The sequence below is a fragment of the Leptosomus discolor genome, chromosome 7 (assembly GCF_034619465.1).
Source record: "Leptosomus discolor isolate bLepDis1 chromosome 7, bLepDis1.hap2, whole genome shotgun sequence".
NCBI classification, from domain to species: domain Eukaryota; kingdom Metazoa; phylum Chordata; class Aves; order Leptosomiformes; family Leptosomidae; genus Leptosomus; species Leptosomus discolor.
Genome location: NC_141397.1, coordinates 42,829,994 through 42,901,442, shown reverse-complemented (window position 1 = coordinate 42,901,442; position 71,449 = coordinate 42,829,994). Strand labels below are relative to the sequence as shown.

The 71,449-nt window shown below is 41.3% G+C and overlaps 2 protein-coding genes across 3 annotated transcripts in view; one reads left to right on the top strand and one right to left on the bottom strand.

The window, feature by feature from the left end:
- Positions 1-602, bottom strand: part of LOC104349920 (transcription factor HES-4) — a 1,743-nt gene extending 1,141 nt beyond the window's left edge. Inside the window, exons 1-2 of the mRNA XM_086468439.1 lie at positions 540-602; positions 1-74 (exon numbers count right to left, since the gene is read on the bottom strand). The exon at positions 1-74 is cut by the window's left edge and continues 22 nt beyond it. Coding sequence (XP_086324565.1) covers positions 1-74; positions 540-602 — 137 coding nt within the window. The remainder of the gene's footprint in view (positions 75-539) is intronic.
- A 33,823-nt stretch (positions 603-34,425) lies between these two features.
- On the top strand, positions 34,426-56,038 carry CAB39 (calcium binding protein 39). Of its 2 annotated transcripts, XM_009955681.2 has the most exons (8): positions 34,426-34,626; positions 42,796-42,960; positions 46,846-46,964; positions 50,053-50,221; positions 50,943-51,002; positions 51,584-51,649; positions 52,465-52,608; positions 53,457-56,038. In XM_009955681.2, exons 1-8 carry the CDS (start codon positions 34,513-34,515, stop codon positions 53,643-53,645), a joined length of 1,026 nt encoding a protein of 341 aa, XP_009953983.1. In that variant the 5' UTR covers positions 34,426-34,512; the 3' UTR covers positions 53,646-56,038. The 2 variants fall into 2 exon arrangements, with proteins under 2 accessions (XP_009953983.1, XP_086324028.1); XM_086467902.1 differs by lacking the exon at positions 50,943-51,002.
- The last annotated feature ends 15,411 nt before the right edge of the window (positions 56,039-71,449 follow it).

The following is a 71,449-nucleotide window of genomic DNA, read 5'->3' as shown; positions in this document are numbered from 1 at the left end:
ACTGTTTCCTTCAGCTGGTCCAAGCAGTTATTAATCCTTTCTCTTCGCTTCCGCTCAATGAGAGGTTTCCTTAACTGGCAGGGAAAAGAAACGGAAGAGGAAAAATTGCAGTTGATATTTTTTCTTCCTCTCCCTCCTGCAGTTCAGTGAGGGCAGAGAGCCCCATCCCTGTGTGAAGCCAGCATGAGGTGACATGCTTAGCAGGGACAGGATATGGATGGAGTGTGTATCGTCTCCAGCTCTGGCCACAGCCTGTCCCTTAGGTGGTATCAACTCTCAGTTCTCCCGCTTCCACTTATTTTAAGCCAAGTTTACCCAAATGAAACAGATAGAAGCCTTTCTAAGGCAGAGAAAGGAAGCAGAAAAAAACACCCACATGGCTTAAATTCAGAGAAAGCATCTTTATAATAAGATGAAAAAAATTGTCCCCTTTCTCTTTCCTGGAAGCGCTGACTGTAGCCCCAGCACTCATTGTTCATGAGCCACGCATGGGGCTGCCATTGGGCATGTGTGGGTGCAGCAGCGCGGAGAGGACCTACCTTCCTCTCCTCCTTGGTGCTGGCGAGCTTGTGGGTGCCGCCGGTGGTGGCTGTGGCGGTCATTCTAAGCCCACCTGCCCACGCCAGGAGGACAGGGACTGGAAGGAGGCACTCGGGCAGTGGGCCGCTCCCTTTTCCGAAGAGCTCTTTGCTGCCCCGCTGCTCCGCTGCTGTATTTATAACCCAGAATTAGCATGTGAAAGGGGACTTTCTTTGGCGGGAATTCTTTTCCCACACGAGAGTCGAGCCCGGAGGTTTGTGGCTATCAATCAAAGCTGACAGGTCACTGCTTCTTTTCAATGACCACGCCGCCCCCCCCAAATGGCGACAGATGTCCAGCCTCCGACGCTGGGCTTTGGAGGGCTCTTTTGTTAGGGAAGAAGGGAAGGAAAATGGGCGCGCTCTGAGCAGCTTGCACGGCTCCTCGCTCAGTTTGCACAGATTCCCAGGCAGGGAAACAATAGCCAGGAAGTGGTTGAGTTACACCTAGGAAAATGCCTTCTACCCATCTTTTCCCCCTCTATCTCCTTGAAGCGATACCTGTTTTTGTCTGCTAACCTGAGACCCAGCCATTTCACTTCTTTGAAGAAGGCTCTTAATTTAATAATAGAGTACTTGAGCTAGGAGTTCCTGCTCCCAGGAATTATTATTACAAGGTAATGATGATCAATTAAAAACTGTTGACAGCAGACACCTGTAGGAAAGTTGCCTCCACCACAGAAATCCTCTAGGGAAAACATGGGAATTTTATTTACCTCTTGGGACCCCAAATTCTTTGTTACACATGGATGGATGTAGAAAAAACTTAACTCTTTTAGTTTCTGGCTGCTGTGTAGAATTTAATATTAAACTTACAGGCCATTGCATGTGCAAATGAACCTAGAAATAAGTTAGTTCTGTGGGATTTTTACTTCTTTGATTTTTTTCCCCCATGTTGCAAGGAGGCTTGGGTGTCTCTGTGGGGAGGGTGTTTTTCTGTTCGCTCCTCTGAAATGCTAGTGCAGAAACAGACAGAGCTTTGGAGAAGACTTGGCACAGGATGAGAATATGCTTTCATGCTTCCTCACTTCTGCCTGGTCTGGGGGGGAGTATGAAGGTGTTTTTCATGACCGTGCTTTTGCTTTCTGATGGTTGCTTTGCTAATGAGCAGGATTTGGCAGTGTCCTGTTGAGTCCCACAGGTGAAACCCTTTGGCTTGGTGTTGAATGTGTCACCTTATTGAAATGGAGAGGAAGCAGCTGCAGTGGTTCAGAAGCACCGCAAGCTGTCCTGACCCACCAGTGGGATTTCCCAGCACCTGGGGTAGCACTGTGGCTGCAGAGCCCTCTCCCCCCACTCCAGCTGTGGGTGGGGATGTACCCCAGTGATAAAGCAAGGACATTGCGTCCCTTTCTTAAAAGCTGTGTGGGTGGGTGTTTGCCTGTGTGTAAATGCAAACAGACTTGCAGCATGTCTGTATGCCCTGCTGCCTGGGCTCATCATAAAAACCTGTCCCCAGATACCGTATCTTGCAGGCAGAGGTTGTTTGTCAGTCAGATACAGAGCTGGGGTGCAGTTGCCTGGTTTTATGCACCCTACTTGGCAAGGGCCTGGGAAGGGCTGGTGTGGTTGTTGTGCTGGTAGAGGAGGGTTTAGGAGGGAAAGGTTAGTAACTTGTCCTTCGTGCCAGGTAAAGGCAGCAGGTATCCTTATCTCATGTGCATCCCCACACAGACAGCAAAAGGAGGTCCTACTGCCCCATGCAGGAGCCCCTCACTTCAGCCAGCCCTGACTGCTCGCGAGTGAAGACTCCTTTGGTTTTTCAAACTTTTTCCAGCCCACCTGGTGAAGTGGAGTGTTGCTGATACTTATAAAAGGCATAGCTGAGGCATCGCTATCACCACACAACTCCAGCAGCTTGGCATGGGAGAGGCAGTGGGTGGGCTGGGATAGGGCTCTGCCCTGCACATGGGTAGGGGGCCACGGAGTGAGTGCACCCCTGGCTCTGGGCAGTTTGCTAGAGTGCTCAAGGCTGGAAGTGCCTGCCCGTCGCCAGGGCACATGGCTTCTAGCTGGGTTTGGCTTGAGTGGTGGGTGTGGAGGAGAAGTCCCCCAACGCCCAGCACCTTGTGTGGAAAGAGGCACCTTGCCAAGGCAGTCAGGGCAGCAGAGGGAAGCCTGAGACCATATTGGCTGCTGGCCCAACTGAGCATGGCAAAGGTGTCGGCAAATGCAAAATTGCCCAAAAGCTCTGAAAAACTTGTCCAGTGCCTGCTGGCATCCCTCCCTGGCCAGGGACGGCTGCAGGGTGCTGTGTGTGCCCTCTGTGTTAGTGGCCCAGGGAAGGTGTCTCTGGTGTCTGAGGTGGTAAGACCTCCTCCCTCGCCCTCCCTTTCCTCCTTGGCTTGGACTTGCTGCTTCTGCTTTACTTTCCCTCCCACTTTCCTCACTGTGTGAGGTGCTGCTGAGCTCCTGGGCAAGGGGGAAGCTCTACTAGAGGGTCACACACAGGCTTCCCCTGCAAAGTGGCTTCCACAAAGCCAGCAGGCAGGGGGGGTACTGGTGGCAAGGTGGTGGGTACTGGGGACGGACAGGTGTGATGGGGGGGCCAAGAACAGCACGGTGGCCCCTGGTGCCCAGCCAGGGTCTGTGCCCAGCCCACACAGTGCAGCTGAGCTCCCAGCCTCAGCAGGGCAAGACCCTTGGCTTGCCTGCTGGCGTCTGCTCCAGGTGAGCTCATTTCAAGGTTCATTTGTAAGACAGCACTGCAGTGAAAAAGAAGAGCAGCTTTTGCTGTAAACAGTTATTTTACACCTCTCAGTCAGGGCAAAGGCCTTTATTTGGGAGGCATGATGGGTGCGGGCAGGAGAACTGCCCTGGCTTTGGGGAAGGCTGACATCTGTGCCAGGGATTGTAGGGACCCAACAGGCCAATGCAAATGAGCATTAAAGGGAGCTTTCTGCAAATTCCCGCTTTCCTTTTGCATTGCCCACTGCCAGGTTTCAGTGAAAAGGGGATTCTCCTTTGTAAACAAAGCCTCCCTGTTTTCCTGGGCTTTTGGGGAAAAAAAAAAAAAAGGAAAGAGAAAGAGGTCAGTGCTGCTTGGAGTTTTCTTTTTTGCTATTTGTCTACATTTCACACTCTGGAGAAAGAAAACAACTTTTAACATCTGTTCCTGCACTTTTTAAGAGGGAAAGAAAGGCTCTTGAAAAGGGGGAGAGTGTGGCAGATGTTGGCAGGTTCCCTCTGACGCAGATGTCTTGCTCTGAAGAAAACTTTCTTTGGGGATTGGCGACCAGGGCTCCTCTTTGACTCGGGACACGCGACTGCTTAGAGAATGAAGGGACGTGGGAAAGCGCTGGCGAACAAAAGGGCTTATTCAAACAAACCTGAGAGCCGTGAACAATCTAATAACCAGCAGAGAAATGGTCAGCGGCCCCTGGCCCTGCTGGGGAGGGGTTTGGGGCAGCCAGGGGCCACGGGATGAGGGAATTTTGCCACGTCCCCAGGGCTGCAAGCAGAGGTGTCCCCTCCTTGCCCCCTGACTGCTCCCTCTGGCACATCCAATGCCATGCTTTGGCCAAGGACCATCTTTCTCAAGGCACTAAATGGTCTCAGTTGGTCTGCAGATCCAGCTGCACAGGAGCTGGCTGCCCCATGGTGCCAGGCAGCAGAGATGGAGGGCGACTACCTGCTGGGTGGCCGGGCTGGACTTTCCCCTATGCACTGCCAAAGGCACTGGCGAGCCCTGCGCCAACCAAGGCAGCAGTTGAGGACCAGCTACAGGACAGCAAGTATGTGGTAAGACACAACATCTTTGTACACATATTTAATTGAGCTTTTAAGTAAGAGGTTCTGCCAAGAATAACCCCAACTCTATTGATTAGGACCACATGAAATATCTTTGTGAAAATGCTTTTGAGGAAAGAAGATTTTTTTAATGGAAAGCAAAAATATGGAGATAAGAAACTATTTTCTGTGAACCCTTTGTTCACCCTCTCCTCCTTCTCTCTGGCTCGTAAAATAAAATGATTTAAAGTAAGCTTTTTTTTTACGAGAGCTGGTAACATTTTAGTTTGGACACTTGATAGGAAAAAAGTGAGAGCGAGAAAAGGGAGCTGAGCCAAGAAAATTCCCCTAAGAAAGTAACTAACTCTGGTTTGCAGTTAAAGCTGAGGAGCCCTGTGATTATTCCTCTAATTCCTCCAAGTTTTATTCTGCCTCATCTCTGTCACAATCCACTTTCCCTGGGCTCTGGGCAGGGCAGAGCCGCTCCTGATTGCTGGGGCAGCTGTGCCTCTTCCGTGCTTGGGGCTGAAGGGGAAAGCCTGGTGAGATGGAGCTGTGTTGCTTCTTTGGAGGTCAAGTGCTGGGGTGAGCAGGCCAGATCCCTACTGTGGGTGTCCACCATGTTTCTGCTATCAGCAGAGCCCTCCCTGCATGGTGGCTGGGAAGCAGGAGCCATTTCAGCCAAGCTGAGGAGCCCCATGACTCAGGGAGGATGCTACATGGCACCAGAGACCTGCGCACCCACTCAGGCCAATCCCTCCTGCAACTCAGAGTGATGCTGTGGACACCAGCTCACAACCTGGCAGGACTAACCAGAAGGCTTGTGCAGCGCTGGGACAGCCCCTGAGTCCAACCCAGGCCCCTGGCTGGTTAATGAAACAGCCTGGTTAACACAGCTGAGCCTTTTGCAGGGGTGGATTTACTGTGGGAGAGTGGCAGGAAAGATGAGCAAGTGCTCCTGAGTGTTGCCCCGACTGCTGCACTTGGGGGTCATGGCAGGACCACTCCATCCCTGCTCCTCTCCAGGCTGGGGACACTTCTGGACTGGATTTGTCCCCTGTTAAGTGATTGCTTGTCCCTCTTCTGAGGTGTCTCTTCTGGCGGGGTGTGGGAGCGTGGGTCCCTGCCCCTCAGGAGATGCCAGTGAGCAGGCCGTCAGAGGGATGGACAGGGAGCTCGAGGTGTCCTGCCCCCTCTGGCACTCCCAGCTCTGTGTGGGTTTGCTGGGTCTGCTTTTATTATAGCAGCTTTGCTTTTGGCGCACACGGTAACATGGGCTTTGTGAAGCAAGGAGCAAAGTGTGGGTTGGGGAGCCGCAGGAGCGGGCAGGCAGTGAGCAGGGTAAGGCAGGGGCAGTGGCAGTGGCTCCTGCTGGCATGGGGAGCGGATCGGCCCTGATGTGCAACTTCGGCACTCTCTGCACCCTGTGTTCCCTCCCTTGGGGACAGGCTCCAGACCCACTTTGCCATAAGCAAACACTCACCAAGGAGAGGCTGCTTTTACAGGGGATTTAGTCATTATGAATAAAGAGGTTTTTGTCTGGGTTTTCAGAAGGTCAGTTCTGGTTCAAGGTTGAGGTTTAAAAATGAGGGGTAAAGCTCTCCTTTAAAAGGTTTAAATCTGGAGGTTTCTCAATAGCTCTAAATCCCAAGCAGGCTGTCCCAAAGCCCTGTGTCGCCCAGGGGTGGTTTGCTCCCAAAATGTTACAAGAGAGGAATGTGAGGAGCAGCAGGACGTGCCGGCACGGTGACTGGATGCGCTGGGTCTGGAGGGTGCAGGCGATGCCTGGGCAGGCAGGCTGGCTCCCGGCATGCAGGCACGTAAACCGCAGCTGCCCAGAGATTACTCACTGCTGGATTGCCAATGAGGGGCCAGGGCTACATCTCCAGACTGGGCTCAGTTTGGGACGTTGTACCCACCGTGTCCCATCTCAGGCTGGTGCAGCAGAGTCCACAGGGGAACCACATGTCCCGCAGCCTGGCCAGGACAGGGTAGCGCTGGAAATAAGCTGGAGCAGAAAAGGGATGACTTATTTGTGCTTGGGGCATGGAAAAGAGCATTTGCAGTCACTTGCTATTGTAAGGAGAGTCAGCTGAGAGCCCAGCCCAAATGCAGCAGACGCCATCCACGATGGGACACAGGACCGAAAGCACCGTCAGAGCTTGCAGTGAGGGGAGCTGCAGCTCACTGGGGAAGGCTGCTCCAGACACCCGTTGCATTGGATGGCTATATTGGTTAAATCCTTGGGGCTGGGGTGACACTGTCCGTACCAGATCACCATTTTTGGCAGAGAGCTGCGAGGTGATAAGGTTTGTGGCTGGGCAAGAGTCGTGTGGCGAGTGGGGAAGAGGCAGAGGGGATCTGGGAGATGAGTCTTGATGTCTATGGCCAAGTGGTGGCCAGTCAAGGCAATGTCCTATGCAATTCACCATGGTGTAGACAGGGTGTGAGCACAGTTGGAGGTTCACCTGTTCCAAAGACAGTTACAGATGGAGAGAGAGAGAGGACATATGTGGCATTGGACAGTGCTACAGCAGTATTTTAATCATGGGGGAAGTCCAGCTCCAGAAGTAGCACTGGATATCTGTAAGTTCTGTTGACATCTGTCAATCCAGGTCCTTTACTGGGTGCACCAAACCTTGCTAGTCCCAGCTTGGTTTCCTTGGTACCAGCTGGATCTGCTGTCTTCGGGAGCAGACTCCTGGGATAGGAAATAATTACAAGGCCGGTACCAGCTGAGTAATTCTCAGCTTTTCTTTCACACACCCCCATCCAGCCTTCCTGTTAAGGATCAGCTGATGCTCCTGCCATTGCTCAAGCTGTCTACTGCCTGGCGGGTTAGCTGTGCTCCTGGCCCCAGAGGAAGTCTTATCTGTGGCTTCATAGCCAGAAAGCTGCTGCTTGCAACATGGTTCCTAGGCCAAGAGCACCTTATAGGAAGAAGAAAATCTGATAAGCTGTGTGGGTGGTGAGAGGCTGATAAGGGTTAGCCCCTTGCTTGTGCTGAAGTGGTGGTATGAGTGGGAAGAGACAAGCTTGGTGGAGAAGCTGTAGGGGGCTTTGAGGAAGCATTCAAAGGGGTTCTTGAACTTTCCTCATAGGGCATCCAAGGGGTTGTTTCATTCAGGAGGGCAGCTCTGGGCTTTCTCACACTGTGTGTGTGATGTTACCAGATGTCACCCGATAACCAGCCTCATCTATAATGCAGCAAGTGCTTGGTTTACTCAGTAAGCTTCACTTTCACAGCAACATGGGTGCCTGACTCCCCAAATGCTGGAACCTGGGGTTCAGCACCCCATATCCAGCCCCTGCGCACCCCATACCCCAGCCCTCACACATCCGATATACCCAACCCCTGCGTACCCCATACCCAGCCGCTGCACACCCCGTTTCTCAACACCCGCACAGCCTGTACACCCAGCTCCTACACACCCCGTGTCTCAACCTCTGCACATCCCATATTCCTGCCCCTACACATCCTGCACAGCCTGTTTCTTCCTAGCTTCTCGGTTACTGAGGCCACAGAAAGATCTGGGTTAAGTTTCACCTTTGCAAGACAAGTATCTTTTCTGTGATTTTGAGTAAATGTGGCTTTCGTCCTGCTTGGCCACATGCCAATGGCAGCTTTCTTTTCATAGTACATATGTATACGTGTACTAACAACACATCCTGACCCCCAACACAAAATACCTTGTCAACATGAACAGGGCAATGAGGCCGGTCACCGTTAACTCTCTTCAGGGAGAGCGACATGCATCCCTCCTGCCAGCATGTTGTCCTGGGCTCTGGGCAGGTGGGCTGCTGTCTGGCCGGGAGGGCACTGGGCTTAGCAGCAGCATTTCCTATATGCTGCTTGTTTCTGGTGCTGCAGGGAGGGGATTGCAGCACCGGAGGAAATGGGGAAACACACGCTTGGGTGTTTTGTACTCACCAGTTAAGTCTCGGCACAGCCCAGCTGCTGCTGGGACAGCAGAAAGCCCAAGGGTTTAGGATGGGAGGGCATGAGCCACAGGGTCTCTGGTCTTTGTGAGCCTAGTCTGTCCTGGACTGTACATAAAATCACATCTTGCTCTCTAAGCCAATTTTTTTGCATCTGTATTTTTACATCTAAATTTTTTACCAATTAAAGCAAAAAGTTTCGTACTGCTTTTTGGTTTATAAATACTGTCTGGTTTTAACCATCTCTATCTCTCTCTCCTTTTAATTTCTTTCTTTTTTTTTTTTTCCCCTCTTCAAATATGTTTGGCTTTAACATTAGGAGCTGTGCCCTGGGTTCACTCTGTCAAAAAGCAAAAGAGGGCATGACACACGTGAGCTCTCCAAGGAGTTTTCCAGAATACCTGTGATCAGCTGGGTGTTTTGCTGTGTTTTGAAGGTGATGTTTCTTCCCATCTCCCTGTTCCTGATCTGTATGTATCCACCTATGCAGACAGCAACTCACTTGTACACCTGCACATGGAAGATTTTCAGAAGAAACAAATTTTGCTGTAGAAGGCAAATGAACGCTCTTTCAAAGGTGAATCCCGCTGACCTAGGTGAAAGGGGCTCAGCCCTTCCCCAAACCAGTGGCTGACTTTGAAGGTAGGAACAGGCAGAGCTCTGGAGTGCCCTCCTCCTCGGGAGCCAAGGATCTCATCAGGAGGAGGAAGTGGAGGAGAGGCACAGCAAAGCTTTGGAGAGCCTCAAGAAAGGTCCCTGCATGTATTTGCTGGAGTGGCTCAACATAGATTTAAGTGTCAAGTGACATGGCAATGGCTCTTGTGTTAACTCGGGTCCACAGCAGCTGAGACCAAATCCAGCTGAACAGCAGCGCGAAGCCCATGCTATTCACTGCAGCAGTTTTCTGCTGTAAGATCTAATTAATTAGTTTCTGCAAAGTCCTTTGAAGAGTTAAAGTGCTAAGTAAGTGTGTAGCAGCATTATTGAGAAGGTATGGGCTTCAAAGCTTAACGGGTGCTACTTAAATATGAACCGAATTAGTAAATGTCAAGGGTTGAGGCTCAAATCAGGACAGTAAACCTGGTTCATAATTTCTTTAAAATGTTAAAGAACAGGGAAAGTATCTGAAGACCACCCCCTCTCCCGCCAGTCATTTTGGTAGCACTGAACCTGAGGAAGAGTCACTAAAAGAAGCCAGAGGATGAGCAATTGGCTTCCAGTTCCCATTCCCTGGCTTTTAACCATAACCTACCAGCGGCATAACCAGGAAAAACCTTTCTCCTTCAATAATTTTCTATTTTAGAATTGATTTGGTAAAAGCAGGAGAATAAAACTGCTGAGAAATAATAGAAGAAAAGCCATCCTTTCAGAAAGATTGGAGGGTAAATTTAAGTCAGTAGAGAAAGTTCCTGTGATACCTCTGTGGTAGCTCAGCCTCTCTTTTCCCAAAGCCTCGTGAAATTTTTGTGTGGCAGCTAGCCCTTGCATGGACACATGGAGCGAGGCTGGCTCACAGGGATGGTGGTCATTCAGGCATGTTGGGCGACCTGTGGAGCAAAACATCACCCACTGCAAGCACCCACGTGGGCTGTCTGCCTGGGGAGTACCTGCGAGGGCTCCTGGACCTAGGCTGTCCTCTGCCATTGCTGACAGTACAAGTGTGAAAAGGATGAAAACTAAAGGCTCCTGCCAATATATGGGATATCCTTTTTAATCGTTTCACCAGTGTTCACAGCCTCATGATTTCCTGCATGATTTGGAATTCATAGATGTATTTGCTTCCTGTTCTATTAAATTAATGGATGTATTTGACTGGGTTTTTTGCCTTTTTTTTTTTGACTCATGAAATACATTCTTCTACAGTGCTGTTTTTCAGGGCGACTTCTGTTATATCCTTTCATGTTTACCACACTGATGGAAGTCTGGTTTTGGCTTCAGTAGTAGAATGGATGCTGTGCTTTATAAATAACTTCCAGTTGTTCCACAGTAGTATAATGTTTACTAAAAGGACATGGTTCTGCAGAATGACATACTGCTCTTCTTGCTATCCAGGAAAGGAATTGGCAGCAGATTTTTTTTTTCCTATGATTATTCTGGCAATTGTGTTTCTTTTCTGACAATCTTTACATTCTACCCTCATTTCTTGTGATTTGCAATAGTATTTTTTAAAAGTATTTTAGTTCTGAAATGACACCTTGAACTGAGGATAAATCATAGCATCCCTGAGAAAAAAACCCAAATGATATGGATGACAATTGCATTTGTTTGTGCTTTCTACTGTAAATAGGTTTGGGGAGTGTGATTCTGTTCATTATGTATTAATTGAATGAACTGAAAGGTAACAAAATGCCCACCCAGAGATGTTTCTATGAGAAAAGCTTTGAAAGTTTGCAGTGAACATCCTCAGCCAGTAATGGGTGAAAGGCAGTATCCTGGTTTGGCTGGGACACAACCACAGCCCAGCCATGCTAGGCAGGCCATTAGCAGTGTCAAGTCAGCCAGGGCAGCTGACCTGAGTTAGCTACAGGTGTAGCCCATGCCATGTCATGGTCATTATAAAGGGGAGGATTTGCTGAGGAGAGGGAGATCCTGTAGGGTTCCTGCTGAGGTTCCTCTTGCTCCTTCTCTGGCTTGTGCTGAGGACTGCTCTCTGGTCAATTGGGATGGCTGGATATTGATTTGGTTATGTATAACTCTGTATTTCACTGTTGGTTTTGGTGGTGTTTTCATTAAATGTGTTTCACTTCTACCCATGCATACACTCCCATTTTTCCTGATTTCCGTCCCTGGCTGGTGAGGGGTTGTTGGGTGATAGAGCAGCTGTCATAGTTTAGCCCCGGGTACAGGCTAAATGTAAACAAGCAGTTTCAGGAACTGTCACAGGCACTTCTGAGACCTGGGTGATTAAATTCAGCCACTTCAGCTTGGTCCAAAGTCCACAGAAATACTCAGGATCTTGTTCTTCCAAACTTTAAGTAGAAAATATTCAGCATAACTGCAGCTGTCTCTACTCCTGACATTTCGTCCCCAAAGCCTTTTCCCTGAAACACTTCGTTGTGGACCAGGAGCCCAGGGCTCTGCTTTTTGAGTCACACCAGTGCATGCTGATGCCCAAATAAAACACAAACTGGATGTTGGTTATGTCTTTCCTCTTTGTATACTTGTCAAGGCAGCTGGCAAGAAGACCCAGATTATTTTTTCAGGTGTTTTGTGTCATGCCTATTGAGATGGCTGCATAGATGGCAGAGGAACACCCTCATCCCATCATGTGGTAAGGTGGTGATATGCCTGAGGTATGGGCAGTTATTTCTGTCTCCGTGATCTCTGCCCTGCTTTCCTATTACCATTTGGGCTCTGTACAAATAGGGCTTGTGCTGTGGATGGGGTGGGACAGAGACTCTCAGGGCTGCTGGGGACTTTAAAATTGTATTTGAGAGGCAATTGTGTCACTGCTGCCTTAAGGAAACCAGCCCGGTGTGAATGACACCCTGCAAGAGTGAGGCATTGGCCCAGCCTGGTTTTTGGCTGAACTGCAGGAGCCCGTGGTGCTCTCAGCAGCCTCCCTGCCTCCACCTGCGCTTGGCCTCAAGGAGAGTGGTGGAAGCCTGGAGAGCTCACTGTGGCCACACAGGGTCCAGCATCCGTGTGTGAGGCACAGCAGCTGCAGGGCTCCCTGGGCCTCAAACTAGCAGCAAAATCCCTAGGATCCCATTCAGCTGTCTGCGCCTTCTGAGCAAAGCACCTCAGTACTTGCCTTTCTAACTACCTTTTTTTTTTTCCAGTGAAGGAAGTTGAACTTTTTATTCACTTCCTAATTTGCAAGAATTAATTAATTCACAATGGATACTTCAGTCATTGCTGTGAATTAGTGAATTGCTGGTGTGCTAAGAGCCCTCTCACATGTTGAATTTAATTCCTGCTTCTAAGAGCTTAGTAAAATCATGCACTCTCTGCTCAGGGATTTCCCTGCAGTGTACTTCATAGGGATGGTAACTGCTCTGAACCCGTTACTTGCGTGATCTTTTTTCCAATGGTCATTTGTAAAGCAGTAGTGTCTGTTTTCCAGGAGCTGGTGTTAAATCCCCATACCAATGCTTGGCTTTAATTCTGTTAGGAGTTGTTTCCTGCGGGACGTTGCAGCCGAGCCCAGGAAGCCATCAGGATGAGACTGGAGGAGAACAAGAGGGCTTTGAGCAGGGAAGCCAACAGGATGCTGGAGGCTGATGACGTGTGAAGGGTCCAGGAATGAAAATCCATCTCACAGAGGTGAGAATTTGGACTGTGCAATACTGGAGGTTGCTTCCAGGCTGCTAAAAGACACAGCTAGCACAGAGTTCACGGGGTATGTATTCGAAAATGCAACACACGGAGCAGCGCCATGGCTGAGCATGCTGCTTGGGCATGCCAGCCAAGCACCCTGGACTGCTGTTTGACAGCTGGGAATAGTCTTTGTTGCCTAGGTATGAAGGCTATTTTTGCTATGGAGTGTGGGGTTGTTTGTTTGTTTGTTTGTTTTCAAATTCAGTAAACTTCCAGCTTGGGGGAAGGGAGCACCTGCCAGGCATGGGGGAAGAGAGGAGACCCTGCATACCTCAGAGGACTGTGTACGTCCAGCACCCTGTGCAAACCCCATTGCACTAATTCAGGTGTCGCTGCAGAAATTGCTTTTGCTTTTCACCCACCCGGTCACCTCACTGGAACAGCACATACTCTGTATGATCCGAGCTCGCTTAGCTGGGAGTACAGTTGAGGTGTGAGGAGCTTCAGCCCGTCCGTTCCTAGCCCCCCAGGCTGTCCAGCAAGAGCTGCCGTGCCCAGCACAGCAGCTTTGCCTCCAACGCCATTTGCTTTTCTGTTTAGCAGACAAGGCAACTGTGACAGGTGAAGTTCAGAGCAGCAACATGCTGTTGCAGGAAGAAATTATGGCATTGAGAAGCCTGACCCAAACACTCCCCAGCAATGTGACGGGGAAGTAGAGGAAAGGGATGTGGAGACACGTAATTAAAAAAAAAAAGCTGAAGACAGAAGCTGTCAGCTGGAGCTGTACAGTGAGGCAGAGCATGTGGAGCCTAAGGACGTTTCAGGAAACCAGGCCAGCAAGTCCCACACTGCTGCACGGCAGTAATGCATCAGACTGGTGGGTGCGAGGTTTCACCTCATAGCTTGTGAGAAATTCATGACCTGTTCTGCAAAAATGTATTTTTCCACTTTAAAATCCCGTTGTGTATTAGACTGCAGTAATGGACAGTATCAGCTCAATCCATGCTGGGAGAGATGTAGGCTTTTTCAATTCAGGCTAAACTGCATTTGTTATAGTGAGAATAATGTATGATGAGTATTACTGACCAGAGACACAGGGTCAGGCTGAATCCCTTCCACGCCGCGAGGGGAAGTAGCAGAAAACCTTCGAACTATAATTCACCAGCAACACGCCGCATGGGGCCGGCCCGAGTCCAAGGCACAATGCTGCGTCACAACTCCACACCGGAGCCCTGAGGTTCCTAACATGGAAAAAGTTTTCTGACAGTGCAGAGGGTCTGCAGTAGGCTAGGACAAAGAGGAGAGGAGGGAATAATAATAAATAAAAATTGTACAGTGATAAATACTAAATAAAGGAATTTATAATTAAACAATAAAAATAATAGGAAATACTAATAAAGAATAAAAAGAACAATTAATAATAAGAGGTATGTCATAATGGACAGTAGGATTTAGACAAGAACAAACCATGAGAAGAACAGTAATAGGCGGTATCCGCACCGGACCACGGCCGGGCACCGCCCGGGGGGCGATGCCGTAGGAGGCCCCCGCACGGCCCCGGCAGGGCGCTCCCAGCGCTGGGGCAGGCGCGGACCCGCCGCACCCTCCGGGGCCGGGCATGGAGCCCCCTCCCCGTGCCCGGCGGCCGCCGCTGCGCGGGACCCTCGGGGGCGCCGCCCTCGGCCCTCCTCGCCGGCAGGGGGCGGTGGCGGGCGGCAGCGGGCGGAAGCGTCGCCGCGCTCCGCCGCCGCCCGTCGCCGCCGCGCTCCGCCACCGGGCGAGGGAAGGGCCGCTGCGACGCAGCAGCAGAGCGCGGGGCGGGGGGGGGAGGGGGCTGGGCGAGCCGGGGCCGCGCAGTGCCTCTGCCTGCAGCCGCTGGAGCTGCGCCGCCAGCCGCCGGAGCCGGGGCGGTCAGGCCGCCAGGGGCAGGCCCCGCCGGACACGCCGCCGAGGAGGCGCCAGGCAGTTGCTCCGCGCAGAGGTACCGAGACGGCGGGGCGGGGGAAGGCCTGGGCCCGGGCCCGGCGCGGCGGGCGGTGCGTGAGGCGAGGGGGGCGAAGGCCGCCGGGCCCGACGCGCATTGTCCGCCGCTGTTCTCGGCGCGGGGCCGGGTCGGGCCGGGAGGCGGCGCCGCGGCCGGTGCGTGCAGGGTGGCCGGTTGGGGCCGGGCCGTGCCCTGCGGGCCGCGGAGGCCGCCGGGGAGCGCGGCCTGGTCTGGCCGGTGCCTGCCGCGTTCCGGCCCCGTCTCCGCGCTCGGCGGCGGCCGGTGTTGGGAGGGACCGACCGAGTCCCGCTGGGCAGGTGGGCCTCGCAGGCGGCGCTGCCTCCCCGGGACTCGTTGGTGGCCTGGGGAGGGGGGCAGGTCCCGGCCGGTACTGACTTCACCGGGGGGTCTGTGCCCTTTGGGTCGGGGGCGATGACTGCAGGTTTGTGTGTAAAAGCCGGAGGCGGTCTGAAGGGGAAGAAGAGTACGGGCCGGTGTCTGCGCTTCCTTGGTGCGGCAGCGCCTTATATTTTGGAGTTGCTCAGATGCCGTGGCCGGGTAACGAATTGGTGTGCAAAACCGCGTAGGGTTTACCTCAGCCCGCAGGAACGGAGCCGCTTCTGAGGTGGGAGGCAGCCGCTGCTGCACGGCACCCCCCGGGATGGGCAGCGGAGGGGGATCCTCTGCCCCAGCCACGCGGCCGGGCGGGATGCAGGTGGGCGGTCGTCACCTGAGGTTAGCCGGTGGGTCAGGAAAACACTCAGATAAAATCTCTTCTTTGGTATGTCCCTTGTTACGTGAATCGATTGGAGGTGCGGAGCAGGCACGAGCTTACGCAGTCCTCCCAATACCCAGGTCTAAGGCCTCTTCCTACAATTGTTATTCATGTTCGTAGTCCTCACAGGCCTCTGTGCAGAAACAACTGTATGTGGTGGAGGTAGAGATCCTAAATTTTTTGCAAACTACCTTAGAAAGCTAACACAGCATAATCTCTGTATTCCATAGGAAAAAACAAAAATTCATTCTTTTTCCCTACAAATCTGTGGACTACTACTAGTAGTGAAATTAGGATGTATCCTGTATTTTGTGGTGTTTTTTTTGTGGTGGGTTTTTTTTTTTAAAGACAATTTTTGTTAGGTGGTCATGTAGGTGTGTAAGATTTATTTAAAACCTACATGCTGTCTTATGGGAATGGTGTGATTTAATTGCGTGATAAGTCAAAGGTTAAATTACGTGACCTAGGCTTTTTAGTTTCAGAGAGGTAAGTAACAATGCTTGGAAGAACAGTTTAAGTGTAGATCAGAAATGAAATTTGATTAGCATCAAAATATTGTAAAGTTTTATCTGTGTGTTTTAAACTTACCTGTCAGAGACTTTAATTCAAGTCCCTGTGTTTTCCTTTCAGCTGTGTAGTTCATCATCAGGAAATGTGTCTTTTTAATGTGAAGAGCTATCATATACTCTCCTAGGAAATTTAACATCCTGAGCTTGTGCCTTGACATCTAAGCTTTTAAATAATTTTTACTATTTAAAATACTGCGTACTTTTAGTTAATACCTATTACTTTGTACCTGTTGATGGGGCACATGCAGTTAATTGCAGAGGGGAAAAAAAGGCCAAGAAATACTCTGTGAATTAGAATAAGCAAAGTACCTGTTTCGGGGTCAGAAGTAACTTTTTTTTCTGGTTGCCTTCTACTTACTGGCAGCTTGTCTGATCTCTAAGGGTGGCATGATGCCCCATGGCACAGTGTTTTGGTAGGATTCTGGCTGTCATGGGCTCACTGTTGTAACGATATTGTATTTTACAATTAGCTTCATGGTTGTCTTGTGATGTGAGGAACTATTGAGTCAGCCAGCTAATATACACTTGACTTAAATTTACTTGTATTTAAACTGTAATCTCGATGGTAGTGTCATATACATGTCGTTGGGGACTTTCCTAGGTCAGACACAAAAAGTACCTTAGTACAGGTGGAAATTGTGTCTGTTGGTGTCAGGAGCAAGCAGAATAAAGGTCTTGTAGTGTAAGTTTACTAACTTACATGCTGCTGAATATTTCAAAATGCTGATAGCATTGGGTTTTTTTCCAGGTTAATTATGTTCTCTTATTTATGTTGACATGGAGTTCTGAAACTTTGATGTGTTCAGAGACATTTAATGCATGGTTGTAGATGGAGAATTATAAAACAATTAATTTTTTTTTTTAAAATACCTGTATTTATACAAATAAAGGAGGCTAAATAAAAGTGCCAGTTAAGTAATATTTTGTGACAATATGTCTTTGAGAGATAATTATGCTCTTTGTGTATTATCAAGTGCAGACAAATGTGTATTCCCAGTGGGGTGTGACAATATTAAGAACACTCCACCTCTTGGAATTCCTTGATTGCTTCTGTGAAATATTTATTCAGGAGGGAATAGTATCTATTTTACATTCTATTGTGGAAGCTAATGTGTCAGTTTTTTTATTAATTAATGGATAGTAGTCAGGTGAGACCCTGCTGTTGCGCTGTACATGCTGGACATTCTAGGCTTTTTATGGCATTTTTGTGAATATTAGAATTACCAACCAGTGTCCTCCCTTCTGAACCATTCTGTATTGAGTGTTTGCAGTTGTTTTTTTTTTTAATGCGATGTTTGCAGCCTTAATATTGGTGTAAAATCTTTCTGAAAGCTTTGATAATCTCTGTAATGTGCTTACAGGCTTTAGACACTTTCTAAAATGATGTCTTTTTTCATACTGCATGTCGAGTTTTGGAATGGCTCTCTAGTAGTTGATGCAGGTTTGAAGCGGGGGCAGAAAGGAGCCTTGATGACCTTTTGAATTCCCTTCTGGCCCTGCTTTTCTGTACTTCTGACACTTTCTAGTGTGATTTAATTACAAGAGCAGCTATCGCAAGTATGATTACCTTTGTCTAATTGGAGGAATCTTGCTGCTTTCTATCAAAAATAAGATTTTACTCATCTGCTCCTTCAAAATTAATAGTATTGCAATAGCCTGCAGCTATTTATGAGAATAATGTGCAAAGCAAAACTACGAGTTGAATTTAGAATATCATATTTTCTCATTGTACAGTTGAAATCATATAAATTTAGCAATTTCTGGTAAGGCTACATGCACTTTACCACTTCTTAGCTGCAAGTTGAAGCCAGATATTCATCACATTAGACAAAGTTCTTGTTAGTTGTTCAGTGACCCTAAGTCATAGTGTTCATTGTATTTTTGTAGCTGTAGATGAACCTTAAGCAAGATGAAAAATTCCTTTTGCTATTAGTGCTCAAGACTGTGCTGTTCTACCAGGAGAACTTTTAAAATGCCACTTCCCCAATTTGTTGTTTGATTTAGAGTGTTTATTGGTCTGAATTGTTTGCAAGTTCAGCTCTTATTCCCTTCCATCTGGGCTCTCTCTTTCCCTATGTTTTCTCTCAGTCATGCTTCTTGCACCACAAGATGTAGAGGTGTGAGCCAGAAGGAAGCTGAGTATCTTCAGTTAGACGGTGAAACTTTATGCTGAAATCCCGCCCTCTTCCCCTCCCCACCCCCAAGTGCAAACAGAAAGGTTAAATTAGAAGATGAGGCTGTCTTGAATTATGTTAACGGACTTGAGCTAGGCTTTTAAATGCATGCTTCAGGAGTACCTAAGGCTTAAACTGGGGTCATGTGAATTTGGTCTTTCTTTAGCCTGAGCAGATGTATGTGCTTTCTTTATTCTACATTATGATAAAATGGCGTATTCATTTGTCCCTATTTAATGCCCTTTATAAAGGATTGAATTCAGGATTGATCCAAACTGGAAGCAGCCAAAATACTGTGTGTTTACGGGAATAACTGTGGTCATTCCTCAGAAGCCTTCATGGCCTGGTTCTTTCAGACAACATTAATTTAGAAAGTAAGTTGCTTAGGTTTAAATAAAAAACAGCAATTTGGTTTCTAGCTCCCTTGTTTTGAGTATTCTAGCTAATACTTTATGTAGTCAGAAGACACTATAAAAAGTTCCTGACTGTGGACTTCAAATATGTGAAAAGGAAGCAAATTTTAAGCCTATCCACAAGGCATAAAATTCTGGGGGAAATCACTGGATGTTGTAGCTACTCTTTTTGCTCATTGGAAATCTGATACTCCTTATAAAATATCTAGTTCCTTCCTAAAGATCCATTTGCTCTGTGATTCTTCTCTCCCCTTCAAACACTCAGAAAATTCATCACTAAAAAGTTCAGTACAGCAAGACAGTTAAAAAATTGAGAAGTTACAATTAGTACAGACCTGCAGTGTTAGTAACATGTTTTTCTAAGTTCAGCGACATCTTTGGATGAAGTTATTTAGGAGTTACTACTTGACAGTATACGTGAACATCTTAAAATAACTCCAAGTGTTTCACAGAGAAATGGCTGCATCAGTGAAAATTGCTGTGTGCTGCTCTTTGATCTTTACCCTATTGTGCATTTTTTTTAATCAATTTGTATTGATAACAAATTAATTTTTTTCTTACAAAAAGAATGTAACTAAAAGTTTAACTGCAAACCCTGAAAGATTTGAAATATGTCACTTAAAAATAGCTAAGATAGATCTTGGCTATAAATTGAATTAAAAGGTCAGCTTTTCAGAGAGTTGAACGTGCATGATTGCAAGAGAAGTACTTATTATATTCAGTCATTTGTGTGTGCAAAATGCCTTGTCTCCTTTGACGTCATCTGTGTTAAAATATATAATGAAAAAATTGAGAAGTGTTCCTAGAAATGTGGAATGCATGATCTTTTTCTGGCTGCTAGAGGTGCCCAGGCAAACAGGTGACGTCTGAAGGAATACCTTTCTGAAACTTTTTTATTCTTTTATCTGACTTTTAAGTAAAGCATGCTGCTGTATAGAAATATGAAGAAAGCCAATTGTGGAAGGCCTCTCCATCTTGCTGGCCAGCTTTTGTGCCTGGTGCTGCTTCGGATTTTGCCAGGTAGAAGCTGGACTGTGTGACCTTCCGTAATGTTTTTCTCTTTACTGCCCTGATCAGGAACTCACCTGGGAGGGTTTACCATGGATGGATACCTTTTATTTTCAAGTATTTGTTCCGAACCACACCAGCTTCCCAGCTCATCTGCTGAGGAGGTTGTTTTAAAAAAAAAATCTGTAGACACTGAATTATCAGTAGCATCTTGTATGGTGTGGTAGATGTATGTGCTGATAGCACACATGCAGAGCATCCTGCTGCCATGGAGTCTCTCATCTCTTCCTCTGGGTAAGCAATTTGGAGAGTTTTTGCTGTAGTTGTAGAAATGAAGCAAAAGTTACTTGTGTCATTATATTTTACTTTGTCATGTGTGAAGTATGCCCTTTACTGCTTTGGCAGATGATATTCCTTTTGATATATGTCGAAAGATTTTTTTTTTTTGCTTGCTGTATTGTAATGGTTTATGAAATTAACCAGCATATAACATTTTTACTTCATTGAATATCATGTATAGATGAAGAAAAAGCAAAAGAAAAGTTTGTTCACAGGGAAGTAAGATTTTAGAAAAGAAAATGTAGGGGATTTTACTGGGTCTAAATGAGACCTTAGTGATACAGACATGCACTGAGTGTAACACAGGTGAGCCCTGAGAAGTCTCTCCCACACAGTTTATGAATGCATTGTTCTTCTAACCTGTAACACCTGCTGTTCAAGTCCTAAGTTTCTTCTTACTGGAGGTCGGAAGTGATGGAGAAACTTTACAGGGGAATTTAAAGAGATACCTTGTAGGGGAGAGAGTTGAGGCACAGTCCTTGGTAAAGACTTTGTATATGCTCAGTACTATTAGAAAAATGTGGAGAAAGCAAAGTTAAATTTTCAAAAGTTAACAAATATCCAGAACCTCACTTGGCTTATACTGTTTTGGTTCAAAAAGTTTGATTACATGACTGTTTTCAGTTTTTTTTTCAGCAGGACCTTTTGCTCCGTCAGTGCACAAGAGAAGGCTCAGTGAAGGGGCATCCTTTGCATGTACTTGTTTAGTCAGTGTAGAATTTGATCGTTTGCTTTATTGCATAAAACTCAGTTCTCTGAAGACAGGAGGGTTCAGGTCCTTGTGGTTGTTTTTGTTCGCAAATACTAATGAAAGTACATTTCACAGTGTTCTTCAGCAGCACGGTGATTTTCCCCTTTATTTCGACTTAAGGGTGCTTAAGCACAGATAATTTTCCCCTGTGTTTGAGTGCGTGATGTTTTGTGTGTTGTCTGGTGGAGCACTTGAGAGCTTACACTGCCAAAGCTTTTTTTCCAGTGGCGTCAGTTTGTGATGTGAGAGTCAGTTGCCTAAACATAGATATCTAGTGTTGGTTTTGATGCTCCAGAGCATCTGCCCAAGTCAGGTAGGAGGTTTGTGATTTTCCGAAGGGGCAGTTGGAGACCAACTGTGCTGTTCTAGTGCCTTTGCAGTGGCATTTGTCATTCAGGCACCGGAATTGCTGCCATGGTATTAGTTGTTAGTCTCAGAATCGCATTTTGGGCTCCCAGAACAGGATAAGTACTGAAGTGATGACCACATTTTAGGCACTTGGGCTATGTGTTGCCTAATGAGAAAGGAAGATTCGAGGTAGATTTCTGTCTGGGGTGGTACTTAGAGAGTCTTGATTGAGGGACCTGGTTTTGCTCTCCTCTGCCTTGTTGCATGCTTTCCAACTTCAAATAACGAAAAGTTCCTGTGGAAAATTCATCTTTTTTGTAGTCTGGTATAGTTTGTCAGTGGAATGAATGAAGGCTTCTCTTAAAAAAAGTACAGTTGAGGAAAACTAAACAAATCATGATAATCAGCCTTAAATCTCAAATGTCTTGTGTGTTGGACTTGAGGGCCTTCCTACTTGAACATTAGAAATTCAGCATGTCTTAAGATATGGTCTGAAAGCAACCACAAGCTCTAGTAACCAGGTCAAATAGTTTTTTTTCCATAGATTTAATAGATAATGATTGACAACGAAGGAAGCTTCTTGAAGATATTTTAAGTTTTGTAAACAAGTGCTGTTCTGGATGTGATTATTTAGATTTGTAATCTCTAAGAAAAGCAGTGTATTGACTCATCAGTATTGACTAACATAGTTCCGTTTTACATCTATAATTGACATTGAGCAATATTTAAACTCTGCTAACTGTAATAGGGTGGGGCTGGAGTAAACAATTTTTCTGTTAGGAACTGTATCCATTCACAGAGCATTTTGGGCAGTGTCCTGGCATAGCTATGCAGTCTGACTGGTGGTACTCTTAACCCATTATTGCGGCGAGGGGATTAACATCCTTAGATCTAAAAGAGCCTCTTTATTTCAGGGTTGTGGAATATTTTCAAGAAAAGTCACAAGAACTGCAGGGTGTGCATGAGAAACTTAGAAATGTATTGAAGTTTTAAATTCCGTGAAAGAATTGCATGTCACTTTTCTTCATTCCTTTAGCTTGGAAAAAACAAACGGCCTCTGACCTCCCAGCTTTGTAACTGGTGGTTGTAGTTATTCCTTCCTACCTGTATATATACATTTTTATCTATCTAAAAGAGAAATTAACTCTGTTTAGCGAGCATTCATTCTTGTTTGGGAACTTATATGTATATATGTGTGTGTGCACACATGTATAAATAAAAACCATTAACAGCCATATAGGCATGGTTTTATAGTGTACGCCCAGCAAAAGTTGGATTATGGTTTTTCCTTTAAGACTGACCATGCAAGGCGGCTTCCCTTAGAAATTGCATTGAATAACGTCTCAGCATTGCTGCAGTCGAGTTGTTGGAGTGGAGTCTGTAGAGTAGTTCTGCTCTAGCTCCAACGTTGGCGGTGGCACCCCGTGTATTTATGCAGGTTGAGGACTTAACAGTACCAAATCTAGGAAGAAATGTCAAATCTATGTTTCAGAATTAGCCATTCTTGAGCTCTTTAGTGAACAAGGAGAGGGATTGTTGGCCAGAAATACAGGATCTTTCTTCTCTAAATGGGTTATTTTTAACTTTCAGAATTACTTACAAGCATTGAAAAGTCTTACGAAGTACAGAAGTTTCTACGAGTTGTCACTTCTATTTTTTATGGTGCTATAACTTTCAGTGTTGTGGATTCGTGCCTCTCACATTTATACCAACACTGAGAAAATCTGGACTTTCATCAAGTCCCTAAATTAGATAACCAAACTAAACTAATTCTAAAATGATTGTCAATGGGAAAATTAAAATCTATATTTTAGGAGCTAAAAGAGAAATCTGGATATTTTGAAAATCAGTAAAGTATAGAGTCTTTCACAATGTTTATTTAAATCTTGTTTGATTTGGTAGTGAAAAAAATTAATAGATATCTGAATTCTGTGAAGTCCCCTGATTTACTTCTGTATCTAATGGATGCTTGATGAGATTCCAAAATTGTTACTGCATGCATTTTGGTTTCGTTATTTTCAGAAATTTTAAAGATATCATTACATATTATCTTACAGAATTTATAACTGATTGTTGACTTCAGTCAAAACTTAGATTATAAACCAGAGTCTTGAAAGCATGACCTTACCTTCTCCTTCTTCAATTTAGCATTTTCTTAATATGTTGATTACTTCTGTTGTTGAAAATGCAACTAGTGTGAATTTTTTTTTTTTAATTATGATTTCTTTTGGCTTGCCTTTGTAATTAGAACAAGTCTTTTAGCATAGAAAAGATTTTTTTTTTTTTTAAACTATTTTAAAGGTTGTTTGTGTTTTTTGGTGCTGTTTTCTACGTAGCCCTAGGGAAGAGAAGGTGTTGACAGGATACTAATACAGCTGCAATACTTATACTCTTATGTTGTATTACTAGTTATCAGTGAAAATGCAAGCATTTCCGCCTGAGCTTGGTGTCAGCCCTTTAGAAGATCTGCTGCCCTTCGGAATGATTTTTTCGGTAGTTACAGGGATGATGTGTGATCATTCCTTGGGTAAACTTGTAGAGATGATAACTACTTCTGGTAATGTTCAAGTTTCTTTTGGGAGCGTTACACAGTAATTGCATTAGAGGAAAGTTGGAGCTCTTGTTTTAGTATTGCGAAACAATTTGATAGTTCCTTTTTCCAGTCCAGCTCTTAGCAGATCAGATAAGGGAACTGTCCCTCAGAGATGCTTCAGTTTTTCCACTGTGTTAGTTGGCCTAATATTAGTTGCTGCTTCTTACAAGCCTCATTTTTCACTTGCTGTCTCTAGGCTGGAGCTTTTAAACATTTTTGGTTTTGTGGACCTCTAGGTGTGTCGCAGGAGAGATGCTGACTCGTATATAGAAAATATCAGTAATGCTGGTTTTAGCTACATTTTGTGAACTCTCTAGGCTGTTCTGCCTTGGAGAATCCCATCTGCAACAGCTGTTGCTAGCTGTTTTGAAGTAAAATGAGTTGGGAAGTCTTACTTTTGGAAAGGTACCTTTCTGCTGTGGCATTCCCCCAGCCCACCTCCTTTTTTTTTTTAATGCAAAAATGCTTTTTGAAACTTCTGGACAACTTGTCTTAGTTCTAGCAAGCAGGAGCTGGAACTGTAAGGTATTTTCTTGTGAGTTTTGGCTGGAATAAATTTAAATGTTAGACTTCTTATGAGGACCTGCTACCTGCCTTTCCCAAGGTTGATATTTTCTTGTATTTGTTGCTCTGATGGAAGCAGGGCAGTTTGTTTGCTGTGATGAGGTCTACCTGTAAAGATAATGCAAGTATCCCCAAAAGGGAAATACAGATCATCTGTACCATGTATATATATCCAATGGATCACCGCAGGCATCTGGCACATTATTTCTGTTCTATTTCCATTTAATGTACAAGTAACTTTCAGTAACCGAAACTCTTGGGTGGTATCAGGAGGGAAAAGGACTTTCACTTAGGTTTTTCAGGAATATCTGACTTTTCAGAGTGTGCATGCTGATGTATCCTGCTGTATCTTAGATCTTTGGACTGGCATCTTGTGAGTCATCAGAAGGACTCTTGGTTGGCATGGCAAGAGCTTGGACACATTTGGGAGGACGGTCTGGATCATTCTTGATTCCTATACTGCAAAGTATTTCATAGCATGAAGTGGAGTTCAGGGTTAAGTTGAAACTCCTCTGCCTCAAAATACTTGCTACAAAAGGAAAATACAGTGTCAAAAGTTCTGGCTCTCACCTCATCTCTCCTGAAGGTTTATGCCACAGGTGGTTCTCCTAACCCTGGTATGCATCGTCTCTGCCCTTAAATGTGTCTTTCTATGCTTTGTGATCTGCCTTGCCCCAAAGGAACACCCCTGTCTTGACACCTGAGGTGCAATGTGGTTTATGTATCGGAAATCAAATCCATTAGTGAATTTGAAGATCTAGACCAAATGTGAACTGGCAGGAGAAGCAGAGGTGATTTGAGGGAATGGTGTAGAGGACACTTTCATACAGCTGCTTTACGTATATTGTGATCTTGAAATTATTCATGTGGAATTTCTGTATTGCTGTGTCTAGTTCTTTTCTTGGGAGAATGGAATGAATTATCCTTTAAGGTTTTGTTTTGTTTGCTTGTTTGTTTATTTTTATTATCACGGCACATGATTTGATCATCAATTCAGTAATGACTTCTAATTTAGTTGAAAAGGGAGATAATATTACCAATCTATTTTCTCTTTCCTGAACCCATGACATTTTTGTTCAGGCTAAATTTCAGCCAGCTACTTCTCCTAAGTTTATTTTTTATAAGCACACTGGTGTCTTGGTAGCAAGGAGATGTACATTTGAATATCACTGATATGTTCTGGCCAATAATGTGTTGACTTTTTTTGATGCCCATGAAACTACTCTTGATCTTGAGTATTTAGGGAAAAAGATAAGTTTCTCCTGGCTAGCCTGTGATTTTGCCAATCTTCACGCTGTTTTCTCATCTGCCACATTGTCCTTGGTACAGTGTACTAAAGAGAAGCAGGGATTTTCATCTGAGCATAAGCTGGGTGAAAGTTCCATATTGAATGATACTTCCATACAGCTAGCTTGGGAAAATTGGACACCTGATTTATGGTGGTACTGATGTTGGTTGGCAGTGTGAAGAGAAGAGCACTCTTTATAAAGGTACTTAACCAGTAAAGCCCTAGCACAGTTGCATGGTGGGAGGTTGTGTTTTTTATCAATATAAGCTGTATCTGCACTAGTAGGATTTGCCAACAGAGCTGTGTCAGCAAACCCTTTGTATTGTCATCAGCACTGTGTTTTAAGTGCCAGGGACCATGGCAAAAATTAGATTGACAGAAAGTTCGTCAAATGGGTAGTGATGTTATGAATCAGTTCAGATATTGCCTGTACATCAGCTCCTAGTACTAGGTAAGAGATAATTTAAGGGAAAAAAAATTTAACTAAACAACTTTTTCCCTTTACTGAATGAGAACATAATGGACTAGAAGGAAAGGATTCACGGTAATGGTGGGTCGTGATTCTGAGTTGTTTATTGATTACCCTCTCCTGCTTTCTCTGTGACTCAGTACATAACTCCCATAGGTTATTTGTCAGGAACTCCCTTTCACAGAGGAGATGTGTAATCATTGAGTAATGTGCCAAGTTCTCTTTGTTTTGTGTAGCAAGAATCAGCTTAGAGTCATGAGAGTCAATCTCAGAATACTTTACATTTTAATCTTTGTGTCACAACAATGAGATCTCTCAATAGAGGTAAAAAATAGTAGAATTGAGGAGTCATCTATGATCTCAGTCACCTCTCGGGAGTGTGACCAACTGACTCGCCATCTTTTTGCAGTGCAGCTTGCTGTGCCTGTTGGTTTTGGGTTTAGTCCACTTAACTTCATGCTTTAATGTTGTCATTCCTTAAGTGATCTTATTCCTTTGTAGGTTATGTTTGTTAAAGATCTGTTGTTCTTCAGATAAATTAGATGAAGAGCTATGGTGTGTTGAACTTGGATAAATTTAGGTTGAACATCAGAAGTTTCTAGTGGGCCACAGAATTTGGTCTCCAAAGGAAGTAAAGGAACCACGGGAAAAATATTGTTGATTTTCTTAAATGTTACTTTTAAAAGTAATACTATGACACTGTTCTTACTTAGCCAAATGTAGTTTCAATACTTTATCCATTTTGAATTTTTTTCCTAGCTTTGTTACTTGTGCTTCTAGAGATTACTTGTGCTTCTAGAGAATGGCCTTACTGAGTGTAGTTTTTTGTTTGAGGGGATATTCCCTAAAGAAATTTGCACTTTAGAGGATTGCACCTGGAGCAATCCCAGGACCATTCTCCCAGTTTAATTGTTCTCAATTTCTCTTCAAAACAAAACACCCAAAAAAGTGCACATGCGTTTCCCTTCCTATCTTATGCTAGTACTTGTGATTCTCATCCTCCTTCCTTGCATAACTAGTTAATGTTTTAGATAATCTGTTTTTCCTCTGTCTATTGCTCTGGGTTCCTGGTTAAAACTAAACACTGATGATGTGGTGCTAGTGGGGTTTCCGGTCCTTTGCCTGTGCAGTTTCTGATATTCATACAGCTATCTTTTGTTACTGGAACATGTTAACTGTAGACCATATTGCACTATGTGAAATGAAGTCAGAGATTAAACTGCAGTGTACTTTCTGCCTTCCCTTTTGTCACTTATTTGCTCTCAGAATTAACCCTTAGATGTGTATCAGAAGTCTGATACAAAGAGAAAACCTCTGGGAAGGAATGGGAGTAACATATACCAAGGAATAGAAGTAGTTACATAGGAGACTCTCTTGCTTTGCATTTTTGCTTCCAAGGGCAGATGGAATAGCATGTACATAATGGCAGCATTTTTTGTCGTGTAACAAACATTCTGGGTTTTGTGATGGTGCAGTAAAGGCATCTGAGCAAACAGGGGATTGACTGTAATGCTAGGTTATGAGAAAATTATTTGAGCTTCAACCTGGCCAGAAGTGGGATCCAACAACTTTTCTTGAAGCGCATTCTTTTTTTTTGTACCCAGAGATAGTAGTTACTTTTTGTGGTGAAACTTGTGATTATTATTTTTTAAAAAATACATTTACCAAGGAGTGGGTAAGCTATTTACATGCTTGTCTGTATACCATATTGCAATATATCAGTAAGGTTTGTGGGGAAATGAATGGGTGGGGTAACTCTAAACAGTACACCAGGGAAAGAAGCTGAGTCGTAAGATTTCCTTGAATATGGAGAAAGAGCTGGGAACTCAGATACTAAGCATTAACAAGCTTTTGTGCTTACGCTGGATCTCTGAAGCCCCTTAAAAGCAGCAGCCTTATTTAAAACCAGTTTCTACTTAAGTTTCTGCAAAAGCTCTGTAGCTGTGTGTTAAACTGCGATGAATATAGTAACGTACAAGTCACAAAGTATAACATAGTTCTATGAGGCTGCAGTGAGCTAGTAGAGCCTAACAGCAGTAGCTGCCATTCTCTTCCTCCAGCATGGTGCAGGTGTCTGCTGGAGAAGTAGGCCCTTGAGGAGGCAGAAGGATCGGTAAAGTAATTGAATGGCAAGAGAGAAGCCTGCTTAGTGAAAGGAATCAGCTGGCATTTGGTGCTAAAGAAACAAGAGGGGCTGTGAATTGCTGGGGACTTAATTGCTTTGAAATTTTCAGAAACAAAAAAGCTATCTCACATTAGATATCTACATAAAAATGCAATGCATGTTTTCCAATTTTCCTTTTTTTCTGAGTCCATTGCATTGATCTTTTTTGTTCACTTAATTGTTTGTCTGTGTTACAGCAGAGAATTTTTTTCTTCATTAGTTTAATTTTTCTCTGAATTAAGTTACCATCTCAGAGGATTTTTTTTCCCATTTTAATCTTTAAGTGGGTCACACCACAAATAATTCTGTAATACAGAGTCGTGAAACTGCTTTTGAATCGGATTAAAGCTTTGTGTGCTGCAGACTTGATAAACAAGTTAATAGTGAATTTTAAGGAAGATGGTAGTGTTCAGTGGTGAGTGGCACATGCCAGGTATGAGATGAACATGACTGTCTTGCAATTTGAAAGCTTAGATGTGTAAATTATGTTCCTCACAAAATATCACAACAGATCCAAACAGATCCTTGATTGCTTTAGCCATTTAGTATGTCAGAAGTTTTGCTTCTTGTATGTGAGACGGTTGATGCAGTCCTTCTAGCCACATTTTAAAGTTATGTTGAAAAGTGCTGAAAAGATGCGCAGAAGTATTTAGAAGATAGGGAAAATATGTTAGAGCTGGAGTATACTCTTACATTTTGCCAGCTGGTCGTGCCACTAATTACCATTTACAACCATAGCCACTCTGTTAATGGCATTCTTATGTAGGTAAAGCCATGGTTATACTAAATAGTTCATGCTGGAGCCCTGAAATAGATTGAGGTGTGACTTCTGCTCTCTATCAGTCTCATTTCTACCATGATAGGAAGATTTTGCGTGTGAGGTTGTATTAATAAACTACGCTATTTAGATAGGTATTTGGGTAAGAGGCTGTCATGTTTCAAGTTCTTTAGCATATCAAAAAGAAAATTGAAAAATTATTTTGGTACAATGCTGAGGCTCTAAAAAATTGTTTAACCTAGTGGGAAACCACATATCCAGAATGAGGGTACTGAAAGATGTGATAAAGACATCAAACACGTGAAAAATGTGGAAGAAAGTTTTAATGATGAATGTGAGTACTCAATTTAAATAATATACTGAAGGAAATGATGGATTCTGCCTTTGGTCAACTACACTTCTGCAAGTAGAAATGGTAAGGCCTTTCAGGAAGATGTGCTGTAGCCAGGAATTTGCAGTGATGAGCTGGCAGTGACATTTTGGATGCTACAGAGTGGCACCTGACTGATGTCCTGCCGTGCCAGTTGCTGCAGGTGCCCTGGTGCAGCGCAGGGCAACTGCGGCTCTTCTCACTAATAGTACTTACAGAAAGTACTGTCAGTAACTTAAGTCTGGCTAAATGCTCTGATAACCAGTACAATTCTATAATCTCGTACAAGGGGGCTGAATAGCTAATGTGGTGTCTGCTTCTGGCTTTGAAGTACTTGAATATTTTTTTCCCAAGGAGTGTGGTAGCTTGCATAAAAAATGGTTCTTGCATCAAAGGAATGGCTGTCAGTCTTCCTTCTGGATGCTGGACATGTCTGAAAGTGAGGCAGTGCTTTTAAAAATGCACAATTTCTTGATCTATTTCCAGTATTTGTTGTTCCAAACATTCTTCACAGCGGTGAATTCTAGCTGAACTAACAGCCACTTGTAACAATAAGACCTGATGAAAACTGGTTTACATTATTGTTTTCAATACTGTCTTAATGATCCTTGTTAATCCAAGAGGCATGCAACAAAAGAACAGGTTCTGATGGGAAATCAGTTCTGTCAGGACAAACATGCAGTTGATGTCTTATATTGTTAATCAAATATGCCTGTTTTTAGCAAGATGCAGCATATTTTGTCAGTAATAGACTGATACATAGTCAATTTAGTCAAAAATCTGCATATAGAGTAGACCCAACTGTTTATTGTGAATCTAGGTATTTTGCCTTTTGTAGACTTACTGGCTTATTTAACTGTATTTGATTAAGTCGATCTCTGTGTTAGTAACACTAATCAACACATGATACCATTTCAGGATAGAGGTTGGCAGTCTCCCACTGCCTGGAGGAGGAGATGGTGTGCCCTCCCTCCTCCCTCTCTTGGGCTGGCTCTGGCTTACAGCTGAGAGTGCCTTGTACTGGTTTGTCTTAAGAACCTCTCAGAAATCTCCCCCCCCCCCCCCCCCGCCCCTTTTGTTTGGTTTGTCCTCTGCTGTTTTGGTGAGTTCAGTCGGCGCACTGAGCATTCAGACAATGTTGGACCAGTCAAAATAACTGATGGAGAATGACCTTCTCCCTTCAGTCCTGCTGTCGTTTAGCTCCAGCCTTAGCATGAAGTGCCCGTATGATGAGATCGTGAGATGAGGGAGCTGATTCACAACTACTTCCTGGTCAAAGGGATGTTTTTTCTATGTTTCTACACCACTCATTGCTCACTTTCCTTTTATGTATTAGTTTTCTGATAGCTTAGTGAGTTGGATTGGCTCGTGGCATAAAAGTCGGGGAAGGAGTGCGGTGCTGGGAGCAGAGGGGGAGTGGGACCTCCCTGGTGGCAGCAGCCAGCTGTTGGGTTGGCTCATTCATCTTGGGGAACCTTACTGTGATTATTAGGCCTTACTAAAATTATGTTGATTTTGTTTGATCTTCAGCAGTTTTCTTCTTATTGTGCGCATTAACTGGATGTTAGAAGTCCTTTTTCACTAGGCTTGGACTTTTTTAATGTGCGGTTGTGTGTATATATATATATGGTACACATAGTTTTATATTGGACATTAATTGATTGTGTGGTCAATGCAGCGAATGAAAATATAAAGCCTTATACGTAAAGCAAACTGTGCATGAATGCATGCTGCATTGACAGAGCTGGAAATTATATACTATTTGAAACAGTGGGACTACTATCTCTTGTTATCACAAAAGCCCAAATGTCTCACTGTGCCTGAGCGTGTGCCAGTCGAGCTTAAATCTCTGGGTATTTGGCTGCATGCCATATTGTTGTTTGATATTTCATTTGGATTTATAATGTCATTTAAGATTTCTAAATGTGGCCATGACACCAGTGCTTTTGAGGACCTTAAATTTTATGATGTTTAGCATGCTTGAGTATTGGTAAAGTAAAATGCATGTCTAAACTTCTGTTTTGTGTAATATCGTTCCTGGTCTCTCTTAATAAATGGATAAAAGCTGTGAGGTTTCTGGGAAGGTAAGATAAAGCAAAGCAGCCCAGCAGAGCACAGACCCGTCCATGTATTTGTTACAGTTTAACTCTTCAAAAGTCCTGTTATCCCTTTCTTAAGCTACAATCAAAATTTTATCATGAAGTTGCAAGGCAGCCAGGTACTAGTGCTGTGAAACAGTTACCATTGAACATTATGTTAGGTCTGTTCTTATTTACAGAAGATCTCATTTGATGTCGTTTCCTTCTTTTCTCATTTTGCAGATGTGGATGGTTGCAGTTCTTTCCGATCTCACACAGATGTTGTCATTGTCTATTGTGCACAGAGTGCTGCTTGGGGTGAAAAGGGAACAGCCTGTCTATGTTCTCCTTGCTGCATGAAGTACAGCTCTGAGAGACAAAGGACTGCTCCTGCTTTTGTTTGGCAGGATGTGGCGCAGGTTCTTCAGTAATGGAGTTTTGCTTCAGGGTTGGTGGGGCCTTCAGACTTCAGGCCCCAGATGATGTTCCTGGCAGCGCCACTGCATTCCTTCCAGTAATAAAATTGAAATGGCAGAAACAATGCATTTGTTCCATTTTACATAATAAATGAAATACCTTGAAGCAAAATGTCACCTTCAGTAATCAAGGATGTGGATTTCCTTTTTACTAATGCTGGCAGTCTTTCCTGATTTTTCTAAATTGCCTATGAGAAATTCATACAGGAACTTACCTGAATTGGGGAAAAAAAAATGTTTAGTTTAAATATGTGCTAGTGAACTGTGATTTTTCTATTAGATATGCTAATACATACAATAAACCTTGTGTATGACTTGTGTATGCATATAGGTGTATCTGATCTATGGAGAACCTGGAAGGTTTCATGGATAAGTCAAAGTGGTAGACTGTTTTTAATTTAAAGAAGAGATTGAGCACTATCTGGAGGGAAATGCAAACCTAGACATTGGGCACACCATGAGGACAGTTGTTTGTCATTGTTCTGTATTTCTATATGTTATATACGTTATCCATGTAGTCGTTTAGTTTAGAAGTAACATAACTGTGAGCCAGAAAATGAGTGTGCAGAGACTGTTTCTTGATTTTGATTTCTTTTCTTTTGTATATTGCTGTAATACGAGATTTTATGATTCCATATAATTTTCTTACTCTCTCTCAAAGAATTGTTTTGATTCCTGCTAGATTTTACTCTGTTTTAACACATAATCCAAGAATTAAGACTAGCAACTTTTTGAGCCAGTCCTGCTCTGTTACATGAGAATAGCCGTCTTCTAGAATGAATATGCTGAGTAGTTGTTAAAGACTGTTATTATTAGTGATTATATGTGAGTGTGAAAGAATGCAGCTTTGTTTTCAGGGCTTATCTTAATTTGGCAGGAGTAGTAATCAAAGGGGGAGATAAAAGGAACATTTCAAATACTGCTGTGATGCTCGAGGTATGTCATCTATGTTGTGGGGAATGGTACTTATTTTCACATCTGTCTTTCTAGAAAAAAAATCCGTTGTGAAAATACCATAATTTTCATTAAACATTGTTTAAATTCCATTACATTTTCATTAAATAACAATGAATAGTCACGCTTTTCTCTTGTCTAAGGAATGACTTGAGGGCACTTTTTATCTCTTAGGGTACCAGTCCTGCATTTGTAATTTCACTGTTAACAAGCCGTTCTTTGTGCAGATTATGAATGAGAGATGACTGTAATGAGCCAATTATTATACTACAAAATAAAAGCAACAGAAAGTCCTTGTGATCTGTTAAAGAATGGAAATGGCTGGTGTAAGGTCTTGTTTCAACCTTCATGCTGATACTTTTATCTGAAAATAACCTGATTAAAAACTACCTACCTTATGCTTTCTGTCAGCTGTGTTAGGTTAGTTGCAGGCATGGAACAGTGAAGGTATGATCTCTTTAGCTGGTTACCTAAAGTACCTACTTGTGGAAATTTTCTTGGCTAAAGATCTGACTGCTTCTGTTCTTCACCTTTAAATTGTTGCCCTTGGGCCAGCCCAACTTGTTAGTGTTAAAAATCAAAATAACTCCAAAACAGCATCAAATTGGTATTTTTAATCCTTGCCCAAAACGTGGTTGAATAAGATCAGGATTAACATTTTGGAGTTTATGGTGAGCTGTTATTTTAATCAAGGATTAAAGTGTATGGTATTAGATAGGAAACTTTTAACGTGTACTGGTTATAGTTGACTTGTTATTAACTTCACAGACATTGTATGGAGATAGAAATTACTAACTTTCAGGGTAATATCCCTTCTTTGTAATGACAGTGTAATCTCCGCTCTGTCAGCTTCAGCTGTCTTTTGTGTGTAGCAGAAGTAGCGCTGTCAGCATTTTTAAGGCAGGATTTCCTGTTCTTTTCTGTCTAGATTAGAGTTCTAGAAGTGTGCTTTATGGAATTCACTTGTAAGAAGTTTTTATTATTGTTTAAATGGGGATGTATGTGTTTAGTAACAAAAGCTTTTGTATGCTCGTTTATGCTCATAGTACTTTTCCATTTAGTACACAGAAGTGAATGTGTGTGTGTAAAAGCAAATATGTGTAAATATCAAAAGAATTGTATTTGGATTCAAGAGCCAAGTATTTTTAAGGAAGGAAGGTTGCTCATGTAAGACAAGTTTTATCTTTTTGGAAAAGATACGTGTTGGGTGCACGGTTTTAATGTTTTCAAGTAACTTATGTCCCTGTTATTGGTAATAAATTTTGTTTCCCATAAAATGAGTGGGGATGAGACTGTGTTTCAGTATGAAGTTACAGTAATACTGATGTGAAAAAGCCAGAAACATGAGTGTTTTGACATAGGAATAAGCTGCCGTCTGTAGGCTCATCTGCATCGCGTTCGTAGCTCCTGCACAGGCTTTGCAGTCTACTTTGCATTTGTTATGGAATGAATATGGGTAAAAGCATGTAGCTGGATGGTCATTGCAGAGCTACTGAGACGTGATGACTTGTGTGTCAAAGACTTAATGTAAGAAGGCATTTTGCCTGGCAGCATTAGTTGGAATAATTTATCCTTGTTAGTCTTGCCCATGTGTGGCATTTGTACAGTGTGTGGCTTTGGATGTAATTAATGTACTCTCTAATTTGTTCCTGTAGCATAAGATGAAGATCTTAATGTGAGTTCTTAGATTCTGTATCTTGTCTTTTAAAAGAATTAAGAACCCAAGCGTTTAAGTTGTCTGGTTCAGCCGTCAAGAATGGTTATTCCACATGTGAATATCTTTACTACTCTCTCTTGATCTTCATGTGTGTTGTTATACTGACCTCATGTTTCTATTTTTGACATGCTTTTTTTCCTCCTCCTTTTCCAGGTGAAGCAGGAGCTGTAGAAGGAAGACTGTGGCTCGCAATCATGCCATTCCCCTTTGGCAAGTCCCACAAGTCTCCTGCAGACATAGTGAAGAACCTGAAGGAAAGTATGGCAGTTCTAGAGAAGCAAGATATCTCTGACAAAAAGGCAGAAAAGGTACAGTTAGGACTTTTCAATTGCTAAACAGTAATTAAAAGGGGGGAAAAAAATTTACAGCTGTTGAAACTGAATCGATTAGGGATTAATTTGGGGTTTTATGCTCTGATAAAGGGTAAGTTATTATGCACCCTCAACCAGGTGTGTTTCATGTTGGTTGGCTTTGCATTTTTATGCCACTGGCAGCTGATATGATACTTAAAATAATTTGGTTTGGAACTGTAGGACGTTGCATTCTTTAATAAGCAGCTCGCAGCCATACAGTGTTCTGATGCCTCTGTCCACTGTAGTGACTTTACCTACTGCACAGTAGCTCTGTCTGTGCTTGTCCATGCAAATATTCACAGAGCAGAGTGTCTCTGTTATCCAAGCCGAGAAACTTTGTTTCTCATGGATGTCAGTAGAGGGTGTACTTTTACCTTTCCTTGACTTTTATTTAGCCTGCAGGAAGATGTGGTGAAAAGTTCCTGTGCTGGTGCAGATTTCTTTAGATAGGATGGTTTGCTGCTTCAAGATCTGTACCTGTTGACAGTCATTTACTTCTCAACTGGTAGTCTTGATAGCTTTACTAGAAGTTCAGCCTGTGTGCAGTAGCATCCCATCTGGTGGCTTATATGGCAGGGCTGTTTACTGTTTAGATTAAGTTTTTCCTGTTAAAGTCAGCACAAGGACATAGATTTCAGTACTTCCAAAAAAACAACCAAACAAAATATATCCCTCTCCAATCTACCAGCTTTTAAAGCAGGCTATGATACCCTCCTTGGATCCTCTCCCAGCATTATTTAACTGTTCTGTGCCATTCTTGACATCCTTACAGAGTCACGTGGAGGAGTTAGTCACAATCTTTTTCATGTTCACCAGTGTTTTTAAGCAGAGCGTGGCCAGCACCTTTACATCCATTTTCACTTAGATTTGGCACTACTACTTGAAGTGCAAGAGAATCTGGTCTTAACTGAATTGCCATCTTTATACTAATATTCTTTAAAATCAGCATCTTCTACCCCAATACTAGCATGTGGTATGTTCCAGGTCTCTGCGGTGTACTGTATTGTACTGTATTATTTTTCCCTGATGCTTTTTCTCTCTTGCTGGAGAGAAAAATGTTACGGCCTGTTTTACTGACCTGTGTGGAGGCTGGGAGGATTTTCATTTACTGCTGCTTTTCTTCTTTCTCTAATAAAGACATCTGTCAGGAGAGGAGGGTTAGGTGCATTCTGAAGAGTCTGTGATGAGGCATGGCACTGCCTCCTTCATCTCAGCCTCATTATTAGTTCCTGGAGATGTGGCTTGATCTTAAAATCCATGCTTTTTTGTCATCTTTTTCTTTTTGCTTAGACCTCTAATGGGGAGCAGACCAGCTTCATTCCATTGTGCATAGCTGTGCACTATATCACATGCCTGTGTTCTTGATGCTGTAGCTGAAGATTATTATGTACCATTTGCTTCTTGCTGGCCTGTAATCCCACACCTCCATCTTCTTTAAAGACTTTGTTTATGTGAGGCTGCTGCTTTGACAAGAAATAATATGCTAAGTCTGTAAAGTTGTTTCTCTTGTGTCATACAGACAGCAACACGTGCTGCTTGAAGGAGAAAAGGAGGCAAACCATGTTCACTAGGTTAAATGTGAGGAGGGTTAAATACTGACATCGACATGACTGAGTTGGGTATGGTAGTGAGGTAGTGCTGGCCTCTGTTATCCTCGTTATTCACAAAGGAGGAGACCAGGTGATGAATCTGAACATTCACCCACATGGGTGTTCACATCTCCATACAGAGATTCTTCAGGAAGTAGTTCTTTCATTGGCAAGCCAAGACTTCCATGAAGGTGATTGCGGTTGTGACCATTTATCTCAGATTCTCAGATTGTTTGCTGGTATGATAGAGAAAGTTCTTCTGTATCTTATGGATCAGTCATCACGTGTTTGAGGGTACAGCTCTGATTAAACACCCAGAATTCCTGCCCTCTTCCTATACAGTCTATAAAAATGACTGGAGTAATTTCGGAGTTAAAAGACAGCAAGGGTCTGAGCAGTAGCCATTATTAAAAAGAAGAAAAATGTCTCTATTTAGGCATCTTTTAATCTTTCACTGCCACTTGTAGTATTATGATCCTTTCTGCAATGTAACTTTCCAGCCTTGTTTGGAGAGGAATTCTGTGCTGATGAAAGGGTGAGTTCTGTGACTAGTAGTGGAACAGAAATAGCAAATCTCGCTGTACATAAAGCACAAAAATTATTACCCTTTAGGAAACGGGGAGAAGAATGCCAGAGCTTGTAATTTGTTTTATAACTCCATTTTATTAGTCATTGGACTTGTATAACATACGGTCTGTCTCCTTCCCTCCTGCTTCATTGTTGCTGTTTCATCCAGGGGTGTGCTTTTGTAGCCTGTCAAATAACAACAATGAACTTTCAAGGCTAAGCAACATGGTACATATTCACTGTTGATTACTGTTTGTGGTAAAGACAGCCTCTTGGATGCAGGGAATGCTTACTTTTCCTACACTACTTTGTTTCTTAAAATTAAGCACACACAGTTATGTGATTTCTTTACTTTTGAACATAGGGAATTTGAAATGTGTATGTGGATTAGACTAAAAAAAATTTCAGTGCGTGTTGTTTCAAAATTTAATTGTTGTTTTAAATATTTCTTCCACAAAATAAATTAATTGTAAATGCCATTTCGTTTTATAACTTGTGGCTGGCTGAGGTTCCAAAGACAAACTAGTATTTTTCTACTCCAGTACCACAGTGAGTTTTTTTTTTTTAATACGTAGTTCACCGTAGTTCCTACCATGCAGTAGCAGCACAATGCTGTTATGAAAATACTGAATTTGCTACTATGTAGTGGATGCTCTTTGACAGTTTCCTAACACACTTGAAAATACAAATTTGTAAGAAAATTAGACAAATTTACCTAGGAGTTGAAAGTGTAATGTATTATGTTTGAACAGAATACCTCAGTTTTTTTCAGTGCTTAGCCTGAAATTTAAAACCTTTACTGTTTTGTGAGAGGAAGAAAAAGCGACGGAGATAAGATGTCTAAAGCTTGGATGGTGTGTGTTCCTGTATGTTGTTTACAATCAAAATGGAAGAGATTCTTCAAAACAAAAGATGTAAAACAACAGTAGTGGTCACAATGCATCTTGTTCAATTACAAAACATTGTTTCCTTTAGTACTGGAGAATTTGTTTTATAAATAAATATTTGAAATTCAAAAAGCGAATTCTAGTTGCATGTTAATCTACCTTCTTTTTGAGCTCTGTGAAATACTGGAGAGAAATTAACCAGGTGATTCTCCTGGTCATTTTGAAATGTTCTTTAAGTTTGTGGTACCTGCTTAGGAACGGAGATCTGAAGTGGCTGTAAAAGCTGCACTGTATCTTGCTGCTGACAGTCTGCCTTGTGTTACTATATGCAGCTCTGGGTGCTTGTTGGCTGCATCTTGTACTGAGGATAGAGGCAATCGCTTGCTGTCTGTTAGTACTTCGGAAGGGAAACTTGAAATGTCAAGTGCTTTATAACCGAAAATGTGTTCATTACATATGCTGTCAGTTTTCCATTACTTGTGGGGGTTTTTTTCAGAAAGGTTGGGTAAAGGGAAGGGGAAGGAAAACTTGTTTCGTATAAATGGGACTTACCCTTGATCTAGCCCATTGATTAGTCTTTTATTCGCATCTCTTCCTCCTCTTTGGCTGACATCAGCATTTCTTTTTATACTACCAGTTCACTTGGTTTGTGGCACACGTTTGCTGTTGTGAAGGTAAATATTTACTCATGTAATAAACTTGTTCTTCCCTACTCTCTGACCTTATGTTAACCTGCTCATAACAGCTCCGGTTTTGGCTTTTGGATAATTGTTTCAGCCATGTTGTTAACCTGTGCAGGTTGACTGTTGCAGGCATTGTCCGTTGCTCTTTAAGTTACCAGCTCTGTACAGTGGACACTATACTATATATATGGCACAATGCAATATGCTATTTTGATTCAGCTGTCCAAATGTAATATTATGCCATGTTGCCATAAATCAGGTTTCATTCAGTGAGTTAGCACTGTCATTTACAAAGCAGTAGAATTTTAAATTTGTTATGCACGTGTCTGCAATTAATTTGTGGTTGAAAGAAGGCTAAAGGTTGAGTAATCTGCCTGCCCTATGTTACGGGGCTGTTACTCAAAGGATAAAGATGGGGCTTCTGAAGTAATGGGTGAGAAGACATGCTTCTGTTCTGTAATTGAACTTAGCTCTTTAATGATATCTTCATGCTAGAAGTCTGCTGAAAAATAATGTAATCATTATTGGCCTTTAAAATGAACTAGTGGCACTGATTTAGATAGTCGTATATTTACAGAATTGTATGTTTTTGTAAGTGTTTTGAAATCAAATAAATTTAAATAAATTATTAAAATGGTGTTTGTTACTTACAATAGATACTGCTCTAGACTAGTAAAAATATTCACCAAGTACAGGCTCAAAACTATAGCTAGTTTACCTTTTTGATGGATGTTTACATTAATTGTGCAATTAATGTAGCTGCATTCATTATCTATGTGGATAGAACCCCTAGCCATAGACTAGGAGCCTGTTGAGCTCATCTTAAATACTTCAGGACTGACCACGTGTTCTGTATCTTTTTCTGCTGTTTCTTTAAGTAAAGGCAAGTATTACATCATAAAACTCAAATACTCCAGGTGTACAAGTCGAAATGAAGTATTTAGTATTTGCACTGCTTAGCATTTAAAGAAATAGTAGATTTTGGAAATACCAATGAAGTACCCTAAAGACTGCAATAAACCATGATAGTTCATAGTGATAAAGACATGTAGCTATTCTCATGCGACAATTGTACATGTAACTCTTCATGCTGTCTGGTTTTATTTTTAAACAATGTCTTCCTGTCTTTGATAAAAAAAGGCACTTTCTTTATTTTCCTCACTTTACATTTTACTTTCATAGTTTGACTTGTCCTGAAACAGTGTTGATTGTCTGGCATCATTGAATTTCAAATGTGACTTCTCACAAAATTTTTCTCTAAAACTCTTGTTGCTCCATGGTTGCTCTTTCTCAGGTTGAGAATGTATATAAAATTTTTTACTATATATATAAAAAATATTTTAAATACAAAAAATATATTTTAGACTGTAATATGCAGAATATATAATATGTAGTCTCTGTATATTTTGTATATGTAAAATATACCCTGCTTATATTTGTATTAGAATATGTATATATTTTATACATATATATATGGTGTCTCATTGTTAATTCCACTTTTGATTGTGAATTTTTGGATGAACTTCGTTGTGCGTTTTGATTTTCCTCTAGAGATTTTTTTTTTCCATTGAAAGCAAGCAGTGCATTAGGCAATTATTTAGATCTCAGTATCTTAGAAAATCTTGCAAGTAATGCTAGCTAGCCTTTTCTTGTCTGTTTTGAGGTTTTTTTACTAGTTTTTCACTTCGCTCTTAACATTGCTATTTAATGTAGCGTTATATTTTTTGGTATATTTATCTTAAGTTCCATTCTGCGTCTGAAATGGCAGAAATAGCTCTGCACATTATGTATTTGGAATATGTTCAAGAGTTCAGGGAATATAGAAGAGCAGAGAGATTCTAGAACAAGTTTGTAAGAGTGTGTTTCTAGTCCTTTTGATGTTGAGTTTTAGAGTAGAGTAGAAGGGAATATAGGAACGTCGTATTTTATGGAAATGTAGTGCATCAAAAGACCTTGGTTATTGATAGAATACTTTCAGAAAACCTCGTGTTTCTGTATTTGTAGTATGTATCCAGAAATTATAGTTTGGCCTAAGTTGAAGTAATAGAAGCAAGTCTCTTTTCATGATGAAGGTGGTCAGACATTGGCACAAGTTGCCTAGAGAGGCTCCAGAGCATCCGTCCATGGAGCTATTCAGAGCATGGCTGGCCATGAGCCTGATCAACCTGGTAGGACTTTGAGGTTGGCCCTGCCTTGAGCAGGTGATTGGACTCTGATGAACTCCTGAGATACCTTCCAGCCTCAGCTGTTCTATGTTTCTGTGTCTCTAACCATTATTTCCTTCTAAAACTGTATGTTGTTCCAAGTTCAGGTGCAGTACATTCAGATGATCTTGACAGTTGGGAAGAACATGAGAAATAAGTTTAAGTCCTGATGTCTCTTCTTGAGGTTACTGAGTTGTATGTTCCTGTTAGGCCAGAAGACTTTTTATTTTATTTTTAAAAAAGCACTTGGTGTTTGGGAGCACTGTATTTTTTTCTGTCTGGTTTGTAAGCATGTCCGTTACTAGCATCTTTCTTGGGGTGGTGATGATTATTGAAGTTTCATTAAAAATTATTGAAAGTGTAGTTATTAAATTTTTGTTAGGGTTGTTCTGTTCTCTGGGATTTTGGTATGAAAAATTCTCCACTGGCATTCTTCTTTGTTGCAGGCATGCCCTTAGTGTTGTCTTTCTTAAAATAGGTAGCTACTTGAACCTCTGCCTTTCTTCCTCCTTCGTCTTGCTTTCTAAATTAGTATGCAGGGACAAACTGCAATAGAGTTTTTATTGCTCCTTCCTCTTTTCTTGGTAGCTGTGCATCAAAGGCATCTCTTCATACCTCCACATTTGACGGATGTTCCTGTTCTTTTCCTAGTAAAGAGATATTTCTTCTCAATTTTAAAGAAATAGAACAGTTGTGTGGCGTAATACTACTACAATGTGGTGAGCTGGCTTTCTCATTTTACATCTTCAGGAGCTGTCATGAATCTAAGCAGTCTTATCGAGCACCTGCTTCTTGCTGTCTTGCTAACAGTGCACAGAAAATCTTTTGGAATTTCGATTAAGGAGGAGACAACTGGGACTTGGAACTGCAGTTAGCAAGAAGAGGGAGGCAGCAGGGAGCGCAAAGTTGTGGAGGAGCTAAAAATGATATGGAGCCTCCTTAAAGGTCATGGAATCCTTACTTGCATACCTAGCAGAGCTGGAATGGTTTTGGCTTGAATAGTGCATGGGTCATGCTGATCTTAAGCCCCTCTAGATAAAACGCATGAACGACAAATCTTTTTACATACCCCTTGTAAGACAGGCAATATCCAGAAAGTGATAATTTTTTCACTTCATTAATATTCCATGTGCTACCAGTCATAAATACTTTACATTAAAGTCTATGCATACCGTGCTGGCAGGTTCATCTAATCACTGAGAATGAGTGCACTTACAAATCATTCATACTTTTTAGGCACATGAAGAACTTAATACAGTGTAATTAAACCAGATATTTATGAGGATAATTTTCAGTGTTTTGCCCCCAAGCTATGTAAACATATATCTTGAAAGGATATCTCCAAGATAACTGCGTTTTAAGTTGTACTTGTAGAAGTGTTGTTGATTTTTTTGTTTTACTTATGAGAACTCTGCTTCCACTGCTAAATGATGCTGCAGCCCATCACAGCAACTTAGGAATTCCTTACGCTGGCTTCCCTAATTGAGAGGTCAGACCTGTCTGTCCTTCTGTAAGATGGACTTCAAATGGGAGGCATCTTAGACTTTGACTCCTGTATCACTGTATTCTTTCTTCTGAGTACACCTCTTTCTGGTATGTATGCCAGTTTGTTCTCATATATTGAGATAACCTGAAAATTAAAGAAGCCATTCTGCTCTCAAAGGAGCTCTTTGCCATTCAACTAGTTGGAAAGGAAAAATTTGATCCCCACTGACTGGAATGGGAGCCTAGTATTTGACAAAACCTGACGAGTGCAAAATCTGTAGGAAGGATGCATTTGGTCTCTGAGCAGTTCACTAGACAGGCTGTCTCCATGTCATGTTTTCCAATCTGATCTTGCATACCTCTGTTTTACAGAATGGAAATTTTGTTGGATTCTTTTCATCCCATTGCTACTCTTTAGGGGATTTTTGAATGGGAAGTTTAAAGACAGTAAAAAGGAAGAGATTTTTACTTTTGATAACTTGTCAAATAAATGGCGTGTCTTGCCTCCACCTTTTTTTTCCAATAACATGTGACAGTATTATTTGCAGAAAGATTTTTCTTTTTTTAACAGGGTGTAATTTCTTGGTTTTGTTTTTGTTGTTTTTTTTCCGCTTAGTAGACGTTTGCAGATGTTAAGAATAATGGAGTGTGCAGTTAAAAAGACAAATGACATTGTGCTCTAACTGTATTCTTTACCCATTTTCTTTAGGCCACTGAGGAGGTCTCAAAAAACCTTGTTGCCATGAAAGAAATCTTGTATGGCACAAATGAAAAAGAACCACAGACAGAAGCTGTGGCACAGCTTGCTCAAGAGCTGTACAACAGTGGTCTCCTTAGTACCCTAGTAGCTGACTTGCAGCTAATTGATTTTGAGGTAAGAAATTAAGTTTGACATTTCTTATTTTGTATGCGTTAAATAAACACATCTGAATTCCTGCTGCTTTAATTGGTTAAGACTCTTTCATCTTCAGCTTTTTTTTCTGGCTGGGACAAAACCAATAGAAAGAGAACTCATTGTTCCAAACTACCTAGAAAGTTAAGCAAATACAGAACATGAAATCTGTGAATTTAGGTGCATGAACCACACAAAATTGAAGCAGATACACCTCTAATCCTGATGATGCAGTTCTGTTAAAATTATGAAATAATTCTTAATTGTTGCATACACAGAAGGGTTAATCTTTTAGTAGTAATACCATAGTGAACACAAGCTATAATACTACAAGGGATGTCTATATTCTCATCTTGTTAACTTGGAAAAGTGAATCATCATAACATTTATGAGGAATTTTAAATATTTAAGTTAAAGCTGTTTTATTAACCGTCCAGTATTTCTCTCTCTTTAGAAACAAGCGATGCAACCTTTTTTCTGTTCTCATCTTTTTTTCTGTTTGTTAAAAAAGAAAAATAAACCCAAGTTTTTATTGATTACTTCAAAATAGCAATACTTATCAAAATAGCATACTTTTATGTTCAAAGGTATCTCTATACAAACCTCTATCTGGTATTTGTTACCACTTCACATGGAATAATTCAGCTTCCCAGTGCCATAGAGAAGAATCACCCTATTTAGTTATAAGAAATTGCAGTAGAGTTAGATTTTCCTGTTTTCCCTGTGGTCCTGCGAGAAGCGTGTGGTTGTCTAGAAAAGGAGACAAAACCCATGTATCTCACTCCACAACCTTGACCATAAAGACCATCCCACTTAAAGTTGCTTAAAAATAGGATTGTTCATAAACAAGTTGTTCATGATGCAGACGCAAGAGTTTGAAGTCCTATTGTAATACTACGTTCCAAAAACAATGGCTTTCTTCCCTGTTCGTTCTTCTCTCCCCTCCACCCCACCCATAACTCCCTCTGATTTGTGTTTAATTGTAATATGCTGGTATTTTTTCCTTACCCACACATCTGTTTATACCAAACATAAAACATTCAGGTTGTTAAATAAGCAAGGAGACCTGGGAAAGCTGAGAGGGAATGCTGAAGTGTGATGGCCTTGAATTGCTGAAGAAAGGAAATCATGAAACGTCATCTGGATTCTGCTGACCTCTAGATTCTTATCAGCTTGGTGTTTACTCAGCCTGGTTATTAGCAAAGGAAACCTTCATTATCTCCTGGTAGTGAAGAATGATAACAATTTGTACCGGCTTGCTCTCATTAAGGAGAACTGTTCATTTTATTCTAAGGGGACTTGAAAGATTGCAACTATTTTCCTGCTTGTGGGCTTTCTGCTGCTTTGTTACATGAGGATATGACCGTTCCCCCTTGAGAGAACAAGCCATTCACGCTGCTTTCTAGGCTGGACCATGTCTGCTTTTTAAGGATGGGATCTGGCAGACTGTCCAGCTATTGTTGTAACCTGGAATTAATGTCAGCACACCTGTGCTCCAAATAGGCACTAGCTTCCCAGCTGTTACAAAGTCAATCAGATACTGGCTTTGATATCCTAAATCTCTGGTTGGGAGTTTACTGCATTTGAAATGATTCTCCATTACTGGTGGCAATACGAACTTGATTTCCTATTGGTTCTTAAACTTGAAGAGTAGGTCTAGCATTTATTCTTCTAGTGCCCGACCACAGCTGGAGGTTATTCAGTGATGAACTAAAGGGTTTTTGTGTTTTTGTTTTGTGTCAAGAACTTCACTGTCATTCCTGAAGAAGGTTTGCTTGTAGAACAGGAATAGAGAGCTATTAGTAGAAAGGGACTGTTCACTCTGATTCTTAAACAGTCTCAAATGTATTTGAATCTGAATAGTATGGTAAAAAAAAACCCAACAAACCAACAGAAAAGTAACAAAGTAAAAACCAGAAAAGTAACAAATTTAATGTTTTAATTAAGAAACTATCTGACTATCCAAATCTTGCTGTGTGTAAAGGCCTGTTTAAAATTATATCCTTATCTGGAAGCTTGCTTTCCAAGTAAACTAGTCAACACAACCGTCTACTTACCAGTCTTATAAACTTACCAGTTATCTCCCTCCTGATTTGTGCTAGTGTGCCTGTAGGAGGGATGGTATTCCTTGTGCAACTGGTGCTTTTTTGTTCCTTTTTTTTTTTTTTTCCTAAATGAAGGAAAAAAATCAAGAAACAAAAACACCTTTTGCATAAGGGACCTGAGTCCTTCTGCTTGGAAGACAATACTAGCACAGTCTCCCTCTCACCTCTCACAGTCGTGACTATTGGCACAGGGTTCAGTGTCTGTTTGCCCTTATTAGGCCATGAGATCACTAAGTAATACATCCTTCTAACAATAACTAGCTTTGATATTGCTGTGTACCACTATCAGTTCAATTATGTGCGTAATAAGGAAATGCTGTTCTTGCTGGTGAATCCAAAGCAAATTGTGAGATTCAGCGCAAAATTGGCAGTGTTAGTGAATGAGAGTTGATGACTATATTATGGAGTTTGAGTAAAGCAATTTCTAGAAACACTGCTGTACTCATTCAGAACAAAGAGTTCTGGTGTTGCTTTGGGCTGGCTTTCAATGGAATTGCAATTGAGAAAACAAGCATTTACAAACAAACTCTTATGTCCTGAAAACAACACACTAACAAAACTGTCCATGGTAATTCACAAACATGCCATTTGTAAAACTACAGTCCTACATTTTTATAAACATTCAATCTTTTTCTTATGCAGTCTTCTTGATGTTGATTAGAAAACTGAAATAATGTTGAATAATTGCTATTGTTTTTCAAATTCTTGCTAATTAAATATGCCCTCCGTTTTATTCAAAAGCTTGCTGATGTTACTCAGGGCATTTATAGTACAGCTAGAGATTGTCAAGAAACATTATGTACATATGGTTTTCATGTATAACATTCAGGGAGCCTTCAGGTGGAGTTGCTTAACAGGCCTTTATATGCAAGTCCAGGCTTAGTACAAGTTTGCCTAGGCTTTTTCTGGGTTAGATCTGGTAACACATATTCCTGAAGTTGTCTTTATGGCAATCCAAAATGGAAATTTAATTACAGAAATCTGTCTTTTAGATGATGCATGTAAGTGACAGTGCAGAGTCCTTATGTTTTATAATGTCCATACAAATTTATCATCTTTAGCTGTGGTCTGACAGAAGAAATAAGTAGGAGTTGTGTGTGTGTATATTTATTTATTTATTTAACAAATGGAACATTCCCAGCTCCTTTTATGCTGTGTGGTGTTATCCTTATGCATTTTTTTGTGTATAATCTGTGCTGAATTCTAGCATCCTGGTCTTGCTTATGCTTCTTTTGTCCATTGAAAAATGTGAGACTTGCATTTTAAGTTCTCATTTATTTAACTTCTGTAAGTTACAGTTTTAAGTTGGCTGTTAACACTGCAGTCAGAAATGCTCTGCACACACTTCATGGTGGTGTTACGTGTTCGTAGAGAAGGTGAGAGGATAATGGAATATTGAAGAAGCACATTTTCAGGCAAGAGCACACTTAAAAACTGGTATGTCATTGGCAAAAGCAAGTATAAAATAAGTCCAGGAGATTGATGCTACATAGAAGTACTTGATGAAACATCTGCTGGCTTTACTTCTTAATGTAAATTACCTGTGATCTGGCTGCAACATGATGTAATGTTTTGAGTGCTTTGACATATTTCAGTGGGTATAAAGAAACAGAATATTTAATCTGTTTAAGATCAGAGCACAGAGGCTGACTGAACTGCAGAACTCGAACGCTATGAATATGTGAGATGATGATAATGTTTAGCTGTTAACTTGCCTAGTGGACTTGAATAGTATGTGTTTAACGGCTAATGTTTTTGACAGGGCAAAAAAGATGTTGCGCAGATTTTCAACAACATTCTCAGAAGACAAATTGGTACAAGAACTCCCACAGTTGAATATATCTGCACTCAACAGAATATATTGTTCATGCTATTAAAAGGGTATGTACACTGTGAAGCATAAATATGCTTTTATATGAAGTAAGAAGTTTTTAAATTCATGGAGAGGCAGTGAGTCCTGAAATGTTTCTTCTCTTTTTGCAGTATGCTTGACTTTTTTTTTTTTTTTTTTTTTTTTTTTTTGGTCTTTGTCTTGGGGCCTGTAAAGTAAAGGAAAATTTGAGTAATAAACCATCAAAAATATACTTTTGCATGAAATGTGACTGAAAATTGAGAACTTGGTAACCTAAAATACTCTTACTGGGGTAGTGCAGACATTTTTCTTTCAGTATACTGTTTAATCCTATTGAAACTATTTCCTTGTGAACTTACTCATTCATCAAGGGTTGAAGTATGTTGTTTTTTTTCCTTTAACCACTGTAATTTCCAATTTGCTACCTTATCGCCCTGCTCTTATTTGGTCTTAGACTTTTTATTCATAGTGATTTATATTCCTGTAGTGACACAAATGCACCAACATAAACTTGACCAAAGAATGATTTGGGGCATATGGTGCGTGCCGGATGGCTCTTTCTTCCTCTATTCTTGTATTATCTGGTGTGCTGGGTATTGGAGACTCATGCCATACTGAATACATGGATGCACATGCAGAGCTGGGTATCTCAAACGTGAAAGCAGAAAGGTGGTGTTAACATTTTCATGTTAAAATAAGATTTTAAAAAAAAATGAGAATATGTTCTCTCCATTTGAAAATAATTGCTTGTGTTTCTAATAACATTAATTAAAGTTCTGGAAGTTGCAATTCTAATGTGTTATTTTGGAATAGAAAAATTCATCAAACATTAATAAACCATTTAAAATATGCAGCTGTTTCAAGTACTAGTTTTATAATTTCTGTTAAAGCTGCTGGGTAAGCTTACTGCAGTTGATGAGTGCTGCTTCCACGTACTGGGATAGGTAGAGGATGTATGAAAAGGCCGTGTTTCTCAGTGAGGTACTTGCCTGTGTTATGTTGGTAACATTGAGATGTGAGAATAATCAAGTATCTTTTTAACATTTAAACAGGAAGCTTTACTGTGTTTTTCCTTTTCTCTCCTCCTACTTCATAGTAGTCATTAGAGATGCTGACTAACTTGCCACTTTCATGGAGTATTAGGCTTTTATTGTAACATCTCTATGTTTACCTAGTCTTGGCCATTTGTGTAAGCCACTGGAAAATGGATCCTACAAGAAGGTTCCTCTGTGGAGAAAGCAGGAGTTTTACATCTTTTAGTTTCATGCTGACTCCAAAGGTTTAGCACCAGAAGCAGTATGGAATATTTGCTTCAGTTCATATGAGTGTAAGATCTACATTCATCTACCAGAAGTATTTTGTTGTTTGTTGTTTTTTCTCCCCTGCATTACAGCCCTGATTTAGGGGGAAGTGAGATTTCAATGTTAGAAGGACAAAAGGATTATTAATTATGACATAACACAAAAGAAAATATTAATTCAGTACTTCTTCAAAATAATTTACAAAAGAAGGCAAAGACATTTGAGGTGCAGAGAGATGAAACTACTTTCTCAGCATGCTGTCATTGGTATGTGACTGAATGAGGGCTGTAACACATTTGTCCTAATTTTTAGTCTGTGTTGTCACTCTTCAGAGAGCATTATTTTGGCAGGCATTGTTGAAACACTTATGAATAAGTCTGGATGTTTGAAATGGGCATTTAGTTAGCTTTAGTGACTTAAATGTTTCATCTGGTATCCAGCTGAGTCAAATTGATGTGAATTTAAACTATGGGATGAGTTGCAAAAAGTTCAGTAGATTTCAAATATCCGTGACAGGGTAAATGGGAAAGTATTGCAGGATTTAACATGAAAATTAACTCATAAGAAAATGTTTTTGTATGGTAATATAGTTAACGCGTTGTATGCACAATGATACCTTGCTTCTGAATTATTATGGTGAACTTAAATTAGCTTCCAGTGGTATAGGATGAAGGATTCTTTTGATGGGAGGCAGGAAGGTATATAAGAGGCTTTGACTGCTCCAAAAATAGGTAGGTAACAACGGACATAACCTTTCTGTAGACTGGGATAGCTTATATTGCAACATGCTGAGATGAGTTCTTGGTTTGGAAAGGCAATTCCATCTTCATCTAGGGTCCTACTATTAGCTTGTTTGGGAAAACAGGAAGCTAGTAGCAAGTACAAAGGTGTATTTCTGTCAAATGTGTCTTAAACACACGGTTGTGAGTTTTATAGAATCATCAAATTGTTTAGGTTAGAAAAGACCTTTAAGGTCATCGAGTCCCACTGTTAACCCAGCACTGCCAAGTCCATTGCTAAACCATGTCCTTAAGCACCACATCTACATGTCTTTTGACAGCTGCTGTTGGCATATGCTAAAATCAACTCGGAAAACCTTGTAGTATTTGAGCACGAAAGCCTGCCAAAGAAATATAGCAACAATTTGGAAATGAAGCCATCGGGGTGGCTTCATCGCTTCCGTCAGAAGCATCCGTCCAGTGATGGACGTGTTCCAGGGGTCTCTTGTAAGAAAGTGCAGATACTTTGCTAGAGGCAGTGAAGACTCAGGCACAGAGATGTTCAATGTTGTCCTTACAATCAGAGGACACTGTTGCCAGTATTTCAAGCTTGAAGCCTGTGACGTTTAGAGTAGCCAGTGATGCTGAAAAATGGTTTAATGAAAGAGGAGACATGAAATTATGTCCAGTATTGTTAATTCATGCTCATCATGGATAGTTTTATGTAAATTGCTGTCATGTTTAAGCAAACAGCTTTCAAAAGAGAAATCACTTACTGCTTTTTCAGATGTCTGCAATCCCATCAATATGAAAAAAGAAAACTGATTTTGAGTATGAAGAAATTGTTTTTGTTTAGTCTTGCTTCTCAGTTTGAGAGTCATTTGTATTGGCTGTAATTTGGCATTTAACTGGCAATGATTTCAGTAATATTTTGTAGAAGTCTTTCAAAGTGGAATTTAATGCAGAAATAATACCTCTAACTTTCTGAATTTTGTTTACTTGATAGCACTGAAAACTGTAATTACAGTGTGGTGTTGCAGTGTTAACTTGTGAAAGTATTTATAAAGAATCTTTGTTTTGTTTTGTTTTTTAAATAGGTACGAATCTCCAGAAATTGCTTTAAATTGTGGAATAATGCTTAGAGAATGCATCAGGCATGAACCACTTGCTAAAATAATCTTGTGGTCAGAACAATTCTATGATTTCTTCAGATACGTGGAAATGTCAACATTTGACATTGCTTCGGATGCATTTGCCACATTCAAGGTAACTTACATACGTTTGAATTATTATTTCTATAGTTCTCTGAACCCAGATGATGTGTCTTAGATTCATGGGCAAAATAAGCCTAGGGAGAGGGAAAAAAGAATAGGTGTGATACAAATGGGTAAGCTGGCCACTGCTCTTCCTTATTTCTCAGAGTGCAAGACATACCTTTAATTATATATTCTGTGTTCCCGATGACTTTTATTCTAGAAAGCAAGATTTAAACTGAATGCATGTGCACTTACCTGCTGGGGGCTTTTAAATCTGTGTCTCCAACTCCTCAAGTGAGCAAATTGCTTTTTATTCAGTTATGAACCTGAGTATATTTGATGCTGATGCTTTGTCTGGGAAAATTTTTCGTTGTCCTAAAACAACCGGTTATGGGACTATAAGCGTAATATTGATCAGTATTAAATAGTGGGGCTTAACCTTGGTTGTGTATAGTTCTGTGCAGAGCATAGCCTTGATCCATAAATGGCATTTTTTGGTGATAATTCCACAGGCTATTTACCTGTGTGAATCAACATAACACATTGTAGACTTTCCTAAGAGATGCCAAGATCCTCAACAGTGTCCGGGTAACTGCATTCATGTCCTAAATTTCATCATTTAATGAATAGCAAAATTTTCTATTGGATGTCTTATGTGTACTCACTGTTCAATGAGAATGTGTATGTGCTGTTTATTTTAGTGAAAATATTGGGTTTGTGCTTTTTTACAGGATTTGCTTACAAGACATAAGTTGCTAAGTGCAGAATTTTTGGAACAACATTATGATAGGGTGAGCAGATACGTTTGATATTCAGAATTTTCTAGTGCTGTGTATCTTACTTGAAGAAATCAGTATTTTCATTCCTTGTTTAGCTTTGTTTTTGGAAACTGACAGTCGTTTCTGCCAAGCAGTAAAATTAAGTTCAAGGCCTTATTATTGCACGTAGAAAGGTGTAAAAGCAAGAAACGGTGGCAGAAATCTAGTTCTGTGAGAACTAGATCTGATTTTTTCCGCTAGAGGGAACCCTTTCCTTGTCTTTTTCTTTTGCCGGTATTAACCCATAACCATCAAAGAATGCAAGATAGCCCTCTTCCACCTGCTTGGACTCCTGAAATTCATCAACAGTGTTCAGTACCAGGAGCTATAATAGTTTAAGAATTAATGGGATAACTACTTCCACCACATTGCAATCTAAATATTAAAGGCTCCTAAGAGAGTAAATAAAATTTACAGGAACCTACTGAGATTTCAGATTTTGCTTACATTTTTATTATGGATTTGCATCTCCTGCAGTTTGTTATAATCATTTGGAAGAAGAGTGCGTATGACATTTGGAAAGGTCCTAACCCTTCCCTTTATTCTGTATTTAGTTCTTCAGTGAATATGAGAAGTTACTTCATTCGGAAAATTATGTGACAAAGAGACAGTCACTTAAGGTAAGGCAATTCCATTGTCTTTGTAAATGCAAAGTTAGAGAATTCCTTTAATTTCAGGGTGGATTGACTTTAATTGAAATGGCTTCAGTTACTGCCTTGGATAGTGTTTATTTTAATTTTTCATATGTTTTAATTCTTGAGATCGGCTGCTTTTCTTTAGTCCAGTCCTTCTGTTACTTAGTGTCCAGCACACACCAAGTCCCTCGCCATGTAGAAAGGGCATTATGCAAGTGTTTTTATTTTTGGTTGGTTTTTTTTCCTTTAACAAATCTGACACATTTAAACAATTTCATAAAGATTCACATCATGTGACTAGAGCAATACCAGTCTTATGTTCAAGTGAGTGATAGTAAACGTGAATATAATACATACCTTGTAGCAAGGGTGGTACTTGTAGGGAATATCCTTTTAGTCCCTTCTGGACAAAGAAGGTAGCAAAAGAAGTGTAAATAGTTCTCATTTGAAGTACTAACTTTTTTTTTTTTTAAAGCCATGTTCTTTGGGAGGTATAGCTTCTGTATCAATGAAAAAATAATGAAATCATGGGGGGGGGAAGTGTAAGACTTCTTTTTCAATTCTAGTTCATAACGAGGGGAGAACAAAAGGCAATTTTTCACATTTGAGAAAAAGGAGAAACTGCATCAAAAGAGGAAAATGCACCTTGCGCTTAGAAAGTCAGGATATTTGAGTTCTATTGTTACTGTATTTACAGATCCATGTCAACTACTCCATGTGTTTGAATGCACTTATGAAAAAGTTGTCTCTTATGTCCAATGCCAGTCACTTTTTCATTTGGGCTTGTTTCCCACTTTTAGCTTCTTGGTGAATTGTTATTGGACAGACACAACTTCACAATTATGACGAAGTACATCAGTAAACCTGAAAATCTCAAACTAATGATGAATCTTCTACGAGACAAGAGTCGTAACATTCAGTTTGAGGCCTTTCATGTGTTTAAGGTATGTTTAAAAAAAAACCCGAATAGAACTATCAACAAAAGAACCCCACCAGAACCCCACCAGAAGTTGTTTAGATAACTACTTAGCTGAGCCAAAGTGGAGCTTACCCTTGATGTCTGCCAAGTGGTTAAATTATGATCCATCTTTACAAACAGCTGTCTCTATCTTTTGAAAACTATTTAGAAACTACTTAAGGACTTTCATATGGTTGTCAGTGTAATCTCTCTCAAAAACTTTTGAAATTAAGAAAGATGAAGTGCACTAAGATAAGGAGGAGTGCATGATTTCATGTGAAATCATGAAACATCCTGGAGTTCAAAAGTGTTTTCATCATGCTGCACGATCTATGAAGGATAGCAGTATTTTAGTCGTCACCTAAATTTCAAAGCCTAAATTGTAATTTGCACATTATAACAGATACCTTCTGACTTTGCAGCAGATAAGTAAATAGTTAGAGCTTGGAGAGACAACTTGAGGTATAAAAGTTTTCAGTGAACTTGAGGATATCCATCTGATGTTGTATATAATATGAAACCATGCATTAGCTATGGAATTTAACCATGAGGTGTCTTCAGTTGTTTCTGCAGAGGTGATTGTGGCTGATCACCTCCCACAAATTTCATTTACTTTGATACTGGTGTTCGGCTTCTATTTTAATTTTTAAAAAGAGTAATTATATTTTAAAACTTGCATTTACTCCATTATTTTTTCTGTAGAGATTCTGGAATATGGAGTAATTAAAACATGATTTAAAGTTACTGTCACTACTGTTTTGTTGGCTAGGTTTGTTTCTTAGCTTAGCCTTCTGTTTCCTACTGTTACGCTAAATGCCTTTTATTTTCCTGCAGGTGTTTGTAGCCAATCCTAACAAGACACAGCCTATATTAGACATCCTTCTAAAGAACCAGACCAAACTTATTGAGTTCCTCAGCAAGTTTCAGAATGACAGGACCGAGGATGAACAATTTAATGATGAGAAGACCTATTTAGTTAAACAGATCAGGGATTTGAAGAGACCAGCACAGCAAGAAGCTTAATCTCCAATAAACCCTTAAAATATTAAACCCAAATTCAGCATTTGCTGTTAGATATTCAGCATCAGGCACTCTTACCGATTCATGAGGAACATTACTGCTAATCTGCTGTTCAAAGAACGGTTTTTGTTTTTCTCTTTTCTTTTTTAGTCCAAGTTGAAAAACATAGCTGCTGCTTTCTTGCACAATGTGGACTTTCTTGATATTTGTGTCATTTCAGAATTCAAAGACACTGCTTGTTTTAGGAGTCCTGAAAAGAAAGATTCTAGGTTCGTGGAAGCAAACATATAGATACTAGTTTGGTTTAGGAGAGAAGATACTAATGTAGTCAAGTAACAGGTTGCATGCTTGCGAATCTGAATAAATCTGTATGTTTGCACTTACCTTGTTTGAGATATGAGCACAATGTGACCTGTGCATACCTGGCACCATAGTATAAGATTATATGCCTTGATTTAAAAAAAAAAAAAAAAAAAAGTGCAGTGCTTTATTTGTAATCAAAGGGGAAATGTATCTAAGATGTGAGCTTATTGGGATAAACAGTTGTCTTGCAAATAAACTGATAATGAAACTTAGCAAATTTTGAAAGAGTGAGATCTCAAGGTTCATAAGGAAAATGTATATATGCCTTTCACTGCTTTATAGAATTTTTTTTTTGACATGATTTGATTTTTCTGAGAATTGACTTGTAAACTTGGAAATATGTTCTAAGGGTTTTTCTTAATTTTACTGTAAAGGTATTTCAGACAGTAGACCTAGCAGTGACATTTTGCATTTCATTTCAACAATGCTTGCTGGTTTCTTTTGTATATAACTCCTAGGCTGCTCATTTCTTTAAAGTATGATTTAATTTGTACAGCAGAGGAATGTTATTGTATTAGTCTGTAACTATTACCTAATATTGAGTTTTGCAAAATGAATGCTCATATGTAATTGAATACTTGCGATCACATGGAAATGCTGATTTAACAATCTTAAGTACTGCAGCATTAAAAGGAAAAAACTCAAACAAATTCTTTGTATTCGCTTATCTAATGGGGTGCCATCAGTTAGGGTAGGCTGAAATAGAGAACTGGAACCCTTTATACTACATTCTCACTGGATAATATGGCCTTATTCAATTAAACTAGCATTGTGCTCACCAGCTCTGCAAATGGCAAAGATTATGCTAAATTAATATTGATTCCTCTTGCTTCTGGGGAGCCTGCAGTACATCATTTCCTTCTTAGAGCAAGTAACTCAGTACAGTAATTGTGTGAGTGAATGATTTAATTCCCTCTGACTTCAAGAAACAGTTTCATAGATATCCTAGGGTAACCAAATTATTCAGTTTTGTTGATTTTTGTTCCTTAATGCTGCAAACTATCAGTATTTATGAAAACAAAAAACCCAACTGATTTTGCACCATGTTTTTGTTACTGTGACCATACAAAAGGAATCTACTAAATACAGCTAAATGATGTTATTGAAATTGTATCTATCCATCATATAGTAACGCTAAGATCACAACCAAGCAAACTTATGGATTGGTGTCTAAAAGTTCAAATGCTGCATGGCTGAATCTGATTGCGAATGCTATAGAAAATGTTTGTTGCTTCCTGACCTCTTCCTAATTAAAATATTTCGCAATCAGCAAGACGAAATCCTAAGTGACATTTAAGCTGATTTGAAAGCCTTCACAAGGGAAGTCAGCTCCAGAAAATTAGTGTTTTCACTCAGTTGTTTAAAATTGCTTTTAACATTATAATTGGTCTTTTAAAGGTTCTTAACGTGTCCTTTGCAAACCAATTCCTTTTGCCTACAGGAAAGAAAATAGCTTACTCTTACCGAAGATCACAGGCAGGCAGAATTGGCTGTGAGATGGTATTATAGTTCAGTACTAACAAGTCTATTATGTTTTGGTTTGTGGTAGCTGAGTGGAGGAAAACGTTATTTGCCAAGTTACTCACCATAACATATAAGGCTTCCTCTTCAGTAAATGTAGACGTGCTAAAGATTTATATATGTAAAGAAGTGAAAACATTTGGACTGGGATAGAGGTTATTCTATATTAGGCCTTGGAAAGAATGGCTATGGTGACTTTTTTAGTATGTGGGAACATTTGAATGTTGGCTTTTCAAAAGAAGTTGTATTTAAATTAAAGCTCATTTGATGTGCTCTTTGTATTAAAAAATTGTGTTCTGGAAGTGGTTTCCTATCTGATTGAAGGCTTAAGGGTATTACTAAAAGTTATTTAAATGTGAGCAGTTTTTGGTTTGGCTTTTTTTTTTTTTTTAAATAAGAGATGTATACAATTGTAATTCTACTTCCGTGGTAGCATTTCATTTCTCCTGAGGAAAATGCATTTCTTATCCAAAAAATCTGGCTGGCCCCATAATTTAAATTGAAATAAAATTTTGAAGAAAAATGTGTGTTCTTTACTGCGTTACTGAAGAGGATGAGTTTCTTGTGAATGTATATCTGTTCTTTATTGCCTTAGAGGGGTTCCGCTTTCTCCCTTTTAGATCTGAAATAATTTCAAATCATGAAAAACTCTAGCTTGCAAAAACATTAAGTAATTAAGACAAAGCGCTATATTAGAGATGTAATAAATTTAATTAATTGTTGGTAGCCTGTCTTTCCTATTTATAGTATTATTTGTTGATTCTGTTCCTTTTTTCCATGACCAAGGGCAAAGAGAGGAGATGCTACTTCCTGTATCACATCTAGAGACAGGACTTGATGGGGTTAGTGGAAGTGAATCCTCGACAATTTTTGTCCCCTCCCTTCTCTCTAAATTTCAGGAGCTGAAAGTGTGTGCAATTGGTAGCTCTTTCCTTAGGAAATCCTGTGGTGCCTTTACCTTTGAAGCTGTTTTCCTGTCTGTTTTTCACATTTTCACAAGTAACACCCCAAGTTATGCAGGGTGGCAAATGTGAAGAGTGTGTTACATTTTTAAAGAAACAAACATTCAGGAGTTTTTGATGCAGATTCTTCAGCTGATTTTGTTTAGCAAAATTACTGAAGAATCTGGTCTCCTGCCAGCAACATACTTACCTTGCAAACAAAAATTTGGTCTTTTATAATCGCTACTTGAGGCTACACTTGTTTCAGCCTTTATATTAAATGTTAGCATTTTTCTCCCTCACTGATAGTAAGATCACAGGTTACAAGGGAAGGGGTAATTTATACTTGTAGTCAAACAAAGTGCAAATGTAAAAGAAAGCATGGTCAAGTTGGGTACTTGGCTGGGTGTTTGGATGAAACGCGCCCCCAGCAGGAGACGGCAAGGGAAATGTAAAGAGATGTTGCACTGACTTCTTAAAATTTGTTTTCCCTGCAGAGTTTATCATCAGGACCTACGTTAAGGACAGCTATCTCTAGGAACCAGAGTAAAAGTTGCCTTCAGAGCCCATGGGAGCAGGTCACGGACAAAGCTGCTTTTGGTAAGCTTGCTTCTGTTTGTGGCCTGTCAAGTCACTCCTAGGAGGCAACTTCATTTGTTTTTGTTTTGCTGCTACCCATTTTTTCCCCCCTTTATTCTAGACCTTGACTGGCTGCTTTGCTGAGTAGTTTTCCTGTCCATATCGCTTTCCCTTGCACGGCTGTTCACTTGAGCTGGTGCCATCTTGTTGGCTGCAGTATCTTTATTTTCTGTCATCATTTTGGTTATTTCTTATGATACATCTGTACTCCTTTCTTCAAAGGATTTGACTCTTGTAAGGTTGTTCTAAGTGCTGTTTCTTTTAGCTTTTCAGCATATTGTAATTCAAGTTGATGGTTAGTATCATAATGAGGAAGAAATAACCCTGTTCTTTTGCGTGCTATCTCTTTAAAGTAGTGTTCAACTTAATTGGAGTACATTGAACTTGTGAAGAGTTGTTTTTAGTGTATGTAATTTTTATTTGCAAGTGTACCTGAGTAGATCCAGTTTAAATCCCATGTGACTGTAGGCAGGTCAAAATACCAAAAAAAAATCAGAATACGGAAAGAAGTTAAAAGCAGGGAGGAGAGGGACTGTGGTGGGTTGACCCTGGCCAAAATGCCAGGTGCCCACCAAAGCCGCTCTATCACTCCCTCTCCTAAACTGGACGCGAGAGAGGAGAAAAAAGAAGAAAAAAAAAAAAAGTAACAACAGGCTTGTGGGGTTGAGATAAGGACAGGGAGATCACTCAGCATTTACCGTCACAGGCAAAACAGACTCGACTGCAGGAAAATGTAATTTATTACCAATTAACTCAAAGAGGAGTAATGAGAAATAAAACCAAATCTTAAAACACCTTCCCCCCACCCCTCCCTTCTTTCCCGGGCTTAACTTTGATCCCAATTTCTCTCCCTCCTCCCCCCCCAGCGGCACAGGGTGGAAAACGGAATGGGGTTGGGGTCAGTTCATCACTCTGTTGTTTTCTGCTGCTCCTTCCTCCTCAGGAGGAGGATTCCTCACACGTTTCCCCTGCTCCAATGTGGGGTCCCCCTCACGGGAGAAAGTCCTCCGTGACTTCTCCAACATGAGTCTTCCCATGGGTTCAGTTCTTCATGAACTGCTCCAAGGTGGGTCTCCTCCGTGGTGTGCAGTCCTTTAGGAACTGACTGCTCCAGTGTGAGCCCCCTCACGGGGTCACTAGCAGCAAACCTGCTCCAGCTTGGGCTTCTCTCTCTCCATGGGCCACAGGTCCTGCCAGGAGCCTGCTCCGGTGCAGGCTTCCCACGGGTTCACAGCTTCCTTCAGGTATCCACCTACTCTGGCGTGGGGGCCCTCCACGGGGTGTAGACAGTCATCTGCTCCCCCGCCCATGGGCTGCAGGGGGACAGCCTGCCTCACCATGGTCTTCACCACAGGCCGCAGGGGAATCGCTGCTTCGACGCCTGGAGCATCTCCTCCCCCTCGTTCTGCACTGACCTTGGTGTCTGCAGGAGGTTTCTCTCACATATTCTCACTCCTCTCACTCACTGCAATTACTGCTGCGCAACAACTTTTTCACTCTCTTAAATATGTTATCACAGAGGCGAAAAACGCTGTCGCTGATTGGCTCGGCCTTGGCCAGCGGCAGGTCTGTCTTAAAGCCGGCTGGCATTGGCTATATCTGACATAGAGGAAACTTCTAGCAACTTCATACAGAAGCCACCTCTGTACCCCCCCACCCCACCCCCCGCTACCAAAACCTTGCCACACAGACCCATTACATTGACACTTCAATATATTGCATTCTTTGAAGGAAATTTGCTATTTCATGAGAGAAAAGATGTTCTCCTTCCTATTTAAAGATATCTGTTGATTCACCTCTATTGAATAAAAGCACCACTATAAAACCCTGAGTTATACAGTCAACATATAATTAGATTTTTGCTCAGTGTGTTGTATTCCCAACAAAATACAAAGGCAAGCTCTTTTTTAGAGGGCTCATAATGGAGATTCTGGTTTACACATCAAAAGTAAGGATGTTTTGTTTTCTTGCTCAGAAATGTCCTGGTCAGAACTGGCTTTCTGTCACTTTTCATAAATGGACCCTTGATGCTAAAGGTTTCCTCGCCATCTATTGCCGGAGTTTTCCAGCTGCATTGTGATGGGGTTGAGTGTAAATCCGGTAGGCAGGATTACATCCGCCAAGGGAGTGTGTTGCATGTCTGGAGATGACGCTAGCCAAATTGCCTTATGTGTTCCTGATAACGGTAACATTAAAAGGGTTGATCAAGAGGGCATGTTTGGAGTGAAGGAAGATAAACAATGTGCTGTAATGTATAATTTAGATATGTTTTAGAGGGGCTGGATCTGTTTGGAAAAAACAAGTGATAAATAGATATGCTACTTTTCATATCTATTGGGACAGCTATGTATGTACTATTTAAATGATTACAACTGTAGTTGTCTGCTCTCATCTAAAAGTAAATCAACAGTAGGCTTTTTCCATTTCTTCCCCAGCAAATTCCTTGTACTGAGCTGTCACAGAGGATCCTGGTACAGTTCTTGTTTCTTCCTCTTGTGGCAGCCTTTGGGAATACTTCACATCCCACCACGACGAAACTCTGGGTGATAAAAATATAAGTGTTGCTTAACAGGGTTCTGCTATTAAAACAGATGTTGAACTGAACAATATTGCTTAGTGTTAGAGACTTGCAGGAGAGGATAGGTTTGCATTTAATTTGAGCAAAAAAAATGAGAATAGAAGCTGTATAGATTTTTAGGGCTGTTTTGGCCAGTTTAAGAATGTTGTATATTCTGACAATAAATAAGCCTTCATAACTATAATTCGGGACATCTAAATAAGGCATGCGGTACGTGTAGTGCAGTGTTTAAATAACTGAGGTGTGAGAAGCCAAGTTTTTGGCCTCAGCTCGTTAACAGCCTCTACAGATTGTACAGAATTAAAAGAAAATGTGTCACTAAGAGAAATCAGACTGTTGCAGGCTTCTAGGCATCTAGACAGGTTGAGAAATGCAGTCTGGAGAGATTAAAAGGTGCAAAGGTTCACCTAGCTGTAAAACTAGGTGAAAATTTCCCTGTCTTTTTCTGTCTCTTGAGTTAAAGTGTGCTGTGTCATGCCAGCTGGTATCTCGTTACATGAAAACGGCATTTATGGTTTTACAATAATACTACATTCTTACATAAAACGTTCTTGCCCTAGAAATCGTTTCTATAAAGAAGTAGGAGAACAATCTCACAAACGAAACTAGTGTATTGTCAGAGGTAGGTTTTTGTAGTATTTTTAAGGCTATTACAACAGTGGGGAAATCCTTTAGGCTTAACTTTGTGTGGTGCACGTTTCATATTTGAGGAGCCCTTATGAAACACAGATATGCAGGATGGAGTTGAATCTTAGTTGTAAGTCATGTCAGATCAATGTTCTAGAAAGAAAAAAAAAAAGCACAGATAAAGCTAACATAACAGGAACAGTTACAAACCTACAGAGAACCATAATATGAGTTCATTGGAGGTTGTGAACAGCTTGTGATTATCTGTTACTTAATTTAAAAGATGCAATGGTTTGTCATGCTGGATTTTAGGTAGGCCATCAGAGTGCAATATATGTAATATGGTACACACTGTACAGGAAGGATTGGAATTTTGGCTTCAGTTTATCTAATGTAAGAAACAGATATTTTACAAAGAACAAAGAGTGAAGAACCATGATGGACAGTGGCTGAAAGTATTCTTGTTTCTTGGTGTGGAAGCTGAGCTGGAGTCCCGCTCTCCAATTTCTAGTGCCAGTCTTCTCATCTCTTGGGTATTCACACAGTTTGGGTGAAACCTGCAGCTGGGAGAGGCATGGTGCCAAAAATGAAATTATTAAAATATCAGGGAAAAGCACATCTTATTTTTTACTGCTACTTTACAATTTTAAAATGTTTCCTCTTTGTCTTTGATAGGAGAATAAACTGAAAGCTAGCATGGGGTAATTTAAACTTTTGTACAGAAATTTTTAAAAGAGCATTAAGTTTTAAGTTCATTTCTTTTAGCTGAATGTTTCTTCTGAGCTATGTTTTTTTTTCTTTTAGCCTGGACTGGTGTAAATTCAGTTTCCCTTCTCTACACATTGCACTCTTGGTAATTAGTAACATGACAGCTGTGCCCAGGTGATGGTATAGTTTATAGTGTGCCCTGGTACAAGGTTCATATGGGAAAAAGCAAGTATGCTAAATTCATGAATACAGTGAATTATTGACAGTTTTAGACATCCCAGTTCCAAAAAGAAAGTCTTTATTTTACTAATAAATACGTGCAAAACTTAGGGATTGCTAATAATTACATTGATGCCTATGTTGGTTCATGGCTTTTCGGAATGAGCAGTAAACTGCAATCTTGTGCTGAAAAACATCTGCTGGGCCGGTAACACTCAAGGTGAAATATTACTGTGTGGCTTGTGGTTTCAGCTTGTTTACACCAGCTATAGAGGCTCTGCTGCCAGCTCCTGAGCAGGAGAGAGTTGGCACTGCTGCCGGTACAGCTGCCCCTTGCTGTGGAGTCACCTTTCTGCAGTCTCCTGGCTGACCTGGCTGTTGCCTCATCCCACAGACTCCTTTTACATTAGATAAAAACCTCCAGGAAAAAGGACGTGGAGCAAGATAAGGCAGTGAAGCAAAGGGTCAGAAATGATCCAGTTTTGCAGCAAAGCTGTCAGCATTCTCATAACACAGCACTGCAGTGTGAATACCAGTTTTGTGTTACCTGTCTCTGACTCGGATAACCATGTTTAGTCAGCCACGTGAGCTGAACTGTTTCTGGTCTGGGGATATGATGGTTTGTAAATCTTCTTTAATTCTTCTTGTGTTCCCACTACTTGCTTCTGAACTTCCAAGTCCATAAAAGATATTTTCTGCAGCTCTGTTTACTGTTAGTTAGTCCCTCTCAAGTCTGATTCTTCACTTAAAAAAATCCCAATCCTTTCGGCAAATCACTTCTTTCCACTCTTGCCCTTCCCTTCCAATTTTTGCCGTTTGTCTCTTCAGTCCTGTTTTCCAAGGAGCTCTTTTGAATATTTTGGGAAATGTTCTGTAATTGCTGGATGTCATTGTAAGAAGTGCAGTTATTTATGTCTAACTATTTTTTCTCCAGTTGTAAAGAGTTTATCATCCAGTATCGTTGCTGCAGGCAACATGTGGTTTCCTACAGGCCACTATTTGTATGTCATTAGAAAATAGCAAAGCGGCAGAGTAAGTTATGAGTACGGCGCATATGGGGCTCATGGCACTGTGTCAGGCATGGGAGAATTTTGATGGTGATGTGGAGAGGGATGGGAGCAGCACTAGTATAGTTTGACTAGAGTGAACCTTACTAACAGTTGAGGTGCCACAGGTTTCACATGGGGTTTGGTTGACTCAGTAATGTTAGGAAGCCAGGTGCTATCAACATCCACACACAGCTGTGTGGGGCATTAAATACCTGGAGTTGATAACAGATTTATAAGGCACCCAGTGTTTTACCTCTGTTTTCAAAATGCTATCCTGTTTGTAAAAATAACCCTTATATTGGGGTTTCAGGTGTCAGTGTGGACTCTGTTAGTGAGTGAGCTTTTTCAATCTTTCCTGTCACTTCTGTGCTGTAGGTGGGTGGCTGGGACAGTCTCCTGATCTCAAGCTAGCTGGCAGGATGATGTTATAGGTGAACCTTGCTCTTGAGTCAAATGGTGTGTGTATCATCCTGTGAATAGACAGCAGTCTGCACTGAATCTTCTGAACTCAGCAGAGGAGATCAGATTTTGATTTCCTATTCTATTGGTCCATTAGTCCTAAAAAGACTGTTTCTGCTGCAGCAGTTTGATTTGTTGTGCCGCTACCAGAAGTGATAGGTTTAAGGACTAATCTATGTCCCTAGTGCCTGGGATCAGACTGACACTTGCAATTTGCATAGAGCATCAATATCTCAACCAGACCCTGTTTCCATCCACTGCTGTCTGTCTTATTCATTAGCACTCTCAGGATAAGAAAAGGCAATTGCAAATCAAACACCATTTAAATTGGTACATGCAAGGGACAAATGAGCTCAAAACATTGCCCGGACAGTTGGCTTCATGGCCTGCAGCCTCTCCTGGAGAGCACTGGGTGATGATACCCATGTCACTGTTATTTGTTGCTTGGGTGAAACTGCTTTTTGTGCCAACATTTCCATGCCTCTCCAACCTTATCCTCTGGCACAGTTAAAGCTATTTGAAGGCTGCTGGAAATAATGCTGTCTGGAGCACGCTGCTGGAGTGAGGTCCTTCAGCCTGTAGCTGCTGAACTTCTGGACATGTGTCGTCTGCTTTTGAGAGTCTACAGGTTTACAGGGAGGTTTTGCTTTATTTGGAGGGGGGGTGGGGGGAAGACCACAGATTAAGGGTCAAAAGTCCTGTGACAGCCAGGAGATGGTTTTAATTTGATTGTCCTTATCTTACAGTGTGGCCTTTAATTTCAGGAGGCAGAAGGTGAGAAGGTATCTCTACCCAGATAGAGTACTGGCAGTTCTGATTTGAGGTTCTTGACACCTCAAAGAAAACTCCTGTGCCAAAATCGATAGCTTTCTGTCTCTTTTTGCCTCCACAGCAGTGGAGGGCACAGAAAAGCAGATCTGGGCTAGACACTTGGTTGTTCATGGTGACATCAGTTTCAGGCTTTGGATCTGGCTCTTTCTGTGCGTATTGCGGCCTGATCTGCAGCCCATTGGATCAGGAGAAACATTAAAGATGGCTTGTAGGGCTTTAGAGCTGGCCTCTAGGACAGTCTAGGTCTCAAAGCATTCCTGATCACTGCTCTGCTCAGTAGGCAGAGGAGGGCCTCCTTTTAGCTGGGTACAAGAGGTCAGGCATTTTTGTTTATAATGCAAAAAGAAATGAATAAAAACCAAGCCTTGGGTGCATTCCCAGCTGTAGGAGAAACTGTTGCTGCATGAGCAAATGACTGGAGGGAGTCTGCTTTTGAATGGATTTGTCTCCCATTCGTGTTCCCTGTGACAGTCTTACAGGTGGGAAGCAGCATGGAGATGACCACTGTGGCTCTACATGTGTGTATTGCCCAGTTTACTGGTGCCAAGCAGTGTGTGCCTCTGTGTGGGGTGAAGGCAGCCAGCAAAGGAAGTGGGATGGGGAGGAGGAGACAGTTACAGCTGTTCCCAGTATCAATGTGGAGCAGCTGAGTGGCAGCAGCCAGCACGTATGTTACTCTGGAGTGGGAGCTGGGATACAAGGGGTGAGGGAGCAGGGGTGGGAGCTGGGAGAGGAAGGGCATGGGAGAGATGAGGATGCTGTCCTCTCCAGTGGAGGAGCTGGTTTTGGCAGGGAGGAAAGGACATGAAAATGGAAATGCTAGCTCAGAAGACATCTGGGGATTACTGGGAAGTCCCTTCTCCCTCACTGGAAAACTTGTGTCTGGGCCTGTGTCTTGCAGGTGAAGATCCTGCTGTAACCTTCCACCGTGCTCTGTAACTGGGGAGCGTTATTGAACACCACCCATTGCCCTGCACAGCAGGCACCTGTGACACTCATGGCTGTCAGAAATGAGGCAGTCACAGCCCTCACTTTGTCTGAGTCTGGACTCTGGCTGAACTGTCTCCATCTGGAAGTATCCAAAATTGATGTGGATCCTCTGGGGCATTGTGCAATGTGGTTAGTCCAAATCAATTCAAAATGAAATACTATGTATCGATCCTCTTTACAAACCAATCTTTTAAACGTTTTTTTGGCAGAAACCACCTTTTTCCCCTTGTGGAAAATTTCTGTTTTCTCAGAAACAGAATCCTCTTTCAGAAGGTCTGCCCTATGGAAAATTCCTAACCAGCTCCAGTTCTAAAACTTGATGTCAGAAATCATCTAGCAGGCATTAGCAGAGGGTGACTCGTGGTGTAATGGATCATTTAATCCTAACTAGGGCAACGTAGCCACATGAATTTGAGAACACAAGCAGACACTCAACATACAATAGGCTATCCACCAAAAACACACGTGCAGAACAGGGAAAAAGTTACAGTCGCTTTTCAGTTTTGAAAGCTCTGTTCTACCCTGAGAAGGAAGCTGGCAAAGTGTCATCAGATGCACCATATCTGCTTCCTCTTACTGACTTCCAAATCCAAAGTATTCACTTTACAAATAAGATGATGCCTTGTTTGTTTGTTGTTCTTCAGGGTTTTTTTAGCAGATAGTTTCACCAACAACCAGTCTGAGAGAGTAAAAGGTTTCCTCCTCCTGTAAGAAGTATGCTGGGGAGAAAATTATCTGATGTGTTTGCAGGCACAGCAGACTTAAATGTTGAAGTTGCTTCTGTTGACGCACAAGAAATAAGTCTCCAGTCCTTCTCCCCTTCCACAGCTCTGCTGCTGCTTTTCTACTCAGAAAAGAGACCAGCTGACTGAAAAAGCACTGTTTCCATCAGCAGAAAAAGGATTTGGGGTTCAAGCCTGTCTCAACAGGTAACTTGCAGCCTATTCATGGAAGCGTTGCCCAATTTAGCACACATCCTGGGAAAAAAAAAACAGGCTTCTGGACAGGAAACATGTCTTGGCAGTGCAAGACAATATCATGTTGGGAAGAGAAAAGGAGGGAGAAAGGCAAGTGAAGTGCTTCAAGATGTGGTAATGCTTAAGTGTCCTTCCACAGTGTATTTGGTCTCTCTTTGTTTTCATGTGGACCGTACAGGCTCATCTTGTAGCGCTGAGCTCACAGGCTATGATCGAGTATCTCAATCTTGTGTCCCAAACACGGACTTTAGTGTTTGTTAAACCTATCCAGACACTGGAGTGCTTTTCCTTTTCTAGCTTCAGTGTAAACTGCTGGGTTGCCTGCCTGCCTTTGATAAGAACTGAGCAAAAGGAGCGTCTCTGGTTCAGGTTTGGGTACGTGGTGTCATGAGCCAGCACTTGACCTTCAGCAGCAGCCCAGGACTGCTCTGTCAGTACAGCTTAGGGGCAGAACTTCTATTTTGTATGTAGGTGCAAGTTAGCTTAAAGCATTTCCTGTCGCCTGAGAACAGACCAAGCCATTACACAGTCACTGTCCCGCCGCTGCTGACTGTAAGTCCTAATAGCACAGGAGGTCTTACAGGATGAACGATTTGATTACTCCTTTTCGTTAAGAGGGACTTCTTTCAGACGCACCTAGAGAGACTGTCTGCAGACCAATTGCAGTAAATACCCAGCCACAGACCCATCAATATAAATTGTTGTCAAAGGCAATGAAAAGGCATTGAATTTATCACTAATTTCACTTCAAGTATGAAGGACAGGTTTCTTCTGCCCAAAGATAGCTGTGACTTTTTAGAGGGCATTATTTTTTTTAAAGCTCAACCATTAGAAATTTGAAGATGTTAATTTCTTGCACTTTTAAAAATGTTTAGTTTGGTTTTTGAATCTTCAGGTTTGTTGGCCTTCATCTGCAGCCTTGAGAATCCAATGCAAGATGGGCACTTACCAATGTGCTTGATCCTGCTGTTTGCCTCAGAGCCTTCTATTCAAGGCAAAACTTGAATTTTTAATGTAAAAGTGAAGCAGGAGCAAAAAATTCCTTTTAGAATAAGAAAGAACTACTGAAAAACTCCTTTCATGTCCTCAGTGCATTATAAAAACAGGAAGAAAAAAAGAGTAGTCCAAAGGTTCTGTGCTCCCTTCCTTTGAAGGTCTCCTTTCATAATTTGTTCAAGCAGTTCTATCCTGTTTGTTGGGTTTTCTCTAGTGTGAGCTTTCCCCACAAAGAAACAGAAGAATAATGTTTCTTTTGTTTGTTGTTATGTAAAATATGAAGCTTTACACTACTGCCTTTCAGGTGCCATCACGAGCTGCTCTTGCACTTTGAAACAACAGACAAAATCCTACTGGCTTTTCCTGTTGTTGCATCTTGTTTTTGAGAGTGATAAAAATGGAAGTCAAAATGAGATGATGGCATTTAGGACCCATTTAATTTCTCAAGAGTTTCAGAGTCAGAAGCACTCCGCATTTCACTGCTCCTGCAGGAAAGAGTAACCCAGTGCTTAATGAAGGAAGTATTGTGTCTAAAGAGAGAACATGGTTGCGATCTCATAATGGCAAGATTTCCACCTGAGCAGCTGTTGGCAGTTCTGAAATGTTCCATTAGCCTGTTGCCTCTTCTAAATATATAAATATAGATATGTATTTAAAAAGGAAAAGGTAGAAAGTAATAGGAATTTAACTCATGCGGGGTGATATGCAAATCCCAAACGTTCCTTGTTTATCTTGTATCTTTGCACTGAGTGCCATATTGTGTAATGTCAAGTGCTGAATATTTTCTCTAGCGAAGTGATGCATTTTAATTAAATTCACTGTTTAAAGTTCAGTTATTCATTAAAGGTACCCAGTTGTCCAGAAAGACATGCTGACCTTGGATATACAATCCTCTGAAGAGGACCGTTAGGGATATGAACTAGAAAAACATTATTTCATGTAGTTCATGCACAAAAAAACATGGAGAGTTTCTTGGCCAGTTAACTACATAGATGTATACCATTCACCTCTGCTAGTTCATCTGACAGTTTTGAAGTGACACTGTTCACTGTCTGATATCAGCAAATCAGGGTGCGCATGTCCTTTGTTCCTCTCTCACAGAATCTGGACTTTGCTGCTGTTAGTTGGCCTTAGCCCCCCAGACTGCTCCAGCCTCTCCTTTGACCCAGGTGGGAGCCCTTGGGCATTCCTGGTTAGAGGCACACCTCTGAAGGGTGTTTTCATCATTGAAGTAAGCAGATACAAAAGCTTTGCAAAATTCAAGCTGCATTTATCCGCAACAAAGAATGTACAGTTCTCAGCAAACAATAAAACATTTATTCATTTCCATGCTTTTATTTTTTGTTTTCCACAGCTCACGTGTTCTCTGTGTTGAGGTTGAATCTTTCAGGGCCCAATAGCCCTCTGCCAGCAGATGTCTTCTTTCCTGAAACAGAGGGGTCCTGTTTTCTCCTAGCATCTTTTGCCCTTGTCTAGCCTCAGTGTAAAATATCCTTTGCTTTAGAAATGTGTTTCTTATTTCTCTCATCTGCCCAAGGCTCCTTTCTCTCTGAATTTTGTCTTTTATCTTCTCAGATCCAGCACTAGTTTGATCTTGTTTTCCTCTGCTGGTGTTATCCCATGGTCAGCTGGTGAGAGACATGGACAAGAAAACTGGCTTTATCAGGAACAGAGTTATTCTTTTGTTCTCCAGAATTACGGAGGGCTTGGCTTCTAATGGTCTTTTCTCAACCTATGCGTGGATAAACAGGTGAAAGACACCATGGTCTTTACCCAGGAACGTGGGGCAATAGGCAGTCAAAGATGGTCAAAACATAAGGAAGCAAACACTTAGGTTTCAAACAAATAAACTTGATTCAGGAGGTGTCCCTAGCTATTGAAGTGTCAGTGAAGCTCTAACAGCTCACTCTACATGTGAAAATTTAAACTGCAGCACAAAATCTGCGTGTACTTCGATAAGGGTAAAGGCTTGAAAAGATATGGCGTATTTTTTTTGGTTCTGTAAAGACAATGTAATCTCCTACTATCTAGGAAAGTGTGATCAAAGAAACAGTCTTTGGGGGTTGCAAGTATGTGCTGGGCAAGTAAAGCAAGTGATGTTTAAAGGTCAGAGTGCTCTGTTGATGAGAGCCTTATTGAAAGGGCAAAAGAACCATGGAGGACTAGCTGCGTCGTTACAGTAGGTGCTGTATGATGTTGAGAATAGCTGAGCAAAGCAAACCACAATGATAACAGGGTATTTAAAGCAAAATGGGGAAATGATGAGTCATCTCTGTTTATTAAAGTGGAAGGAATGAGATTTCTGCCTCAGTTCATTTCTCTGTGGGATATAAAGGCAGCCTTTTTAATGGAAGGGGGGGGGAACTCCCAACTCTGTTTCATTCCCTTTAACCCAACCAACCAAAATCCCTTTAGACTATGGAGGTTGCCAATTATGTAATGTTGTGACCAAAACATCAGTATTTTTCAGGAGTCTAGGGTTTTACACCCTCTGGTATGTTAAGTGACCTCTTTGTCCATCAGAAGCTTTTCCTAAGAGCTTTTGTGCAAGTTCCATTGCTACTTGTACTCTGTTATTAAATCGGCTTACACATGTTGGATGGCTAAGGTGCCAGCTCTTACACAGGTGATGCCCTCCAAAACAATCCTCCTTAACAAGGCAGGCTGATGCTGTCAGGAAAGCTCACTCCTCATGGAGACTGTCCATATGGTCTTTACGATCCGTCTGTTGGTATGAAGACAAACATCTTGCAAGAAACGAAGTCTGATATCGTGCACAGTGTGAGAGGGTGTGTTGGGATAGGTTAATGTTGACATCATTAGTGCTTGGTCACCTAGGTGATGGATCTTGCTGCTATAGTAACCTGGAGGATACATTATCAAATAGAAATTTTAACAAACAAGCATGTTTTAAGGTGATTATATCTTGTGTTCCCTGTAACTACCTGTTGCCCTAAAATATTTACAAGAATTGTAAAATGAGATTTTTAAGCAAAGGTTTTATTCCCCACTTTTTTCTTGGAATTATCCTGGAAAAGACATGATGTTTGTGCCAAAGCATCGAACTTAGGATAGAGATTTTTGAAGGAAAGTAATGCTATTGCTTATCGCCTTCTAAACTCTTGCGTCTTAGGACCGTCCGTCACTAGGAAAGCTGATATTTTGACTTTTATCCAGAGGAGTTTGAGCCACTTCAATATATATATATTTCTTTAGGCATTCACATGGACTTCTCATGTACTTGTGCCATCATAGAACCATAGAATCATTTAGGTTGGAAAAGACCTTTAAGATCATCATGCATACCTGCAGCCATATGCTGTTCCAGAGTCATGTCTGGAACATGGATATTCTGTGTATGGCTTGTGGTAGATTGTGGGACACTGTAAGTTCTCTTTCTTGACCCAGAAAATTTTAATTTAATATTTTTTTTAATGCATGAGGTACTTTCAGCTCATTACCGGCATAGTATCTTCATTCAGGGGTGCAACTGTATATGCTGCTGGATAAGGGATTTTCATGAATTCAGACACCAGCATGTTTTGGTGTGTCTTACTGAGATCTGTGATTCAGAAGTCACAAGAGCACAGGGTGGGAGATCAGCTCATGAGACTACTGATTTTTCTTTTTGACGAGTGTATAAAAATCAGCTGTGTGTTTTCAGGAGTCCCACAGATTATGCCCTCCATTACCCACAGTGGGACAATAAAGATAGTAGGAGATTTTTAAAATTCCTGTGTGGTGGTACTTAATGCAAGAAAGACTTGACAGAGCAGGATGGAACAAGGGGCATATGTCCTGATGACTTGTGGAGGGACAAACTCTTTTATCCTCCACAATCTGACCTGGCTGACTAGACATTATGCTTTTGGGGAAGGTTTTACAGGGGGTGAATAAAAATCTGGAAAAACACTAGTGAAATCAAAACCCCGAGTGATTAAAAATGAGACTGCCAACTTCCTGTCCCAACTTAGCAGGGAACTCTAGGCTTACCATGAAGATGGAGTACTGCCAGCATGCGCACACCAAGACTTCACCAAGACAAATCTCAATGTAAATGGGGAGCCATAGAATATGGCAGCCCATTCATCAGAAGCAAATCTGTGGAAATACCCCAAAGGGTAACCCCAGTCATGCTTGGAATGTCCAAGGGAGTGCTCTGATGTCCCACCCTACAATACTGAAGCTTTGCCTGCTCCTGGCAGAGCCAACTGCATTAATGCAGCTGTGTTAGATGTTTTGAAAAAGCCTGAGAAGAATATATGTTCATGGCACTCCAGCTGTAATACAAACATGAAAATACTGCCCGTGGGCATTAACAAGACTCTTTAAACACTCTACTGACCAGCATCTTCACTGGCAGAACAGGGACTAGCCGTGTCCACATGATCTGCTGGCTGATGATTTCTTATATGTAGGATTAAAGCAAAATACACCTTCTTGGGAACAGGGGTAATTGGTGGAGAGGGATACAATTTAATAGGCCTTGAAGACAGAAACACAGGAGAATGAAGGCTGCCATTGGGGGATGCTCTGTACATGAAGTTATCTGAATTTGTGATGTCTGCTACAAAGAGAGGGTGAATAGAGGAAGATTGCAGTGTAGTTTGGGCATGTGCTTGTAATTTGGGTTGCCCTCGTTCCTGGGAGAAAAGTGTCAAGTAGTGTAGGGGGACAAGAAGAGAGAGTGTTGAGAGCTTACTTTAGCTGTACGACTATTGGGCCCATGTAATTGGCTGGATTAGAGCTAATTAATTACATTTTTCATTGCTTGTCCATTGGCACTATTGGCTTCTAATTGTGGTGGAGTCCTGTTGACCCCATGAAGCAGTCCCTTCTAGTCAATGAGCAGCTGCCCTATATTTTGTGTGAGATTAGGCCAGTTTTCAAAGTAGTAACACCGAACAGT

Coding starts and splice junctions, on each gene's coding strand:
- CAB39 (XM_009955681.2), top strand. CDS start 34,513: ATGCCATTCCCCTTTGGCAAGTCCCACAAGTCTCCTGCAGACATAGTG. Junction 46,965..50,052: donor TTGTTCATGCTATTAAAAGG/GTATGTACACTG, acceptor TTTTTTAAATAG/GTACGAATCTCCAGAAATTG. Junction 51,003..51,583: donor TGGAACAACATTATGATAGG/GTGAGCAGATAC, acceptor TTCTGTATTTAG/TTCTTCAGTGAATATGAGAA.